At 35.5% G+C, this 72,089-nt stretch overlaps 1 long non-coding RNA gene across 1 annotated transcript; it reads left to right on the plus strand.

Annotated features, from left to right (window-relative positions):
* Positions 1–15,423: 15,423 nt before the first annotated feature.
* Positions 15,424–54,352, plus strand: LOC134735559 (uncharacterized). Its single transcript, XR_010118757.1, has 3 exons — positions 15,424–15,521; positions 28,322–28,540; positions 54,232–54,352. It is a non-coding gene; the product is annotated as an uncharacterized lncRNA (long non-coding RNA).
* The last annotated feature ends 17,737 nt before the right edge of the window (positions 54,353–72,089 follow it).

Raw genomic sequence — 72,089 nt, forward strand, 5'->3', positions numbered from 1 at the left:
CTTCCTGTGTCCATGAGTTCTCATTGTTCAATTCCCACCTATGAGTGAGAACATGCGGTGTTTGGTTTTTTGTCCTTGCGATAGTTTACTGAGAATGATGTTTTCCAGTTTCATCCATGTCCCTACAAAGGACACGAACTCATCATTTTTTATGGCTGCATAGTATTCCATGGTGTATATGTGCCACATTTTCTTAATCCAGTCTATCGTTGTTGGACATTTGGGTTGGTTTAAATTTTAGTTTTTAAATTGCCTTCCAGTAAAACTTTTTTGTAAATCAGAAAAGTAAGATTTTGATGAATTTCAACACACTCATAGATTCATGTAGCCCCATGATAATCAGAACCAAAACAGTACCATCGGTCTAAAAAACTCCTGATAATCCCTTAATAGTTATGTCTTCCATTCATAACTTTCAAAAAATACTGATCTTTTTTCCATCACACTAGTATTGTCTTTTTGAGAAAATCATATAACGGAAAGGATACAGCATGTAACTTTTGAAACTGACTCCCATTCATCATAATGTCCCTGAGGTTCAACTAAGTTGCTGTATATCTCAATACTGTAGTTCATTCTTAATTCTTATTCTATTCCTTAGTATTCCATTGGATAAATGCAATCCAGTTTACCATTGAAAGCCATGTGGGTTATTTCTAGTTTGGTATGAGTATGAATAGAGTTACTATAAGCATTCGTGTACGGGTTTTTGTGTGAATGTAAGCTGCCATTTCTCTTGGGTAAATACCCAAGAGTGGGTTTGTTGAGTTATATGGTAAATGTATGTCAAACATTATTAAAAACTTCACCTGTTTCTAGATTGGCTGTAACATTTTGCATTCTCACCAGGAAATGACGGTTCCAATTAATTTTCATCATCTCTTCATCCTTTCCAGTGTTGGTACTATCAGTACTTTTCTTTTTCTCCTCCTCACTCTCTTCTACATCCTTCACCATTATTATTATTATTATTATTATTATTATTATTATTTGAGATGGAGTCTTGCTCTGTCACCCAGGCTGGAGTACAGTAGTGCGATCTCAGCTCACTGCAAACTCCACCTCCCGGTTCAAGTGATCCTCCTGGCTCAGCCTCCCGAGTAGCTGGGATTACAGGTGCCTGCCAGCACGCCCAGCTAACTTTTGTAATTTTAGTAAAGACAGGGTTTTACCATGTTTGGCAGGCTGGTCTTGAACTCCTGATCTCAGGTGATTCACCCGCCTTGGCCTCCTAAAGTGCTGGGATTACAGGTGTGAGCCACCGTGCCTGGCCCTCCTTCACCATTCTAATAGATTGCATATAAGCTACTTGCCATACATTGAACTATATATCAGGATGTATTTTATTAGATTTACCACAAGTCTGGCTGCTTTTCATAGCCTCAGTTTCTGTATGTATCAAATGGAAATTGAGATACTTTTTCTATTTCCTATAGAGTTGTTTTGTGGAGACGAATTTGTTACAAAATTTGTGGAAAAGGATAAAGTATACATATAAAATATTTGTTAACAATTTATAATAATCATTTTTTGATAACTGCTAATTGTTATTTCAAGGTAGGTAGAATATTGATAAACCATTAAGCGCATCAAATGAGGTTATGTGCCCTCGTGGGGATGGATAAAGTTTTAACAAGATTTATCATATTTTACCACATTTTTATTTAATCCAGAATGAATAAATATTCTTAACATGTTACAGACTCTAAATGTGGAAGTGTCAGATATAACTGTGAAGGGTCTGCAAGTTTTTGAAACTGCAAATGAAACTAACAAATCTATTTAAACAGTAAACAGACAAGGAAGAATTGCATCTTAAGAGATCAGAGCTGTCTCATGTATGCATATTGCCAGTACTGTTTCATAAGCTTTAAGATAAATATGTACACATTTTTGTAAAAATATAATTGTGATTATTCTTTTTCTTTCCACAAGGAAAATTTTTAAGTAAAGGGCTGATAGATATAATAATCATAAACTCCAGTTTATTATCTTTTGAGGTGGTAATAAAGAGAAAAACTCAAGCACACAATGTTGCCATTTTGACCTGTATAGCAAGTTCCAAATTGTAAGAGATGAAATAAGAGCATTAAAAATAGCATACTCTACAAATAAGCCTTCAAGAGTCAACTAGGAAATCTTGTTCTGCATATACATATTTCATGGAGGGCAATGGACTATGTCTACTAAATATTTCACTTTGTTTTACTTAGATACTGCCTTTCTTTTATGTTTCTGTAGCTTTGTCATTCACAGAAAAAAATAAGTTGTTACAATAAGTTTTTCACTTTCCAAAGTAGCTTACAAAATCTACTGCCACTTCAAATTGGATATCACATTGTTATCTATCTTGCCATTTATCTCATTAAAAAGCTCATTTTCATATTCTGTCAGAAATGATGGCCATCTTAATTATAAAATTTCTAAATTTTGATTAAAATATTAAAGTTTATTTCTTTATCTTACTTTATCTTATTCATCCCGCTGTCCTTTAATATTTATGTATTTATTATTTTCTTATGGCCAAAATCTTTTATACTCAAAACCCAGTAAATGATAACAGAGGCATAGAATGGCATTTCTTATAGAAGTTATTAATTATTGCAGATACAGTTACTGCCAGTATTCTGTGAGCAAGATTTCCATCTCATATTGTCTATCTAATATCATCTATCAGGTACCTATGCTGATTTTTCTTTAAAAATATGGACTTAGAGTTAGAAGATATAGTTTGAGGACTGGCTCTGAAACTTCTGACCTGCTAAACACTGGTCCAACACAGGAATTCACTAACCTTAACCATGCATAATAATTATAATTAAAAACATTAGCAGCATATACTACACAGAGCTGTTATGGGGATGAAAATTATGTAATGCACATCAAAATCTGTTATGAAATACAAATTTTTTGAAAATGTGGATGCTAAGTATTAATATAACATTATTGAAGAAAAGACTATTATAATTTTCAGTTTCCCATTAATTCCTACCTATCTTTACTTAAATTCAAAATTAATATTTGTGAAACTCATATTAGGAGTCTAGTATTTTGTCATGTCTTCAGTAAGTGATATGAGACTCTTTTGTTGGATTTGTTCAAAGTCTAGGTTTTTAGGATTTGATGGTGGTGGTAGAAAAAGACAAGCTGCTGAAGGAGAGGGAAAGCCAGTAAGAGACACATGAAACAAATAAGAATAAGTCATCGAACACTTATGTTATTTAGATAATTATAAGAATCATACCGTGAGAACATTTATTTCTGATCAGACATATACTCTATGTCCCTATCCCTGAAACCCTTGGTTTGTACAGGCTGTGGGTCTGACTACCGCTAACATGTTAAAAGCATTCTTTTCTTTGTTCTTCCTTTTTTCCAAATTTGTCTGATCTAGGAAATTTTTTAAATTGTTAATAATTTCAAACTCCTCAAGGTCTCCAAAACATCCTCTTTGTTTATACAACTGGCAGGGAATATAAAAACTATGGAAAGTTAATATAAAATTGAATGAGCAATATCTTAATGAATGAAAAGGTTGGGATTGCAAGATTTAAAATCTCCTAACTCAGGATATCAGAAAAAGTGATACAATTGGGAGGTCAGTAAGCTAGGCAGCAAATCTTGCCCAGTGCTACTGAGCAATATGATTTATCAACCTCGGCAATAGCCTATGCTGCTTGCCTAAAAATAATCCATGCATTTGTAATGAATGGAGAGGAGAAAACAATAAGCATACAAATGCACTAACACTTTTTAGAAATACATTTTGCATTTTTCAGTAGAAGAATGGGGGAAATTAGAACAGGGAGACAAAACCAAAGTTTAACATTCTCCAGGATGGAAAAAAGAAAACTTGAAAATTTATATAAGGTAGTCTGGAAGTATTTCCTGAAATTATTAGAATCTCAGGATAACAAATATATCCTACATTATAATCAGCCATTGATTATTTTCTATTTTTTATATTATAAATTTCAGACAATATGAGTTCCCTCACTTGTAAATGTTTTCTAAATATCTAAGAAAATATAATAAGAATGGCTAATATATTTACCCTATAAAACTTATCCAAATTCAAAACCTTCAATATCTAAAGTGGCACATTCAAGAAACAAAATGCTTACAAAATAAAAAATATACCTCCTTGGTAAAGTTATGGAACATGTGGAGTGGTACTGGCAATTAAAAAACAATAATTTTGACATGTTATCATCCACTAATCCAAACAAGCCTTTTAGAAAAATGTTTTAAAAATAGATGTAAGGGAAGTGATACCAGCAAAATGGCAGACTAGAAGCACGGAGCTCCCCAAGACTTGGAGCACTAAGCTGCCGTTCCTCCCCTGAATAAACTACCAGAAACTAACTGAACCAGCTTTGTAAGAGGTCTGGAAAATAGCCAAAGGTTTATATCATCCAAGTAAATTTTCAATCAAGACAAAGCTGTTTACAAAACAGTCATAAAGTGTTGTGGTATTTTTACTCACCCTTGCTCTACATCCTGCTTAGCGTGGCAGCAATTTTAGTCATGAGCAGTAGCAGCTGGCTACTATGTTCCCCTTGAATCAGAGGAAACAGAACAGGTCTTATTTGCAAATGATTGTGTAAATGTGTTCTAATCAGGCTGGAGGATATCTAAAGTACTGAAGCAAAATGATGATCTCTGTTTGCCTAACTCAACCAGGAAAAACAGCAGGCACTGTTCACAAAAGCTACATGGTGATACAGATGCTGGGGACAAATGATTCCAGGCGGAGATGTATGCCATAGGACATCTTAGGCCTAGAGGAGAAACTAGAATGGAACTCTTTTGGAAATTTAGACATTAAAAAGCAGCCACATAAACTGCTGAGAACTTAAACGTTCACTTTTTGTTGAATCCTAGGCCCAGATAAAACCTATCTAAGTGTTGTTGGAGTGTCCCAGCACAGAATGAGAATGATTGCTGTTCTTTATTTTTCTAGGTTTATTTTTTGTTTTGCTTTGTTTTAATTCCTAGGATTCCTGAAAACCTCTGACCGAACACTAGCTGAACACAAGCTACAAGAAGAGAGGCTTCAGATATCACATTCAACAAGTCATAGTCTTTGCAAAAGGAAGTTTGGAAAAGTCTCAGAACAAAAGAAATACTACAGTCTTTTATAAAAAAAAATACATACAGACATGCATGCATGCATACATACATAAAACCTTTACAAAAGAGGAGAATATGATTTCCAGAAATACTACATTGTAATACTTAAATGCTCAAGTTTCAAGAGTGTTTGTAAGTCACACAAAGAAGAGAAAAGCATAGCTAATACAATGGAACAAAGTAAGTAAATACAAACCACTTTTAACAATGCCCAGATATTAAAGTTAATAGACAAATATTTTAAGTTATTTGTCTTAAATATTCTAAAAGAGTTATGGGAAAAATATGTGCAAAGAACTAAGAAAATCAGAAAAATAATATATGAACAAAATGAGAATACAACAAAGAGGTAGACATTAGGGAAAAAAATCATAAGGGAAATCTGGACCAGAAAAATATAACAATCGAAGTGAAATATTCACTAGAGGGTTTAATGAAAAATTTAAACAGGCAGAAGAAAAAAATAGTGAACCTGAAGAAAGAAAAAAATAAATAATGAGTATGAGTTTAAAAAAAAGAGAAATGACTGAAGAAACAAGAACAGAGCCTACAAGACTTGTGGGATGCCATTAAGCAGACTAGCTACACACTTAAGAAATCTTGAAAAGAGAAGGAGGTATTGAAAGACTATTTTAGGAAATAATAGCTAAAACTTCTGCAATTTGAAGAAAGACTTGAATCTTCAAATCTGAGAAGTTCATCAAACTTCAAGGAGGATAAAGAGAGAGTCAACACTGGGATGTATTTAATCAACCCATTATAAAAAGCCAAAGGCAAAGAGAATCCTGAAAGTAACAAGAGAGGAGCAACACACTCATAAGAGGAATCATTAGATTACCAGCACATTTCTTAACAGCCTTAGAAGCCAGAAGGCAGTGCAATTATATATTTAAAGTGCTAGAGAAAATAAAAAATTTGTATCTGGCAAAGATGTCCTTCAAAAATAAGGAAAACATTAAGACATCTGTAGAAAACAAAAACTGAGATAGTTTGCCACCACTAGATTTAACCTACGGGAAAGACTAAAGGAATTCCTCTAAGTTGAAATGCGGGAATGCCAGACAGTAATTTGAATTCATACACAAAGTTATTTGGTAAATGTAAATACATGGCAAATATTAAACCAAATATCATTATAATTTTTCTTCTTAATTCAACTTAAAACTTTCTATGTAATTTAACATATAAACATATAAAAACAATTATAAATCTATATTATTGGGCATAAATGTATAAAGATCTAATTTTTGACATAAATGATATAAAAAGGGATATAAATATATAGGAGTAGAATTTTTGTATATAATTGGAGTTAAGTTGTGATTGATTAAAAATACATTCTTATAACTTCTTATTGTATTTAATCTCTATGTTAATCAGAAAAATTCTATAGAGTATACAAAACAAAAAAAGATAAACAAAATGTGTCACTCTAAAATCTCAACTAAATACAAAAGCAGATATAATGAAGGAAATGAGGAGCAAAAAAAACTAAAGAACACACAGAAAGCAACAAATGGCAGAAATAATTCTTCTTTGTTGGTAATTACATTAAATGGAAATGGATTAAATTCTTCAGTTATAAGACAGTGGTGTGCAGTATTAATAAAAACACAGAGTCCAGCTGTATACTACCTTCTATGAGTGTCTCGCTTTAGTATTAAATAGACAAATAGATTGAAACTGAAAATATGAGAAAACATATTTCATGCAAATAGTAATCAAAACTTATTTCATGCAAATCAGGGATGACTATATTATAATAATTTCAGACAAAATGGACTTTAACTAAAACCTGTTACACAATAGTTTTAAAAAGCACATTCTATATTAATAGGAGAGTCAATTAAGCAGGAAGACATAGCAATTATAAACATATATTTACCACATATAACAGTCTCAAAGTATATTAAACAAATGTTACTATAATTGAAAGGAGAAATAGAATTAATAGCTGGAAACTTCAAATCTTCAATTTCAATAATGAATAGAACATCTAGAAAGATTTACAATAGAAGACTTAGACAACACTTTAAACTAACTGGGCCTAACACAGATATATAGAAAACTTGACCCAGTACCAGCAGAATACATATTTTTCTCAAGTGAATATAAAACATTCCTCAGAATAGATTGTGTTTTTAGCCACAGGACAAGTCTTAATAAATTTATAAATATTAAAAACATGTAAAGTGTTTTTTCAATCACAATGGGATGAAACTAAAAATAAATAATAGAAAGAAAACTGAAAAATACACAAATAAATGGAAACTAAATAACACAAACAACTAATGAGTCAAAAAAGAAATCACAAGTGCAATTAGGAAGTACTGTTGGGAAAATAAAAATAAAAACATGACATACCAAAACTTACGGAATGCAGTGAAAGCAGTGCTAAGAGGAAAAGATAGAGCTGTAAAAATGTACATTTAAAAAAACTGTCAAATCAAGAATGCAACTGCACCTTAAAGAACTAGATAAAGAACAAATTAAAACTAAACTAGCATAAGGAAGGAAATAATAAATATTCGTACAGAGATAAATAGACTAGAAAGACAATAGATTTAGTCAGATAAAGCCAAAATTTGTTTGCTGGAAAAGATCACGAAAATTGACAAATCATTAGTGAGATTGTTTAGAGTAAAAGAGGGAGATTCAAATTAATAAATCAAACATAAAATTTGGGATATTACTTCAGACTTTACATAAATAAATTAATACTATGAACAACTGTATGCCAACAATTTGGATAACCTAGATGAAATTAACAGCTTTCTAGAAACACACTGTCTTCCAAGACTGAATTATGATTAGTAGAAAACCTGAATAGACCTTTAATTAGTAAGCAGATTGAAGCAGTCATTGAAAATCTCCCAAAAAAGAAAGCCCTCCACCAGATGCTTCAATGGTAAATGTTACCAAACACATAAAAGAACTAACGACAATGCTTCTTAAGCACTCAAAAAATTGAAGAAGAGGAAATTCTTCCTAACGTATTTGCTGAGACCAACATTACCCTATACCAAAATCAGAAAGAATTGCTAAAAGTAGAAAAAACTATAGATCACTATCCTCTGTGAGTACTGGTACAAAAATCTTCAAGAAAATACTGGCAAATTTGACAACATACTAAAAGGATTGTATACCATGAGCAGGTGGAATTTATTCTCGGATTGTAAACAAGTTTTAGGATATGAAAATTAATTGATATAATAAACCACATTATTAGAACAAAGGGAAAATGATTATCTCTATAGAGGCCAAAAATGTATTCTGAAAAACTCAACACCCTTTCATGATAAAAACACCAAATACACTAAAAGCAAGTTAACTACTCACTATGATAAAGTCAATACATGAAAAACCCACAGCTAATATCATAGTAAATGATGAGAGATGAAAGATCTCCCCCATTATGAACAGGAGCAAGACAAGGGTGCACACATTTCCCACTTCTCAGCATAGCACTGAAAAGTCTTTGAAATAGCAGTGAGGCAAGAAAAAGAGATAAAATATATCCATATTGGAAAAGAAGATGTCAAAATATTCCTGTTCACAGATGACATAATCTTATACGCAAAAAAATCTAAAAAATATGTACACACACATTTATTAGAATCAATAAATAAATTCCCCAGTTATGAGATACAGAATCAATACACAAAAATCAGTTGTGTTTCTATACACTAACAAGAAGCTATCAAAAAGCAAATAAAGAAAAAATGTACTTACAATAAAATCAAGAATAATGATAAGCATAAGAAAAGTGGCAAAAGAAATGTGCACTGAAAACTACAAAACTTTACTGAAAGAATTCTCAGAAGACATAATAAATGGAGACAAATTTCATGTTTATGGATTGGAAGACTTTATATTGATAATATAACAATACCGTCCAAAGCTTTCTACAGTTCAATGCAATCTCTATCAAAACCACAATGGTGCTTTAGCAGAAATAGAAAAAGAATCCTAAAATGTATTTGGAATCTCAAGCAAACCCTTATAGCAAAAACAATTTTGAAAAGGAAGGATCAAGATGGAGGACCCATGCTTCTCAACTTTAAAATCTATTTAAAAGCTATAGTAATCAAAACAATATGGTACTGTCATAACAGCAGACATTTTGGCCAATTAAATAGAAAGAAAGCCACAAAATAAACGTTTGCATAAATGGTCAAAAGATTTTGAACAATGGTTCGAAGACTATTGAATGAAGAAAGGATAGTTATTCTAACAGAGCTAGGAAAACTAGATATCCATATAAAAAAGAATGAAGGTTAACTAATTTTATACCATATAAAAAATTAACACATAAAATCAAAGACATGAAAGTAACAACTAAAATGACAAAATTCTTAGAAGAAAACTTGGCAAAAGCTAGATGTCATTGGAATAACTGATGATTTCTTGGGTAAACACCAAACTCACAGGCAACAAAAAGTAGATAAACTGGACTTCATTAAAATTATTATTTTTGTTTGCCAAAAGACACTATCGGAAGAGTTAAAAAAATCCACAAAATGAGAAAATATTTTCACATTATAGATTTAGTAAGGGATAATATACAAAAATATATAAAGCGTCTCTACAACGCAACAACAACAAACAGAACAAGCAAATCAAAAATGAGCAATGGGTTTGAATAGATATTTCTCCAAGTAAAACATATATGGCTAATAAGCACATGAAAAGATGTCCAATACCTTGAATCATTAAAAAAATGCAAATCAAAACCAAACTGAAGTACCATTTTAAAAACATTAGGATAACTACTATTTTTAAAAAAGTGTTTGCGAAAATTGTGGAAAAACTGACCTTCTTGTTTATTGTGGGAATTTAAACTGGTGCAACTGCTATGAAAAACAGCTTGGTGATTCCTCAAAGATTTTAACATAAGATTATCATATGATCCAGCAATTTCATTTCTCATTGTATACCCAAAAATTGAAAACAAATACTCAAACAGATACTTGTACGCCAATGTTCACATCAGCATTATTCACAATAGCCTACAGGTAGAAACAACCTAAATATCTGTCAACAGTTAAATAGATAAGCAAAGTGGTATCTTAGCTACAATAGAATATTATTTAGCCTTAAAAAGGAATGAAATTCTAGTACATTCTACAACATGGATAAACTTGGATAGATGTATTTGTAGACTTGTTTGAATTTCTATGAGGCATGAACATCAGGTATTGTATGCTGGCTTGATTCATATCCTGGGGACAAAGAAATTCTATTTTCAAAGAAACGGAGTAACATTTCAAATAAGTAAATGTTAATGGTGATCCTTAAATAGTTACTAAATGGAAGAGTCAGGAATGCTTAGGTCCTACAGTAGTACCTATCATTATCCTGGAGTTTATGTGTTATGCACCCATGTTCTTATCTAGGAACAAACAAATTGTTTAGCTAGTGAGTCACTGAGTCAGTCTCCTTAGCCACAATGAAACTAAATACCTTTTCACATTACCTTTCTAGCATTGGCTTCCAGGAAGTTTAGAACAAAATATCTTTAAAAGCTCTGTGATTCTTTATGACTTGCACGCCAACATTTTACTTTCATCATGTTGTGTTCAAATTGGTGTTTTAAAGTTATGTATCTGTTCTAGAATATATTTTAGTATTTATATATTTTATTGATTGTGTCTTTTAAAAATCAGGCTCAAATCTTATATAAAAGATAAATAAAAAGATGAATAGCTGTACATAATTCTAAAATCCCCAATACAAAATTGCTTAATGATTTAATTCTATGATGCTTTGAGTGGTATTAAAATTTTCCTCTCTTGTCTACTTGATTAACAATTCTGCAAATAAGCAATATTTCTCTAGAACAGAAACAATAGGATCATTTTAAAGTTCTTTATTTATTTTGAAGATTCTCTAAAACAAAAACAATAGAATCATAATTTTCTTTTGATTTCACAGAAGTATTTATTTTCTTTTGGAAGCAGTCACTTGCAAACAAGCAAACTTTAATTTCACTAGAGGTTTCTATCCAAACAACAGAACGAAGCATAGGTTATTTATTCCAGTAGTCTCTTGGGAAGCTTGACACAGTGATCTTGTTGTATTTGGGGTTGTGATAGTTGGTTTTATGTGTCAAATCACCTGGACCACAGTGGCCAGAACACTATTCTGAATGTTTCCATGAGCATGTTTTGGATGAGATTAACATTTAAATTGATAGACTGAGTAAAGCAGTTCACCCTCTATGATGTGGATGGGCCTCATCCCATCAGTAGAAGGCCTTAACAGAATGGAGACTGATTTCATCAGGGGAGAAGACATTCTGCCAAAAGAAGGCCTTTGGACCTGAACTACAACATTGATTTTTCCCTGGATTTGCAGCCTGCTTCCCTATCCTGCAGAATTTGAAGGCTCATAAATGCATGAACCAATTCCCTAAAATAAATCTCTCTCATATCTTACATACTATTGGTTCTCTTTCTCTGGAAGACTCTAACGAATAAAATAGTTACACATAATTCTATTACTGTAGCCTTATCCTTGATTTTTTTCCATTGTGTATATCTTCCTATGCTTTCAATCAAGCAGCGTTGAGTTGTATTGAGTTGAGTGTTGAGTTGCCATTGGAATTCATGGACTGATTATACAGGAGTCATCTTGGGCTGAATCTAAACCATAGATGTGTTTTCTTTTCCTTAAGCATTTTAGTCTGCAAAATAATTTTATACTTGGATTAATTACTAACCTAAAAATCAGGAAAATTTATATTAAATAAAGATTTCTAACTTCCCTTGAAAAATGAGAGTCTGGTAATAGAGGGCCCTCATGGCATCACTTAGCCCGGGCTGAGTGGAGGTGTCTTCCATATGTGGAGTACTCACTTTCCACATTATCTGACCCCATCATGTTTTCCTTATTTTAGGCAATCTGCGAAGATTAGTTAGGTTACCTGCCCCCACCCCACCCCCACCCCATGAACATTTTATCTTAGGGTGTGCCTCAGCAACTGCCTCTGAGGGATCCTTAAGTAAAAATATTCATAATTACTAAACTAAGACATGTATGATATCACTGCAATATACATTTTTTTTTCCAAAGGAAAAGAAACAGCACTCATTTAAAGTTCTAATTCCTGCCACATTTTTGTACAAGCATACACTTGAACATACACACATATACACCTCAACAGTCTCATTACTTTATACTTCCACTGCATTTAATTGTATGCTGTTTATGCAATTGCAAGTGTCAGATTATTGCATGTTCTCCTGCTTTCTGTGAATTATATTAAGTATTAGCTTTGGTCTGTGGTGATAAGTTGTACAACGCATTCAATTAGAATGCATTTCTTTAACTCATTTCTCTATGCATTTATTGTCCTGGCTCTAGCAATTTCAGTCTATCTGCCTTTTGGTAAGAACATTTGTTTATTGTGCTGCTACTAGCAATTACTGCACAGTTGGAAACTTCTCACCTCGAACACTGCATGGCCTTTGCCTCATGTTCTGAGAAGAAATCAGTAGATTGGGCCCCTTGAATCAACCGGCTAGATAGCCATGCTTTATTTGGGTTAAAGTTCCATTTCTCAGCTTTACTTCAACTTATAATTTCACTTAACAATAAAAAATCCAATAGGATTGTTAAAGTACATATTTCTTTAAAGTGTATTGTATTAGAAAAGTTTCACTGACACCTTCAGCTTTCCTTTGTGTTGCCTATTTTCTATTGTTTCTCTTGTTATTTTTATGTCTTTACAGAGATGCCGAGTTGACGGCCCTTGAATCTTACTAATTAAAGATACTGAATATTATCCCCTGAACATTTTGAGAGGGAAAACTAGATACTGCCACTGCCTGTAGGTGAGGACAATAACAATAAATGCCATTAAATCATTCCAGGAAAAAATGAATTAGCCCTGCAATGTTGTCATTAAAAGATATGGCTGGATGCAGTGGCTCATGCCTATAATTCCAGGACTTTGGGAGGCTGAGGTGGGAGGATTGCTTGACCTCAGGGGTTCAAGGCCAGCCTTGGCAACATAGTAAGACCTCACCTCTACAAATTAAAAAAAAAAAAAAATAGCTGGGCATAGTGGCAGGCAGCTGTAGTTTCAGCTACTTGGAGGCTGAGGCAGGGGGATCTCTTTAGTCCAGGTAGTTGAGGCTGCAGTGAGTCATGACTGCACCACTGCACTCCTGCCTGGGCAACAGAGTGAGACCCTATCTCAAAAAAAAAATAAAATAAAATATAAAGAAAATATGTTGTGAGTGTGCATTTAATTTTGTAGAAGATTGTCTTCTGTATTGTAAAAAGAAAGGTGTTATCTTCTTGATTTTCAGGATTTCTTTTTCTAGTAGAACTACAATTTCTTTCATAAGCTTCTCTTATGCCTAATGCTTGTGAGATTTGAGAGTTATTTTGTATCCAGGCTCCATTTTAATTTCTAAGGGTATTCAACTCATTTTAGCACCTGAGAACATGTCTTATTTTGGAAATATGTACCTAAATTGGACAGTACATTGGACTGTCCAAATCATAAAAAAGTAATGAGATTGCTAAGGTGTATGTATCTGTGTGTGTGTGTACATGTACCCATAAAAAAACACGATAAAGTTTAAACTCCCATAGCACGATGTGCTAGGGTTCTATTGCTATGATTGCTAACATGTAGTGGTTTGAAATACCATTCGTTATCTCACATTTTCTGTATACCTATAATCTGGATGTACCTGAGCTGTGACCCTCTGCTTCAGGGTCCAACAGACTGTTAGCAAGATGTCGGCAGGAGCTGTGGTTTCATCTCAAGGCTTGATTTCAGAATGACTTTATTCAGGCTTACTTATGTGGCCTGATGACGTTTCTTGTGAGCCGTTGGGCTGAGGATCTTATTTTTTTCACCGTTAACCAAAGGCTGCCTTCAGATCCTTGCCAGTGGGCCTCTCTGTATAGCAGTTAGCATCATTAGAGCTAGCAAGCTAGATGACCAGAGAAAGTGTTCCAGACAGAAATCAGTCTTTTACAAAACAATCTTGAAAGCAACATTCCATCACTTTTGTCTTATTCTATTTTCTTCATTTTGAACATTTTATTTTATTTTTAATTGACAAAAATTGCATATATTTGTGAGGTACAAGGTGATATTTTGATACATGTATACATTGTGAAATGATCAAATTAGAGAATAGGTATATCCATTTTCTTAATTGTTTATTATTTCCTTGTGGTGGGAACATTTCAGTCTTCTCTTTTAGCTATTGATTTATGTACAAAACACTTCAAAAATGCTGATTTGTTCTATAGTCTATAATGATTACATTTTCTCTTTTTTTTCCTTTATCTTAAAATAAATATAAAAGCCAAAACTATCTCATACCTTCTACTTCAATAAAATGTCTTTTCCTCCCCCTTTCCCAGACACATCTTTGAGTTTGCCATTTCCCCAACCAGGTCTCTGTTCTTCCTCGAAGAGGCAGCATCTCGTGAAGAATAAAGGACTGTGAGTCCAGGATGCCTGCTCTGCTTCACAGCAGCTGTGTGAGCTTGGTCTTGGTTTTTTCATCTCTACAATGATGACAAGTACTATCCACCTTGTGGTGCTGTGAAAATTGGTGAGATAAGTCATACAAAATATCTATATCCATCCTTAGTGCCTGGCAAGCAGAAGTAATCTCCCTTATTCATCTTTTAAGTTCCATATTCCAAAGACTTCCCTGATTTCCTTAGCCTGCAATTCTCCCTCTTCTGAGCACACAGAATGCCTTCCAACTGCACGTCAGATTTGGCCTGCACTTCATATTTTTTTGAGTATTTCTAAGCCTTTTTTGTGTATAATTCTTACATACAAATCCCTAAAGGGCTTATTTTATTTGTTTTTATATATCTCTCTGTATCTCGTCCTTGAAAGATCACTTACACCAACTTACATAAAATGGATTTACTTTTTTGTCCCTCTTCACAGATAAATGGATACATAAATACATAGAAAATAGGCTAATGGATAGATTATAGGTACATACTTAGGTAGTTTATTATATGTATGGGTAATGTTGGCTATGTGCAAGGCACTGTTAAAGCACTTAAATTTATATAATGTGTCTGTTATTTAATTTTCTCTCATTGTCTGAGGGGTTAGACAGAAATTAACTAATTCAGCCTATGAGATAATGGCAGCCAATTTTTAAGATGAAATGAAATTTGCCCTCTAAAAATGATACAATGACTAAACTCAAAGAATGCATATAGAGCACTGAGAGAGCTGTTTTCTATGTAATTTTCACAGCACTGCAAAGCAGTTATTACTCATCATCTTTTATAGACGGATGGAATCATGGATTGAAGAGGGATAAACATCAGCTCTTCTCTCACGATTTCATACCTCTACTCTCCCATCGGAATGATCAGGCCTGAACCAGGTGAGTGATTGCAAAGAGGAGGCTGACGTCTTGCAGGGTTAGGCAGGAGCAAGAAGGAACGCATGGGTGAAGGACTCTGAGCTGCTCACAGTTGGCTTGTAGCACCTGTGGAGATCACAGGTGAGACAGGTTCCTGGACGTTCTATGTCATGTGATCCAACTTACCAGCATGGGCTTGGTATCAGAATAAAAATTATGTATTTGGTTCAGGTGATTCACATATAATAACTTTTATTTATCTAATGCAGGATTATCATTAGAACCAGGCATAGGCACAGTTGAAATAAGACGAATGTTTATGAGGATTAAATTAATATGTGGGTAGTGAGACAGGTGAAACCCATAATACTTTAAGAATTCAAATGATGAAAATTTCAAAAGCTGACAAACACAATGGGGAAGTATTGTTTTATAGGAGCCCTTGGCAAAGCCCTTCTGTCACACCCCATGAATACTATTTGTTGAATTTATATATAAGGAAAGGCCAAGAAAACCTTCTGGTTTTGTTTATATGTGTATGTTTGGGGGAAAGCAAGGCAGTGGGAGGAAGATGAAACAAACAAACAAAACAAATAAACATAACAAGGTAAATCATATCACCTCAAGGGATTTGGACTCAGAAAAACCATCTGGACTTAAATCTCTTTACTTGTTCGATTTTTTTTTTTCAAATGTGATACTAATATTTGTCACTTGAAAATGACTACAGTGACAGCTAGTTTTCATAGTTATGAGTATTTAATGACATGGAATATGCAAAATGCCTTGTGCAGTATGGGGCACAGACCACATGTTCAGCAGGGATTTGCCCTCATCCCCTTTTGTCCTCATGTTCCTTTGTGTCCACCACATTGGTATCAAATAGCTGACTTTACTTACAACTGCTTAACTGACATAGAAACTGGACAAGTTCAGGGGAGTCATGGGTGGAAGCCTCTGGTTTGGCGGTGAAGTGGTGACAGCATGATAAGAATTGGGCTCACAGCAACTCTAGTTAGGACACAAAGTGCTCCAGCTTCTTCCGTGTGAACCTCAGTGCTCTGGTTCCTCTGGAGAGGGAGAGGAAGGTGGTTGGAAGTAGTGAGGCTTTCTAGGGTCATTTGTTAAAATGATGTTTTACTGATGGCACAAATTGTTTTCACATCTTAGGTATACTGAAGAAATGAAAACATAAATAAATCACATTTTTGATATAATGGCGCAAAACCAAGGAAAGAACTAGAACTACTTTAAAAGTGAGGGGAAAAATGATGTAAAATTTACATTTAAATATGCTTACTGATTTTTCATTTGCATACAATTAGTTAACTAAAGAACAAAGGTTTCTGAAGATCAGAAGATACCTTTGAAAAATGCAAAATTCCATTTTTCTAATAATTGCAATTTTTTAAAAAATTGGTAATTAATACAAGATTGGCTTAACGTATTCTTAAAAGAGGCCTGGTGATTTCCCAAAATAATTTAGGAAAGAAAAAAAAGCGTTGTATTTCTCTGTGTTGTTTTAAGCTGTCACATGGGATCATTTAGTCATATTTAACAAATCAACAATGCTTAACTAAGGGAGATATTGCTTAAGTCTGGCTCTATTTCTACCACATTCAAGAAAGACTCTGTCCTCATCTTGCTTCCACGAACAGCTTGACTGAGATTTGAGTCTCGCGTTGCGTCTTGTCAGTAATTCTATGTGCCTCAGCCATGTTACCTGAATTGGAGAGACCAATGGTACCAATCTCATTTTCTTTCTCCTCTTTCTATTCTCAAAGGTACTGGACATAAACTCAAGATTGGCTTCCTATGCTCTTTCAGTGCTTCTTAGATTTTAATTCATTTAGGAGGAGAATGGTTTGGAATACTCATAAGGGTGTTTTTATTTTTGTGGGCTTTTGTGTGGCAACCCCAATTCAGGGGCACAATTGTTATGAAGAGACAGTTAGGACTATCCAGGTAATTTTTTTTTTTTTTTTTTGAGATGGAGTCTCATGCTGTCACCCAGGCTGAAATGTAGTGGTGCCATCTGGGCTCACTGCAACCTCCACCTCCCAGGTTCAAGTGATTCTCCTGCTTCAGCCTCCTGAGTAGCTGGGACTAGAGGTGCATGCCAACATGCCCAGCTAAATTTTTGTATTTTTTTTAGTAGAGATGGGGTTTCACAATGTTAGCCAGGATGGTCTGGATCTCCTGACCTCATGATCTGCCCACCTCAGCCTCCTAAAGTGCTGGGATTACAGGCATGAGCCACCACACCTGGCCATCCAGGTAATTTTTTTCCTCCTGTAGGAAACCGAGACTATTTAAATGTATTGAAGTCAGAGCAACATCAGTTAACTTATCATAGCTTCTTAAAATTAACATTTTGTAATGAAGAAACATGGATAATTGCAGTGAGTAGTGACTTTAGAGCAAGTAATTTACCTTTTTTATCCTCAGTTTGTTCTCCTCCAAAATGGTAAAATTCGTGCCTACCTCAAAAAATCCTAACTGGAACCGACATGTAGCCTTCTATGCAAAAGGCAAAAAGGCATGAAGGCACAGTACTTGACGGCCAGTAGATGCTTAGTATATGTTTGTTTAATTCTTTATCTCTGATGGCCTAAGAAATACTGAACTTCATGGCAAGAGGAGAGTTTGCACTGGGGAGGATGGCACAGATATTAAGTTAGCCTAGACAAAGAAAATCCACGACAAACATAAAATAACAAAGGAGTACAGTTGTACATACATTCTTTAGATAATCAGAGATATGTTAAATGGGTTAAAACAATAAAGTTTTAGCTATCTTTCCAGTTTATGTTTTTTGGTAGTAGGTTCTCTTGCTTTTTCAGCACTTTAGAGAACTTTGCTAATAAAACCACATACCTTTTCAACCAATCTTGAAACATGAAATGAATATTTTTCACTAATCCAAGGAAACACACATTTGAAAACCACTGAATTAAGGAGTGTGGCAAGCTTTTAAAAATCCAGATGCTTGAAGCTGTTCTGGATATCTTAGCTTTCATAGGATCAGACAGATTTCTTCTGCTGGTGAATTTCTCCATCCCAACCCTGTCTCAGGGGGCAAGCTTGAGAGATATTGTACATTACCACCTGAGTCCTATCATTTAGGGTCACCAATGAGGTTTTACCTAAAATAAAGAGGATGCTGTGCTCATGGGTTTTATTTGACTGGCGTCAGAGAAGTTTGAGAACATTTTTGACCATGACAGAAATCTTACGCCAACAGCTCAGTCTCCAACTGTGACTATTTGAAGAACAGTGCATAGCACAAAGTAGGGTCCCTCAATAAACACTATTCTTAGTCACTGGAGTCAAAAGTCAAAGGAGACTGAGCTGCAGGAAGAAACTAATGAGGATCCAGTGAGCTGTCCATAACTTCCTTAGACACTTGTAGGCTCAGTGAAGGTAGCCTTTCCATCTTCAAAGCCAGCAATGGAGCATCTCCTTTAGGAAGACCTCAGTGCTAAGGGCTCATCTGGTTAGGTCATGTCAATCTAGATTCTCCCTTTTTTGACATCAACTATGTGGTATAACATAACTTCATCATGGACGTGACTCTTTAATTATATTCACAAACCCAGGAATAATACAAGGCACATATGTTATGGACTGGGAATCTTGAAAACTATCTTAGAATGCTGACTCCCAAGATGGGAGACCTAAGATTGCCTGCAGTAGACATTGTCATCCTCTTCTTCACAAGATTGCTATTTAAAGGACTAGGAGTTAGAAACTGGATTTGGGAACTGTCTTAACACAAGTTACGTGAAAGTGATTGACTTATTTTTTGAAGGCAAAACACTTCTTTTATTGATTAAGTTTTTTGGGAAATGGGATTTAGAAAAACTTTCAACATAACAAAATTTTTTAGATTCCCAGATTATGCATCCCAGAGATGCTTGTGAACAAAGGAAAGGAGACAGCAAATCAAGGACTTGTTGCTGAAGCTATAGAAAACAAAGGCTGAAAGCAAACAAAGCAATTCCATAAAATTGAGTTACTTGTAGATACACAGAATAGAATTACACACACAGATAAGATAGCAGTTGAGGATGGTTAAAACACACAGAGACATACTGTAAGGAGGAATGTGACCCCACTTTTTGATATCTAATTGCTGGCAGCTTTAAAGTCTCACCCTCTCCTCTTCCCCTTGTGCCTCTCAATGGGCAAGCCGATGAAAAAGGCTGGTGTTTCCTTCTTTGGTGCCAGTGGGCGATTAAAACCATACAAGTTCTTGACTGCACCAGAGGACTGTCCCATACACTAAATGCAATGAACACCCAGGCCTTTCTTGCTCTCCCAAGATACTTCTGAACTGCTTGAGAGACCTGCCCTCCTCTCCTTAAGGCCTCAATTCTGTAAACAAAACCTTTATCATAGCCTCTTGGTGTGTGTGGTGTCATCAGGCTGAATGAACTTTGGGTGGAGCCCCTTCTTGCCCTTCCAGGATGACCATAACACATGCATGTGTACCTGACATTTATCTGATCAACTCCTATTTCTAGCAAGAAACATTCTTCAGTTGAATCCCTGAAGTTCAAGATTGATTGGCTTCTTTCTGCCTGAAAATTTCTCCTTTCATCCCTGTTTCTTTTCTGGATTGTACAACATGAAGATTTTTATCATATTTTAAAGTGCTGCTCAAGGAAATAAAATGAATAATACAGATTAACATTACATTCATTAAAATTACAGCATAATTTAAATCAGATTGATTAGGCAAAACATGAACTCCAGTAGGCATAAATATGGGCATATTCATGCAATACTAGTGGAGGTTTAAATTGTTGCACGTGTTCTCAGACATGGATTAAAGCATGTATTAAAAACTCTAAACCTTCAAATCTACAGATACAAACAGAGGTAATAATTTTTAAAAATTCAAAGTTATTGAAAACTATGATATTGATTGATTAAACAATATATTTGCATAGTTATATATTTATTAACCAGTGGGTTAATGCGGTTCATACTAGCAAAAAAAGAATAGGGAAGCTATATGTGGCTCTGGCCTCCCATTCAGACAGGAAATGTGATAGTTAATTGTATGTGTCCACTTGACTGAATCACAGGATGCCCACATATTTGCTAAAACATTATTTCTGGATGTGTATGAGGGTTTCCAAGAGAGATTCGCATGTGAACTGGTGGATTCAGTAAAGCAGATTGCTGCCCCCATGTGATTCAGCGTAATTCCATTCCTTGAGGGCCTGAATAGAACAAAAAAGTGACAGAAGAATGAATTTGCTGTCTGCCTAACTGCTTGAACTAGGGCATCAATCTTCTGCCTTCAGTGTTTCTGAAGGGTTCTCAGACCTTCAAACATGGACTGGAATCTATATCATCAACTCTCTGACTTTCAGGCTTTTGAACTACATGAACAATTTTCCTGGGTTTCTAGCTTGCACACTACAGATTGTATAGATTGTGGGACTTCTCAGCCTCCATAATGATGTAAGCCAATTCCTTATAATAAATATCTGTGTGTGTGTGTGTGCGTGTGTGTGCATGTTTATGTATTTTTGTTGGTTCTTTTTCTCTGGAGAACCATGATGAGTATGATATCTTTATTTGTTCTTCAAATACACATAAAGAAAATTTTGAAATAAACATGTTATCAGAAAAAACCCTCTAGTAGTTAAATGCAAATATTGTAAAATGTATAAATCAGGTCAAACATTATCTTAATTAATGTATTGGAAATCTAAAAAAGATAAATTATCATGGTCTCTTCCTGCATCTGAGAAGTGTACTTGACTAGAAGTACATTGACAGTATGCTATATTATAGAGCAAAATTCAAATTTAGACTATATTCTGTATATGTTCTGTTGGTGGTGTTGTTTTGTTTTGTTTTTTGAGATGGAGTCTTGCTCTGTTGCCCAGGCTGGAGTGTAGTGGTACAGTTTCGGCTCACTGAAACCTCTGCCTCCAGGGTTCAAGGGATTCTCCTGCCTCAGCCTCCTGAGTAGCCAGGATTACAGGCACCTGCCATCATGCTCATCTAAATTTTGTATTTTTGTAGAGATGGGTTTCACCATGTTGGCCAGTCTGGTCTCGAACTCTTGACCTCAGGTGATCTGCCTACATCAGCTTCCCAAAGTGCTGGGATTACAGGTGTGAGCCACCATGCCCGGCCATGTATATGTTTTTATATAGACCACTTCTGTACAAAAAAGCTTCCACCATGATGGAAATATTTTGTATCTGAACTTTCCAATACAATAGGTACTGGCCACACACGATTCATGAGCACTAATATGTGGCTGCAGTGACTAAGAAACTGAATTACTTTTATTTAATTTTACTAATTTTAATTTAGGTTCAAATTATCATATATGGCTAGTGACAACCATTTCATATGATACAGACCTGGAGTGCATGCAGTGTATACGTGTGTCTGTGTGTGTTCCTTATACATTAGTCAACAAATACTACTGCCTACTATACCCCTATTCAATAAGTATTTATTTGAGCTGATGACTATGGCCACATGGTCTGCTGGTTTTTGTTTCCTGGCACAGCACCATAACTCAAGCAGTGCTACCTCCCTTTCTCTTGCTTGTGAGGCTATAATGCAAAATCTGTCTAGTTGTCAATGCCGTTACAAACATGACTCACGTGAATTACCCATATGTGCAGAAATGAGTTGAGATATAAGGCAACACTATCAGTACGCAGTTGTCGGCACCACAGGACAGGGCACCGTAGGAAGAATTTCCTTATTTGGGCTAAACTATATGATGAATTAGGCTCAGGAGACTGGTGCCTGTATTTTCCATCAGTGCTCAAGATTAGAGAGAGTGATGAATATAGTGTAAGAAATTGTTTGTTTTATGCTTTGTCTATGATTTTATTGATAAAATAGGACCATCTCAACATATTCCTTACAGTTTGAGCACCCATGGTGGTCACTTTCTAAAGCTTCAAAAATTTAAAAATATATATATATATATAGCAAAAAGAGATGAAACTTTATTCATCAGTAGGTATTTACCAAATATCTCTTCTGCAGACAACCCAATATTAGACAATTTAGAAAATGTTAGGGTGGGGGCGGTGGCATACACCTGTAATCCCAGCACTTTGGGCATCCAAGACAGGTGGATCACCTGAAGTCAAGAGTCGGAAACTAGCCTGGCCAACATGGTGAAACCCCATCTCTACTAAAAGTACAAAAAATTAGCCAGGCATGGTGGCGGGCACCTGTAATCCCAGCTACTAGGGAGGCTGAGACAGGACAATTGCTTGAACCCGGGATGGGGAGGTTGCAATTAGCCAAGATTGCACCATTGCACTCCAGCCTGGGCAACAAGAGTGAAATTAAGTCTCAAAAAAGAAAAGAAAATGTTGGAGACAGGAGACAACATAAAGATTATATACATATGAATTACACACATGCCACCTTTGTACACCCAGGCGTATCTGCATATATATTTATTTCTATCTCTTCCTCTCTATGTTCCTTTAAAGTAGAGATTTATTATTATTGGTATCTAACAAAAAGCTTTTCCCACTTGGTCAACAGGAAAAAATTGGCTAATTAAAAAAAGAAAGAAAACACAAATTTTACACATATTAAATTATCTCCAGTAAGAAGAATAATGTTCTCCCAAAGATGTCCACATCCTAACCCCAGAAACCTGTGAATATGTTACCCTACCTGGCAAAAGGGATTTGTCATATGTGATTAAAGTTAAGACCTTGACATGAGGAGATTATCATGAATTATCCAGGAGGGGTCAATTTAATCTCTTCAATCCCTAAAAATAAAGAAAGTCTTCTAGCTGTAGTAAGAGAAAACTGAGAGGGGAGGAAAAAGTCAAGCTTTGAAGTGGCTTTGAAGATGGAGGAAGGGAACCATGAGTCAAAGCATCCAGGCGGAAAAGGCAAGGAAACAAATGGATTGTCCTCTAGGGCCCTCAGAACAAAATGGACACCTGCCAACAGACCTTTGTTCTCCAAGATGGTGAGACAATCGATGTGTATTGCCTGAAGCCACTAAATGTGTGGTAATTTGTTATAATGACAACAAGAAACAAATGTAACTCTGTTTTTCAAAGGTGAAATAAATCCTGTTATACCCTGTCCCTTACACAATATAATCCTAGCAAATGCATCCATTAGCATACATTCCTGTCCCCTAATCACCTCAAACAAATCTCAATTAATCCCTCCATTTGAACACCTCATGTTTGAGTCATGACTTTGTTATTTTAACTTTGTTCTAAGTTTAGCAATATTTGTTTGTATGGCAATTACCTTGGTTGAGCTCATATCTGCCAGAGCAAACTGTCATCCCTAATTTTTTTTCTTACCATATAGCACAGTGCCTAGCACATAGAAAGTTTCCCAGTAATGGCTGGGCACAGTGGCTTATGCCTGTAATCCCAGCAGGCATAAGATCGAGACCATCCTGGCCAAAATGGTGAAACCACGCCTCTACTAAGAATACAAAAGTTAGCCGGGCGTGGTGGTGGGTGCCTGTATTCCCAGCTACTCAGGAGGCTGAGGCAGGAGAATCACTTGAACCCAGGATGCAGAGGGTGCAGTGAGCCAAGATTGTGCCACTGCACTCCAGCCTGGGTGACAGAACTCTGTCTCAAAAAAAAAAAAAAAAACAAAAAAAACAGGAAGAAAATTTCCCAGTAATTATAGTAATTAACTTTGGTAAAATTAACTATCTCATTATTTAAGATTGACAAAATTCGGAGGTTGTATATGAAATCATCTATGTATATTATTTGGTGATTTATAATTTTTTATTCTTGTCCACACAAATCTCTCTTTAAACTTTCTATAGCAGTTATTGTTTGTTTGTTTTGTTTAGTATTGATATCATTTGTAGCTGTTTATTTTCTTCTAATTGGCTCAAATATTTGATTCTCCAGATGAAGAAACAAATATCCTGAAGATAATGGAGCACTTTATGTCTCTTAAATTATTCCACTTAAATGTTCATAGATGAATAGATACATTTGTTTGAAGATTTCTAAATCAAGTTAACATAATTCAAAGGTAGTTTCCTCCTTATCAACTCCAATTTAAAGGTATACAATAATTGGTGTTTTTTAGAGGATTCCTAATCGTATTGAGCCAAGTTATTTGAGAAATAGCTATGATTTAGGGAACCATTGCATATCCCGTAATATAATGGCCCAATTATTTGTGGAAAGATGTTTGAAATATTAAATGATATTAAAAGAGGAAATCACTTAATAAATTACGAAGATTAGAGTAAAAACACAACTTACAAGGATAGAGGGAAATACAACATTTAAAACTAAAGAAAAATATAGCCTTTGTATTTATAGAGTTTTTTATTATTATTATTATTATACTTTAAGTTTGAGGGTACATGTGCACAATGTGCAAGTTTGTTACATATGTATACATGTGCCATGTTGGTATGCTGCACCCATTAACTCGTCATTTAGCATTAGGTGTATCTCCTAATGCTATCCCTCCCCCTTCCCCTCACCCCACAACAGTCCCCGGTGTGTGATGTTCCCCTTCCTGTGTCCATGTGTTCTCATTGTTCATTTCCCACCTATGAGTGAGAACATGCGGTATTTGGTTTTTAGAGTATTTTTATTGAGGGTGCTCCAAGTGGCTTGTAAGTCATAAGTAGGAGACACAGAAGTCTATTAAGATTTCAATAAGAAAAAAAAGTCATGTAGATGCCAGCTTCCCATTATAGCTGCCAAAGACATTGAAGAAACTTATCTGAGTGGCTGCCTTAACCTCTTAAGGAATGAGATCATCAGCCTCCTAATGAGCACTTGTAAATTATGCAATGTTCTGCATTATTGATATAACATAGTCACTTTATTGGATTTTGATAACATGTCAAAACATCTTGAACCTCATCTATCCAAGGAACTCAATTCACTACTCTTTTTCAGTTTATGCATCACTGGTTGACTTCATAAACATGACAATGTCCAAATGTTTGCATCACATTTAAGCCCCTCCACAGTCAGTCATGCACATATCTTCCCTGGGTTAGTATCCCTTACAAGAAAGGGATACTTGAGAAGGAAGCATGTTCAGAGGTTTCATTCAGGAAGCGGAGGCTCTCAGTGCTAGATAAAGCAAGGCACTGTTTAGGGTGGTCCTTATTGACAGTACCTTTGGGGATGCACTTGTCACACAAGACGTTTGAGTTTTGTGGGGGAGTTAGGATTGTTTGGCATCTTCTTTCCATAGCCAGTGAATATGCTCCTTCAGCATACAGACCATGCATTTGCATGATATTTTTTAATCTTTGTGATTGCCTAAACAGCACCTTATATATAAAAAACAATCAACGAATACCTGTTAGGTGGCTTATTTTGTTTGCCTATAGACATTATTCTCCATAGACAACTTTAAATAGCTATTGTAGTGAGATGGATCTGTTTCTATGTTCATTTCTTTCAGCATTTATTTCATCCAGAGAAAGTGCATGGAAGATAAAAGCTCTGTGCTAGCGAATTGAAATAAAAGTTTATCTTGGAGAAAATAATTTCTGATTATATTTAGTATGACCTAATTAAGAGCAGAGAATAATAAACTGCTTTGTTAAATAGCACCTCACACAGCAATATGCTGGATAACCTTTGGCAATTGGTTTAACCTTGCTGGTTCTCACTTTTATAAAAAACACCTCTAACCCCAGCAGGGGTTAGAGGCTGGTGGACCACGAGGTCAGAAGTTCAAGACCAGCCTGGCCAAGATGGTGAAATCCCGTCTCTACTAAAAATACAAAAATTAGCTGGGCATGGTGGCAGGAGCCTGTAATCCCAACTACTCTGGAGGCTGAGGAAGAGAATTGCTTGAACCTGGGAGGCGGTGCTTGCAGTGAGCTGAGATCTCGCCATTGCACTCCAGCCTCGGCAACAGAGCGAGACTCCATCCCCCCCAAAAAAAAAAAAAAAACCTCAAGAAAAAGCTCAAAAGCAATTTGATGTTAGTAGCCAAAGGAGGCATCCATGGTGACCATTGCTTGGAGAGGAAACGTGCATCCACTTGCCTCAGGTTAATATCCCTTTAGCACTGTGTTCATATATAACTCCAGGGAGAAGAAAGTGCTGATTATTGTCTTGGAGTAGCTTAGAAGGGACAAGACAGTTTAAAAAGAAACAGCTGGAGTGTGATCTAATCTCCATGTTCCAATTTACTTATGTATAAAACATGCATAAAAAATTAAACCATGCTGAACAATTTGTCTGCTCTCTGTTCCTGGCATGCCTCCACTCTGTCAGAGCAGCAGTCCTGGCTTGAGAGAACCCAGGGATGCCTTTAAATAATAAATAGATTATTTGTAAAGTACAGCTTTCATAAACTTAATATTAATTTGACTATATCATTATAATTATGTCTGAACCAGAAGCATGTCCTCATGTTCAGGCCTCCTTTGTCGATGCCACTTGACCTTCTTAACCGTGACAGCAGGAATGGTACAGCTCTGCACCAGCTTTGGGGAGTGACATCAGATTAAATTAAGCACTCATGCATTTATGGATAAGCATAGAAAAGCAGGAAGGCATCCACAAGGAATTAATAATACATCAGGAAGTTGCTGTGTAGTTCTTGGTCATGTGTAAATAATGTGAACTAGTGGTCCTGCATGGAACCTCCAATGTGTTCATAAAAAGCATATTATATATTTCAATCTTTTTGTCCAAATTAGTTATCAGCAAAGGAATATTTCCTCCACCAGTGTAATTTGCTAATAGTGATTTTTGTTGTTGTTGATTTAATTAAGTGTTTACTATGAGTTCAAGACTGTGCTAAGAATATGAAACCAAAATACTACATGTTACTATAGGGCTAGGCGGGCTACTGTCAAACTTAAAAAGCAAAACCAAAAACCCAGAAAATAACAATTGTTGGCTAGAATGGAGAAATTGGAATGCTTGTGTACTTTTGGTAAGAAGGCAAAATGGCATAGCTATTATGGAAAACAATATAGCAGTTCCTCAAAACATTAAAAAGAGAATTATCGCATTATCCGGCAATTCCACTTCTGGATATATATCCAAAAGCATTGAAGAAGAATATGGAAGAGCAATTTGCACATCCATATTCACTGAAGCACTATTCACAATAGCCAGACGGTGGAAATAATCTGCAAATCCATCTACAGCTACATAGGTGAACAAAATATGTTACATACAGTGGGGTATTATTCAGCCTTACAAAGAAGGGAAATTCTGACACATGCTTCAACATAGATGAACCTTGAGGACATTACATTAAATGCAGTAAGCCAAACACAAAAAGACAAATATTATCTGATTTCATTTATCTGAGTTTTCTATAGTAGTTAAACTCATAGAAACAAAAGTCTGTGGGGAGGGGGAATTGGGGAGTTATCTAAATGTATAAGGTTTTAGTTTTACAGGATGAAAAATTCTGAAGATTTGTTAAACAACAACATGGATGTACCTAACGCTATTGAACCTATACATGCATATATTATTAAGATGGTAAATTTGGTTTTATGCACTTTTTATTCCAACAAAAGTTATTAAAGCCTATATAGGTAATTAAGTTCATATAAACACAACACAATTATGGAATTATGAATGAACATATAGTTAGACAATGAATGACCATGCATATAAGTGATATTTATAGAGCCAATACTTAGCTGGTATGTTCTGGGATAAGAGTAACAGCTGTTCTGATTGGTCAGCCATCCATTCTAGGCCATGGCCATCTAATCTGATTGGTTGCTGCCGACTCCTGTCTGAGTACACAGATGGACAAACACACACATTAACTGTGCACACTCACTTATTCCCACCCCTACAGAGCTAGGGAGAAGAGGGACGAGGTGGCACAGGCAGAAACAGAGAAGCTCGATCACCTCCAGTACAGCAACAAGATTTGTATTCATACATTCTCTAGAAGAAATGTGCACATGGCATAGTGGATGAGTAAAAAATAGAGCCACCTGGTCTCCAAAAACCCAAAAGCATGAGGTGGCCATATTCGGAGTTGAAATTCCACTGTCCCCCAAGAGGGAAAGAGGTAAGTCTTGGGAGTAAGGTGAAGATTTGGGACATTTAATAATAAGATGAACAGTCCTGTAATCCCAGCACTTTGGGAGGCCAAGGCAGGAGGATCACCTGAGGCCAGGTGTTGGAGACCAGCCTGGCCAAAACGGCAAAACCCCATCTCTACTAAAATTACAAAAATCAGCCAGATATGATGGCAGGTGCCTGTAATCCCAGCTATTTGGGAGGCTGAGGCAGGAAAATCACTTGAACCTGGGAGGTGGAGGCTGCACTGAGCCAAAATTGCACCATTGCGCTCCAGCCTGGGCAACAAGAGAGAGACTCCATCTCAAAATAGAATAAAATAAAATAAAATAAGGCCCTGGAGAAGCTGAAATATATGAGGGAAATGGACAAGAGAAGGGCAGGGAGGTGGGCAGAAGTTGGGGTAAATGAAAAGAGGGAGGGAGAATAAAGAGAGGAGAGACAAAAGTGTGTGTTGAAGGGGAGAGACTGATTCAGCATACCCAGCTCTGAATGTAAGAAACAGATGGCCAGGCGCGGTGGCTCACGCCTGTAATCCCAGCACTTTGGGAGGCCGAGGCAGGCGGATCACGAGGTCAGGAGATTGAGACCACAGTGAAACCCCGTCTCTACTAAAAATACAAAAAATTAGCCGGGCGGGGTGGTGGGCGCCTGTAGTCCCAGCTACTTGGAGAGGCTGAGGCAGGAGAATGGCGTGAACCCGGGAGGCGGAGCTTGCAGTGAGCTGAGATCGTGCCACTGCACTCTAGCCTGGGTGAGAGAGCGAGACTCCGTCTCAAAAAAAAAAAAAAAAAGAAACAGATAAAGAGTTTGTTGTAATATGAAATTATGTTTGGCCACTGAAATTTCCTTGTATATTGTATTCCCCCCAAATGTTTAAAGAATTAGTCACATGGGTGTTCCGATGATTAATTTCTGATAAAGTTCCCTCTTATTCCTATTTGCTGAATGTCTTTATCAGGAAACTAAGTTGGATTTTGTCAAATGTTATTTCTGCATCTATTGGGGTAATCATATTGTTTATCTTTTTTGTGTTAATATTGCGATACATTGATTTTGAAATTTTAAACAAATCTTACATTCTTGAAATAAATCACACATGGTTATTATATCTTATCCTTAATAATGTGATTGGATTTGATTTGCTAATTCTATGCTATTGTTTTTTTTTTTTCTATAATTTTTGCATCTATGTTCAGGAGGAATATTAGCCTCCATTTTTCTTTATCTGGTTTTGACAACAGGATGATTCTATTCTCAGAGAATTAAAATGGAAACATTCTCTCCTTTCTAACTTTTTGGAACAGTTTTTATACAATCTGTATTATTTCTTTCTTAATTGTTGGCACTCTTCACTAGTTTACTTTGTGGAAACAATTTTAAATATATATTTTGCGTCTTTAACAAATACAGGACTGCTCAGTTTATCTATTTCTTCTTGAGTGAGTTTGGTAGTTTTGTCTTTAAAGGAATCTATTTTATTTTTTATATTTGTTTGCATAGAGTTGTTAATAAACTGCTCTATAATATCTTTTTTTTTTTTCTTTTTGGGACGGAGTCTCGCTTTGTCACCCAGGCACCCAGGCTGGAGTGTAGTGGCGCGATTTCGGCTCACTGCAAGCTCCGCCTCCCGGGTTCACGCCATTCTCCTGCCTCAGCCTCTCCGAGTAGCTGGGACTACAGGTGCCCGCCACCACGCCCGGCTAATTTTTTGTATTTTTAGTAGAGACAGGGTTTCACCGTGGTCTCGATCTCCTGACCTCGTAAACCGCCTGCCTCGGCCTCCCAAAGTGCTGGGATTACAAGTGTGAGCCACCGTGCCCGGCCTTCTATAATCTCTTTAATATCCTTTCTTTAGAATCTGTAGCAATGTCACCTTTTCTTTCCTGTTATTGATCATTTGTGTCATCTCCCTATTTTGCGATTAGTTGGCTTCAAGGCTCTTCAATTTTATTAATCTTCTCAAAGGCCTAGCTTTCTGTTTCATTTATTTTCTCTACATGTTTTTGATATTTTGTTTCAATAATTTCCACTGTAATCTTTATTGTTTGTTTTCATCTGCTTTCTTTTGGAATAATTAGGCTTCTTATGCTAGTTTTCAAGGTAGAAGCTGAGGACAATGACTCAAGACTGTTTTTTTTTTCCTAATATAAACATTTAGTGATGTATAATTCACCTATGAATTACTTCTGTAGTGACCAGCAATTTTTGATATTTTGTACATTCATTTTTAATCAATTCAAAATACATTTTAATTTTCATTTAGTTTTTTTTTTGTCTTACATATATTTTACAATCTGTTACTTAGTTTCCTATACTTGGGGATTTTTCAGAAATCTTTTCTATGTATTTCTAATTTAATTTCATTGTGGTTAGAAAACATACTTTGTATGACTTAAATTTTTATAAAATTATTGAGAGTTGGGCTTTTTGTTTTAAAATATCCTGTATCTTAATAAATGTTTTATGTGCACTTGAGATGAATGTGTATTTTGCTATTCTTGGGTAGAGTGTTCTACAAAATTAAGTTAGGTCAAGTCACTCGATGGTATTGCTTAAGTATTCTATGTCACTGCTGGTGGTTTGACTACACATAAAATTCTAGGCAGACAGTTTACATTTCTTTTAGTACTTTAAAAATCTTCATTCATTGTTGTCTCACTTTCATTGTCTGTGATGAGAAATTTGCACTTTTTCCTATGAATGTAATGTGTCTTGTTGTAATGTGTCTTGTTTCTTTTAGTTTTTTTTTTTTTTTTTTTTGAGACAGAGTCTCGCTGTCGCCCAGGCTGGAGTGCAGTGGCACCCTCTCGGCTCACTGCAGGCTCCGCCTCCCGGGTTCACGCCATTCTCCTGCCTCAGCCTCCCGAGTAGCTGGGATTACAGGCACCCGCCACCTCGCCCGGCTAATTTTTTGTATTTTTAGTAGAGAAGGGGTTTCACTGTGTTAGCCAGGATGGTCTCAATCTCCTGACCTTGTGATCCGCCCGCCTCGGCCTCCCAAAGTGCTGGGATTACAGGCATGAGCCACCGCGCCCGGCCTTTTCTTTAGTTTTTAATATTTTCTCTTTTTTGTTAGTTTTGACCAATATGATTGCAGTGTACTTTGGTGTAGTTTCCTTCATATGTTATATGCTTGGGGTTCATTGAGATTTTTGGATATGTAGGTTAATAGTTTTGGTTAACTTTAGAAAAAAAAGTACTCATTATATGTTCAAACCTTTTTTTTTCTTTCAACCCCTTTTGCTGTTCCATTCATGTATATTAAGCTGCTTAAAGTTATGCTACAGTTATGAAGCCTTAATTATTTTTAAAAATTCTTTTTCTCCTGCTGTGTTTCATTTTGTTTAGTTTCTATTATCATGTTTTCTAACTCATTAATCTTTCCTTCTGCAATTTTTAATCTTTATTCTCATACAGTGTATTTTTCAACTTGGACATTAAAGTTTTTGTCTCTGTAAGTGTGTTTTGGTCTTTTTAATATTTTTCACATCTTTAATGTTTTGAACACACAAAATGCAGAACTAATGCAGTAACTATTTTTGTGTTTTTTGATGCTAATTCTAACATCAGTCAGTCAGAGTTTCGATTGACTTTTTTTTCCACTTCAACAGAGGTCATATTTTCTAGCTTCTTCAATGTCTGATAATTTTGCATGTATGTCACATATCATAAATTTTAGACAGTTGAATATTTGTTTCTTGATAATATTCTAGAGATTTGCTCTAGTATGCAGTTCAGTTATGAGGTAATGGTTTGACCCTTTCAGGTTTTGATTTTAGGATGTGTTAATTAGAGATTATCTGACTGGCACTGAACGCTTTGCCCAATTTCCCATCATGTATGAGGCTTTCCATTTCTTTCTGTTGGAACAGGCACAATTCACAGCCTTGTATAAGGACCAAGTACTGTTTACACTAACACTTTTGGGGGCTTCTTTTCTCAAACATGGGTAGTTTCTTTACATAAGTGCTTTTATCAGGACTGTGCTGAATACCTGAGGAGGACCCTCTGCAGATTTTTAGGACTCTGTGCAACTTCTTCTGTTCATCTATCTTGCAAATGTTAGCTGCCTCAGTTCTCCCAGATTTTCAGCTATCTTTCCTTAACCCAGGCAGACTACCTGGTTCTTCCTGGGTTCCTACCTCCCAATGCCATAGTACTGGATGGAATCTTAACCACTTGACCCAAGGTTAATAAATATGTATTGAAGCGAAGGAAGAGAGATTTTTTTTTCAGACGCAACACACACAAGTACGTTTTATCAGGTAGCAAGCTTTGCCATTTTTCTTTAGGTTTTAAAACTCTAATTTCTTAAAGTGTTTAGCTAATCCTTTAATATGCAGATTTCTAAACCTACATTTTTCAAACTTCTTACACTATAATCTGGCATTTAGAATCTATATATGACCCAAGCTACCTGAGTTAATTGGGGAAGTGAGAAATAAAAGAAAAGTGATCGGACACGTGTATGACTACTCACAGATTGTTGACTTAAAAATACACTAGCTCAAGTAAAAGAAGAATTAAGCATTGTGAATGCTATTCTTTTCCAACATTCATTGTTAATTCTACAATAATATCAGCCTCTATGAGACCAATAATATTAGACCTCAACAAATATAATTATAACTATATTGTAATTGATAAAGTAGAGAAATGAACAAAATGTCCTGGAAGAAAAGAAGTGGAAGTAATGGATTCTTCATGGGGCAAATGGACGTATAAAGCCTTCTGGAGAAAGTATCTTTTAATCAGGGCTTTAAAGAATGATTAGGCATTTACTAGGCAGAGAGAGTAGGCACAGACATTTCAGTCACAAATGAAATAAGCACAAAGTACAGAAAGTATGCCATGGTATACATTATGAAGTTCATTAAGATAAAGTTCTTCTTTGATTTTTCCCAATGGTAATTAAATATATGCAGCCACAATTCTCTTCAGCATCTAACCTTGAGTGATAGATGTTCTTTTGTCCATAATTCTCCTTATATATTTTTCACTTACAAGAATAATATCCCTGTAAGCAAGTCCTTTAAATAAAAACTAAATATTACATATTCTAAAAGGCATGAAGTTAGGCCTGGGCAGGTGGTTCATTATCATTCAGTCTGGTACAGGCATAGCATATGGGCCTGACAGCAAAACAATATGATAACATTTCTGTAATTTCCATACTATTTAATGAATTATCTTAATATTTGCATAGTACTTGCATATGGCAGGTATTGGGCTAGGCCTGGTAATGCAAGACTTAACAAGGCATACTTGTGGCCTGCTTTCGTGGAGCTCCTGGAAAATATTGAGTAACTACTATATAGGTTATATATAGGGACATGACAAAATATACAAGGTGATGGGGAACTTATTAAAGGAACTCTGAAGCATCCTATCCCAATGGTTAGGCACACATATGGTAGAACCATACAGCTTAGGTCTAAATTACAACATTGCCAATTACTTAACCTCTGTGTGCCTCAGTTTCCATGAAAATAGAGACTGAGCCAAAATGTACATTCTAGGAATTAAATGGAAAAGAGATCATCCCAGATTAAACAACAACAGAAAAAAAATATAGGGAAAGTGAATGAGAAAGGGAAGGAGGGAAATGAATACAAGATGATGTGGTACTGAGGTAGGCACACTTCTCAGGAAAGCACCGTTTTTTCATCAGTCTATGACACTTTCATAGAGATAGTGCACTGAACCTCAGCATATGTGTAACAATTTCTCTGAGGGATGTCAGAGAAGAAATTTATCTGCCAGATCCATTCTATATCTTATCTCCTATGGCCAGGTTTTACCACCATGAGGAGTTTAACAGCTTGAACTTCTAGTTTGTATCACCTGGACCCTTTAGAAAGAGCTAGAAAATTAAAGCCAATACCCTGGGCTGTGACACTTTCTCTGAGTCCAGAAGTAGTAGGAAGAGCCAAACTCCCATAGCAGCAGTCTCAGAGGTCTGAGTATGCAGGAACAATGAACATGGATATGCAGCAGCAGTAAAAGGAGAGTGAAGCTAGTAAACAAGTTGTAGATGCATGTGAGGACTTTGAGTTCTGCAGCTGAGTATTAGAAATGTCCATGCTGGGAGATGGAGTTCAGTAGGAGATAGCTCGTGTAAGAGTAAGTCATTCCTTTACAGAAGAAACACATGTACTACAGCAAGAGGTTTTATGTATGGTGAGTTACTGGAACGGAATTAAATTATGTATGGCTATAGCACAGTACAAAGAAATCTGAAGAGTACAAAGAAATGATATTGGTAAGATGAAGGTATATGAAAAAATAGCCAATGAGGCTAGGTGCAGTGTCTCACACCTGTAATCCCAGCATTTTCGGAGGTGAAGGCAGGAGAATAGCTTGAGGCTATGAGGTTGAGACCAGCCTGGATGACATGGTGAGACTCTGTCTTTGTGGGAAAAAAAATAAGCTATATGGGCATCATGGCACATATCTTTTGTCTCAGCTACTCAGGAGGGTTAGATGGGAGGATCACTTGAGCCCAAGGAGGCTGAGACTGCACAGAGTTACATTCATGCCACTGCCCTCCAGCCTGGGTGGAAGAGTGAGACTCTGTCAAAAAAAAAAAAAGAAGAAGAAGAAGAAGTAGGAGGAGGAGGAGCAGGAAGAAAAGAAAGAAGGAAGGAACGAAGGAAGGAAGGAAGGAAGGAAGGAAGGAAGGAAGGAAGGAAAGAAAGAAAGAAAGAAAGAAAGAAAGAAAGAAAGAAAGAAAGAAAGAAAGAAAGAAAGAAAGAAAAAAAGAAAGAAAGAGAAAGAAAGAGAGAAAGAAAGAAAGAGAAAGAGAGAGAGAAAGAAAGACGAGAGAAAGAAAATAGCTAATAAATTACGATGAAGTAAAGTGAGTTATAATGAAGCTAAAAAGTGCTGCAAGGTAAAATAATTACCCAGAGATTCCGGGTGCAAAATACATTATGAATACATACAGCAAGCTACCTAAGGCCACTGAATAAAAATTCAGGGAGATTCATTGGAGATTTTAGACTTTCAAAAATACCCCTGTATTTGGGAATTTAGAAAACCACATTCATACCATTCATACCCAAAGAAAGATGCATCCTCAGAAAAATCTGAGAAGATGATAAGCTTTCTCCTAGACTCAATAAAAGCTGAGTAGTGTTAGGAGTTGATCCAACAGAGTCAATGTTCAAAAATTGAGAGAGGTTTTATGTTTGTTTTTTCTTCCTGATTTTCAAGGAAATTTCTGTCAAAGCATTAGCTGAACACAAGCTAAGGGACAGAGACTTCAGCTATCACACATCACAAGGCATACACTTTCTGCACAAATATTTTAGGAAAGTCACTAAATAAACGGGCTACTATATGATTCAACATTAAAAGCAAACAAACAAACAAACAAACAAAAAAACAAACAACAAGCAGCACACTGTTGTTTCTCCATGCCTGTTACATAGAAGAACCCGATTTCTAGAAGGGACAGAGAGTGATAGATGCCCAACTATATGTGTGTTGTCTACAGAAGACTCAGTTTAGATCCAAAGACACATTTAGATACAAAAGAAAAGATGAAGAATGATATGCTACACAAACATTAAACAAAAGAAAGTTGAGGTGGCTAAACTAACAATAAACTGGATCTTAAGTTGAAACTGTTGCAGGAGACAAAGAAAGGCCTTATATATTGATATAAGGTTCAATTCATCTAGACAATATAACAATTATAAGCATATTTGCATCAACCAACAGAGCACATAATCTGGGAAGTAAATTGACAGAATTAAGGTTATTACTAGACAGTGATGCTGTAATAACTGGAGACTTTACTACATTTCCTTAAATAATGGTTAGACATCTAGACACAATATAAATTTTAAAATGAGTACTGAAAAATACTAAAAACAAAGTAGACCTAGCAGACATAAGAAGAGCACTTCACGCAGCAACAGACCACATATCTTTCACAAGTCCACATTGATTATTCTCCTAAATAAACCATATATTAAGATTCAAAAGATGTCTCAATCAATTTAAAAATATTAAAATCATCCAAGATATGTTTGATGATTAGAATGGAATTGAGATAGAAATCAGTAAAAGACGAAAATAATTCACAAATATGTGTAAAATAAATAGCATAGCCTTAAACAACAAATGCATGAATAAATAGCACAGCCTTAAACAACAAATGCATGAAGGGAGAAATCAGAGGGAAATTTAGAAAATACTTAAGCATGATCGAAATAAAAATAGAACACATCAAAATATATGGGATATGAAGAAGGTGGTACTCAAGGAAATTTATAGCAGCAAACAGCTACATTGAAAAAAGAATGATTCAAAATCAATAAACCCACTTCACCTTCTAAGAAACTAGAAAAAGAAGAACATACTCAAATGAAACCTAGCATAAGGGAAGAAATAATAATGATTAGAGAGGAAATCAATAAAATACAGAATAGAAACACAAGAGAGAGAATCAACAAAAGCCAAAGTTGGTTCTTTGAGAAAGATCAATGAAATTGACAAACCTTTAGCTATACTGACCAAAAAAAAAAAAAAAAGAGAAAGTAATTTAATCAGAAATGAAAGTAGCAAACATTAGAACTGACTTTAGAGATATAAAAACAATTACACAAGAATACTTAAGGACAACTGTATACCAACAAATTTGTAAAACCAAATGAAATGGATAAATTTCTAGAAACACACAAAATTGCCTCAAATGACTCAAGAAAAAGTTATTTTTGACTCAATGGAGAGATTGAATCAGTAATCAAAAGTCTCCCAAAAAGCCTCCCAAAAAAGAAAAGCCCAGGACCAGATGGCTTCATGGGTGAATTCTACCAAACATTTTGTTTTCTGTACTGTGATGCTTTAACATTTAGGGCTTTACTGATCCTGGAGGAATTGCCCCTCCCAGGGTTAGCTGGTTCCTTGAGATAGTAAGCAACTCACCTGCAAGCATGCTTTTCAAATACCAAACAACCAATACAGAACCCACACCTAACACTTAATTTTTCAGTCCCAAACATGTCAGACCACTATCCACCAGCCCTGATTACCCCACGGCCAGGTATCAGACAACTAGGAACAGTCCCTATGTCCCAGATCCCACTGAAATTATTCAAATTAGCAAGTCCTAAACCTGCTTACTTTGCTTTGCCTATTTGTTCTCATATAAAACACAAAAAAGTCTCTTGCCCATGGCTCCTGACCTTGCTCTGCCTCCTGATACCTCTCTGTGCATCCTTCTTCAGAACTGTAACATATTATCTTTTCAATCGAAAATATCTTCTGATCTGTTGACCTTACTATACCTCAATTTTTTATTACTACACTATATTTTAAAAAACAATTAAAGTAGAATAAATGGCAATACTTCTCAAACTTTTCTAAACAACAGCAGAGTAGGCCACAGTTCCTTAATCCTTTGATGAGTCAGAAACCAAAGATATCATGAGAAAGAATATTATAGATAATATCCCTTATAAATATAAAAGTACAAATGTCTCTCTCCAAAGTAATATCAAACTTAATCCAACAATATCTTAACAGAATTATACATCATGACCAGGTGGAATTTATTATCCCAGAAAACAACGATGGTTCAACACAGAACGTCAATCAGTGTGATGCAACATTAATGGAAATAATGAAAAAAAATTGTCATCTCAGTTGATATAGACAACACTCAGACAGCTACCAATATTTTGGAGCTTCCAAAATATGATAAAATACACTAAAGTACTTTTTAAAAAATGCATTACTAACATCATATTCATTGGTCAAAGAATTCAGTCTCTACTCCTAAATCAGAAACAAGACAAGAATACCTGCTTCTGTGATTGCTCTTCAACATCATAATGGATGTTCTACCTAGAGCAGCTACAAGAAGAGAATAAAATACAAAAATCCAAATTGAAATGAAGTTCTCTATTCACAGTGGCAAATCCTATTTATAGAAAATCCTGAGGAATCCACAAAAGAAGCCACTGAGTGATTGAATGAATTCAGCAAAGTTGAATATTACATAACCAACACATAAAAATAAGTTGTATTTCCATACTCCCATAATGAACAGTCTAAAAAACAAAATTAAAAAGCAATTTCATTTACAATAGCATATAATAGAATAAAATATCTAGGAATACATTTAACCACAAAGTTAAATAGTTGTACAGCAAACAATGAAATATTGCTAAAAGAAATTTCAGAAGACCTAATATTAATTGAAGGAATTCAATTAATTCATAAGCTTAATTCCTGCTTAATTCATAAGCAGGAATACTTAATAGCATTAAGATGTCAAAACTAAAGTATCAATTTGTATATATATATTTAACATAATCCCTAAATTTCTAAATCCCAAAAGACTGTTTTTTTGCACAAATCAAAAAGCTGATAGTTAAATTTACATAAAATTGCAAACCAAGTTTACATTATGGGTAAAAAATTTAAAAAATGGAATATATATTCAATAATATACTATTCAACTGTAATAAGAAATGAAATTTGTATACATGTTAAAACATGGATAAATCTTAAAAACATTACGCTAAGATAAGCCACACAAAAAAGAATATACATAGTATGGTTTCACTTATGTAATAAATATCTAGAATAGGCAAACTGACAGAGACAAAAAGATTAGAAATTACCAAGTTCTGGAGGGATAGGAGAGTGAATACAGAGTTTTGTTTGGAGTGATAAAACGCTTTGGAAATAGTGGAGGATGGATATACAGCATTGAGAATGTAATTAATATATCTAAATTATTCTCTAAAAACTGGTTGAAATGGCAAATTTCATGTTTATATATGCATAATGAAAAAATCTAACAAACAAGTCTGGGCTTAAACTTTTAATATTATTTGTTGCAATTTTCATATTGGGTCATACAATCTCTCTTACTGAATTTATTAATTTAAAATTTGGAAATAACAATGTTCTTTTTGTAAAGTTATAAGACACAAAGTTGGCAAATTCCATAATATGTGCAAGACGCTTAGCAACGCACTTTGGGCATATTATATGATCCACATATATCCATTTATAGCATTTTCTTTCCTTACATTCTCACTTTTATCTTTTTTTGCATTAATTGGTTAATTTGTTTTTAAAAAATGACTCAAACTTCCAGTAGCTTTTTCATAAACTTTTTAAAGAATAGTTTTATATTTTTATAAAAGTTGTGAAGGGAGTTGTCATGTTACATAGTACATTTGCCACAATTAACAAACTAATATTGACTCATTAGTAAATCTTCATTTACATTTATTTAGTTTTTACTTAATATCCTTGTTCTGTTGCAGGATTGTATTGAGGATACTACATCCCATTTAGTCATCATGACTCCTTAGGTTTTCTTTGGCTGTAAAAGTTTCTCAGTTGTCCCTCAGTTTTGATGACATTAATAGTCTTAAAGAGCAATGGTCAGGTATTTTACAGGATGCCCCTCTCGTGGAATTTGTCTGATTTTTTTTTTTTTTTTTTGAGACCGAATCTTGCTCTGTCCCCCAGGCTGGAGTGCAGTGGCACGATCTTGGCTCACTGCAACCTCCACCTTCCGGGTTTAAGCAATTCTCCTGCCTCAGTCTCCCGAGTAGCTGGGACTACAGGCGCTCGCCACCATGCCCAAATAATTTTTTGTATTTTTAGTAGAGACGGGGTTTCACCATCTTGGCCAGGATGGTCTTGATCTCTTGACCTCGTGATCCGCGCTCCTTGGCCTCCCAAAGTGCTGGGATTACAGACGTGAGCCACTGCGCCCAGCCTGTCTGATTTTTTTAAAAACGATTAAAATAGGGTTTGGGGTTTTGGAGAGGAAAACCACAGTGCTATTTTCACCACATTCTAATAAAGGCTCATACTATTGACATGACATTATGATTAATATTGAACTTGATCACTTGGTTGAGGTAGTGTTTGTCAGATTTATTCATGATAAAGTTACTCTTTCTCCTCATTTCCATAGCCTTTAGAAGGAAGTCACTCATGCCTGTAATCCCAGCACTTTGTGAGGCCGAGGCCAGCAGATTACGAGGTAAGAAGATCAAGACCGACCGTCCTGGTTAACACGGTGAAACCCTGTCTCTACTAAAAATACAGAAAATTACTCGGGCATGGTGGCGGGTGCCTGTAATCCCAGCTACTCGGGAGGCTGAGGCAGGAGAATGGCATGAACCTGGGAGGCAGAGCTTGCAGTGAGTCGAGATCCTGCCACAGCAAACAAACAAACAAAAACAAAAAAAAAAAAAAAGAAGAAGGAAGTCACTATGTGCAGCCTACACTTATGGGGTTGGGAGTTAGGCACAATCTTTTGAAGAACAGAGTACCTACATAAATTATATTGAGTGCTATATGGAAGATTTGTCTATTTTCCCTCATTTATTAATTTACTCAATCATTTATATCAATATGAAGTCATAAATATTTATTTTATACTGTGTCATAATCCGACAGTGATTTGTGTCATTCATTGCTTTAATTTATATAGCTTTGGCCATTGGAAGCTCCTTTAATTGGCTTCTGTATCCCTTTGACAAAGTTCCATAATCATGGTTTCTTTGAACACTTTCTTACTTTCTGGTATTGCAAGATGCTCCAAGCTCATCTTGTTTATTCCTGGCCTCAGCCCTAGAATCATCTGTTTCTCCAAAGTATTCAGGATCTTGTTTTATTGCAGAATGATGTTAGGAACCAAGATCCGGACACTAGCTATGCTTATTGCTACTGGAGTGTCTTTTCTTCTAGGCTCTTAGCTGATAGAGGGAGAATATATATAGCATGTAATAATGGGTGTTTATGCACATTATCTATAAATATATATTTCTATGTGTATTAGTATGTTTCTATAATAAGCTAACCATGTTTATATTGTCACCAACCCTAATTAATTACCATATAGATCATTCTAGTCTTCTCCCCTTGCTTACTGTAATCTTCTGCTCCGACAGCAAGAATACAGGCTCCTGCCATCTGCTATCTGTTATACATTTTTCACTTCTTGTACATATGTATATTGGTTTTATAATTTTAACACACGCTTTTGTAGAAAACACCTTTAATAACTACAGCAGTACTTATGTACAGTTCTTTTGTCTTTAATATTACAAATTTTACTCCATTTCTAAGATATTTTTATCAACACCTTTTCCCCTCACCCTATGGTAAAACTGCTTCATACATTTAAAATACAGTCACATACATTTGTAACAGTCTTTATTCTATCTTTGAATTTCTCAAACTCTTACATTGTTGTTCTTAACCTGGGTACATTGGATTTCAATCTTTTTGCTGTAAAATTCTGTGAGTTTTGACAAATGCCTAGTGTCATGTATACATCATTTGAGTATCACACAGAGTAATTTTACCATCCTAAAATATTCTCTGTGTTTCACCTAGCTAAACCTTCTTCATTGCCAAATGTGTATACTGATCTGTTGACTTTCTCTACAGTTTTGGCATCTATAGAATGTCATGTAAATGGAATTATACATCATATAGACTTTACAGACTGGATTATTTCACATAGCAATATGCACTTAAAATTCTTCCATGTATTTGCATTGCTTAATGGCACATTGTTTTTCATCACTGTATTCCCTTTATTCCATTGTATAGGTATACCACAGTTTATCTGCTCAACGACTGAATGGCATCTTCATTGTTTCCAGTTTTTGTCTATTACAAATTATATTACTATAAACATTTGTGTGCAGGTTTTTGTGTGAACAAATGTTTCAGATCATTTGAGTGCATTCCTAGGAGCATGGCTGCTGGTTTCTAAGGTAAAATTACATTTAACTTTGTGAGAAACTCTAAAAGTTTCTTCCAAAGGACTGTACTAGTTTGCACATTCACTGGCAATAAGGGAGAGTAACTCACTATCAGTGAGTAAGAATTACTCTTACTTCTCATTTTTGCCAGCAATTTGAAGTATCAGGGATTTTTTTGTTGTTATTTTTTTACTTTAGCCATTCTAAATAGGTTTTTAGAGCTATCTATTGGTTGTTTTAATTTGAATTTTCTAATGAAAAATGATGCTGTTCATATCTTCATATTCTTAGTTTAAATCTAAATATCTTTTTTGGTGAGCTTTTTGTTCAGATATTTTGTCTATTTTAAGTGACTTTTTAAAGTATCTATTATTGAGTTCCAAGATTTCTATGCTTTAGATACGAGTTTTATTTATCATATATGTCTTTTACAAATATTTTCTCCCAGTCTGTGCTTTAATTCTGTTAATAGTGTCTTTCACAGAACAGAAATTTGTCATTTTAATAAATTTCAAATTGTCTTTTTTTCTCTCTTTTATGGATTTTGTGCTTTTATTCTTGTATCTATAAATGCATCAACAAACCTGAGGACACATTTGATTTCTTTTCTATTTTTTTTCTAGAAATTTTATAGCTTTGGATTTTACATACAAGTCCATCACCAATCTTTGAGTTGATTTTTTATTCAGGTATAAGTTCTGTGTCTGAGTTCATTGTTTTTGCATGAAAGCTTCCAATTGTTCCATAACCATTTGTTAAAAAGTCTAACCTTTTCTGTTCAGTTGCCTTGTGACTGGGTAAAAATTTATTTTACTACATTTGTGTGAGTTTAATTTCTAGGCTTTTCATTCTGTTCCATTAATCTATGTGTCTAACATTTTACTAATGCCACATTTTCTGAATTACTGTGCTTTATAATAAGTCTTGAAATAAGGTGGTGTGATTCTTCCAATGCTGTTGTTCTTCTTTGGTATTGTGTTGACTATTGTAGATGTTTTATATTTCTATATAACTTATAAAATCCAGTTTGTCAACATACAAAAAAGCCTTGCTGCAATTATGAGTGAGATTGCATTGAATCTATAGATCAAGTTAAGAAGAATTAATATTTTAACAATATTGTGTCTTCCCATCTATGAGAACACAATATTTCTTCATTTCTTTAAATCATCTTTGATCTTCCATCAGCATTCTGTTGTTTTCAGTATATTAGATATTAGACAGAGATAGATAGATAGATAGATAGATAGATAGATAGATAGATAGATAGATTGATTTATCTCCAAGTATTTTCATTTTTGGTACTATAGTAAATAGTATTTCTAAAAATTCCAATTCCAAAAATTTATTCCTGGTATATAGGAAAGCAATTAATTTTTATATATTGATCTTATATTCTGTGACACTGGTATAATACGTACGAGTTCTAGGAGGATTTTGTAGATTTTCAGGGTTTGCTACATAGATAATCATGTCATATTCAAATAAAGACTCAAAGTAGATTTTGAATTTTTAAACTTTAAATTCTTGATATTTTTACATTTTTGCTTTATGTGAGGATGTAGTATTGTCAGTAGTATTAGCAGCAATGATAATAACAATAGTCAGAACATATAATCCTTACTAGGTTCAAGCACTATGCAAAATGCTCTTTATATATCACTTTTTCATCTAATTTCTTCCATTCTATGATCTCTCCAGTAATTATTGTGATAGATAATCAAGTATCAGGCTGGAAGAAGACAATGTATGTTACCATTTGCAAGTGAAAAAATATTTGCATTTTTGCCTAAGAATTATTCTGAAAAAAATCCATTTATTAAACCTCCACAATCCTTCAGTTCTCAAATATGTGTCCTAAATGTTAACTCATTTTAATTAATATGTAATTATTTTATTCATTCAGTAGCCATTTTTCATTCCAACTATTTTTCAGGCTTATTAAGATATACATTATTTTCTATTTCCAAACACAGGTTGGTTACCAGTTATAAATACGGACTTTTTTTTTTTTTGAGATGGAGTTTCGCTCTTATTGCCTAGGCTGGAGTGCAATGGCACAATCTCAGATCACTGCAACCTCAGCCTCCCAGGTTCAAGCAATTCTCTTGTCTCAGCCTCTGGAGTTTCTAGGATTACAGACATGTGCCACCACCCTCAGCTAATTTTCTATTTTTAATAGAAGCAGGGTTTCTCCATGTTGGTCAGGCTGGTCTCGAACTGCCGACTTCAGGTGATCTGCCCGCTTTGGCCTCCCAAAGTGCTGGGATTACGGTCATGAGCCACCGTGCCTGGCCAAATGTGGACATTCTCAACGTTTTTATTCTATCCTGGCTTGATCAAGGTACTTTAACTTCTTGTCAACATAAATGGTTTGAAACTTCAGAAAATTAAAAACCTCTGTTTTTTATAAATAAGCTAAATTATACCTGTTGCTCTCTAAACAGAATAGCACAAGGGACATGACCTTAAAAGTATTTAAGAATACATACAAATTGCTTATTTTGTGTGCTGCTGAACTTACAAGTAATAAGTGGGAAATGCCATTTAAAGCAACGGTGCTAAAGAAAACTGTTAATTAGGCCGGGCGCGGTGGCTCACGCTTGTAATCCCAGCACTTTGGGAGGCCGAGGCTGGCGGATCACGAGGTCAGGAGATCGAGACCATGGTGAAACCCCGTCTCTACTAAAAATACAAAAAAATTAGCCGGGCGTGGTGGTGGGTGCCTGTAGTCCCAGCTACTCGGGAGGCTGAGGCAGGAGAATGGCGTGAACCCAGGAGGCGGAGCTTGCAGTGAGCCGAGATTGCGCCACTGCAGTCCAGCCTGGGTGACAGAGCAAGGCTCCGTCTCAAAAAAAAAAAAAAGAAAACTGTTAATTAAAAGTAAATTCGGACCCAAGAAGCACTTTTCCACAATATCCTTGAAAAATTATGACTGAAGAAGCACACTTCTAAGTTTGTTCCTTAGCATGTAAACTGTCTTCCTGAATAGATTTCCAGGTTTAAAGAAAGTGTGGCTTTTCATTTTGCAGTTATGAAAACTATACTAATACTATGCTCATTAAACACAGGGACTCCATAAATACTGATTTTCTGGTTGTCAAGGGAAGACACAATAAAGTCACCAGCAACTATTTATAACTGGTATAAATCTCATTCCACTAACTCAGATATACAAGGAATATAGCTTGCTTTCTTTATTCATCTATATAACACAATTTTATTTTTATATTCAGCTATTATTCTACCAGGGTAGCAGAAATCCAGTTATAATTAACTTAGTGTACTCCTCATTTCTCATTTATTTCATTTCTTACATTTCTGAATTCTGGTAATCTTAAGTAGTGCCAAGGTAGTAGGTGTGGTGATTGGGGCACATCTGGTGTTGACATCTGCTGAGAATATTTTTAAAATTCCATCCTGTTTGTCTTCCATTATTATTCTACATAGGCTATTGTTGACTTATGGAACTTCACCTCTGAAATTCCCTTTGGGTCCAGGGGTCTTACTCTGATAATAATAGATTCTACATAGTCATATATTTGAAGAAGGAATTACAGAAATAGCAAAGAAAACTGAGAAGAAAACCAACAAAGAAAATAAAAGTACAATATTATTGGTTTCATTGTCTTTTAAAACAGAACGTGTAAATTAACGAGAGGTGTTGGCCTTCTAAATTATAAGCTAATCATAGAAGATGAACTGGAAGGGGTCCTATGTATGAATTGGCTGGCTTTATGTTTTTGTTAAGATAAAAGACAAAAAGGACATAAAGTGATATGACAAAGGCAAAAAAAGCAAAACAAAAAAATTACTCTCTATATATATTTGCAGACACACACACACACATATATACTTACACACACATTCTCATTCAACAGATATCTATTGATTACTCACTGGAAACTAGATCAGGGATACAAAGATGAATGATGCATGACTTTGTCCTCAGAAAGGGTGAGACATATGTTTATCAAATAGCATAATGAGATTGGTTTGAAAAGACAGACAAGTCAGCGATTAAGAGAACATTATTAGTCAAATAGACCTGCATTCCAATTGACACTATGTGATTTAAATATATATATATATATATAGGCTGAATGTATATATTTAATACATAATATATAGATATATATCTATATATAAATAAATATATATAGATATATATCTATATATAAATAAATATATATAGATATATATCTATATATAAATAAATATATATAGATATATATCTATATATAAATAAATATATATAGATATATATCTATATATAGATAAATATATATAGATAGATTTTGTGTGTGTGTTTAATACATATATGCAAACACACACACATATAATATATATATATATATAAATAATTTTTTTGAGTCAGAATCTCACTGTTTCCCAGGTTGAAGTGCAGTGACATGATCATGGCTCACTGCAGCCTCAAACTCCTGGGCTCAAGGTACCTCAGCCTCCCAAGAAGCTGGGATTACAGGCATGCACAACCATACCCAGTCTAATATTGTTAGTATAAATACAGTCTGGAGATATTTATTAATTAAAACTATGTCTTATTGTTGACAAAGAGGCCAGCTAACAATAAAAACATAATTGACCTTAAAATCCTCGTGAGACTGAGGCTTCCCCTCTTCAGAATTCTGACACTTTGTCCAGGCAGGGAGACTGGTTATGGAATACAGGGTCAAAGATGCAGGATTCAGAACCCAAAAGAATCCACAAAGCAAAAGACTCTACTCTCCTTTGGAAGTTCCATTCCCCAACCCTCATTGTCTTGTATTTCTCCTTTGCAAATCCCATCTCCAAGGCAAGCCCCCATTTTGTCATGGGGAGAATCTGTTCTTGAAATCACGAATTGTCTTAGCCATCATCGGGGCAATCTTCTTTCACATGCTGCTGACCGCCTTCACCAGGTGGGTACTGCTGATGCTCAGGAAGGCACAGACCAGTCTCTGAGGCATGAGGATAAAGCTACTGCTGCTTTTGATGCTGTTGGAGGAAGTGTGACTGCTTCCTGTGTGATATGGGTTATCACTTGTAACTGGTAACATACATTGGCTTTTTCCAGCCTGATACTTGATTACATATCACAAAAATCTACTTTTGCTGACCAGCTTCTCCTCCTGTCCCAAACTTCCCCTGCCCCCTTCAAACATGGTAAGGTGGTTTGGCCACAGAGTTGACAGAGTCAATTTTTCCTTGTCAGCCCTTGGGCTAACTGGCATGTGGAAATGAATATCTATTCATATCAACATTCACAGCTTCTGCTATCAGGCATCCTGAAACACAAGTACATCTCCTGATAACTCATGATCTTCCAGCCTTTCATGGAAGTTTAAAGTTTTGATGACAGTGAATTTTTATTAATTGATCTGTTTCTTCAACTGGTACATGATTGTATTTCTGCAGGTGATATAACTGACGAGGCATACATCTCATCAGTTCAAAATGGGTTTTAAAACAAAATAGGAGATTCATTCCACTTCAAAGATTGAATTGATGCTTTTAAGTGTTTGGATGCAAGGCTGGTGCATGCTCATCATTTTGGAGGAGTGGGATATTTAGAACCGGAACATGCCTGAAGGTTAGAATTAATTCTGTGTACAGTAGATCCAGCTTCTTCTTCTTCCCAGGGTGAAGAGAGTGCTTTTCACTTTGGTTGGAAGGAGGATATGAGTCAAGGAGGTAGATGGAGGTGAATGGCAATCAGTCTGTGTCCTGAGAAATGGAATGTCAGGCTATACTGGTATGGGGACCCTTTTCAGCTTGGCTGGATGAGCTTCAAACTGCTGCAGCTTCTCTGACTTATTTTTGTTTACATTAGGTAATTTCTGAACTGATCCAAATTTTACTAGTGGTTTTAGAATCATTCTTTCACCTTTTTTTGCTAAGTATAGTGGCTGAATTTTTCATGGTCTTTTAATTTTTATTCTAAGACTAGTCATGGCTGAGATACACATGGTGCGCTGCTCAAATTCATCATCCATATCTGCTTCCTCAAATTCACGTAGGAGTCTCACTGGCTATCTATCCAAGCAATCTCCAAGAGGGGTAAAACTGTCTTGATGCTGCTGTCCTCTCTTTCTTTCTCTTTCCAGACAAGGGACACTAGAGGGTCATTTCTATTTTGTGTCGTCTTCTGAGGGTGGCCTTTGGTTTTCATCTTTGGAGAGGGCCCATGTGATTTCTCACTGATCAAAGCAGAACTTCTCATCAGTCTTGCACTCATGAAGTACTTTTTCTTATGGAAAGGTTTTGCTTCTTGCTTTGACCCACAGCCCCTTCTTGGCTGACCCTGGATCTGTCCTAAAGGGCATTAGTGTGGCCTTTTCCAGGTTTCTGGTGTAGAACAATGAGTCCTCCTCCAGAAATCTCTAATAGTACACAGACAGCGGTTGAGGACTGATAGATGATGGAGTCCGAACATGGCCATAATCAGAAGATTCCTGGTCTGAAGATAAGCTGATGAAGGTTGGTGAAACCGCATTCTTTCATTTCTCTTCTTCTGACTTTGAGATGCTTTGGAGATCTCTTAATCTCTGAAAGTGTTATGTCTTTCTTCTGTCTGTGGTCTCAGCTGTCTGACTGGAGGCTTTTCAGTTTTCATTTCCTCCTCCTTCTGAAGAGCAATCCTGTGGCACTTTCTGGAGTTGCTCTTCTTCAAGTCCAGTTCATCAGGTTTACTGTTTCACTGCACAAGAACTTCTTCCACTGCCACGCAAAATCTCTGGAAAATCTCCTAAAATGCTTGTAATTTTTTCTGAAGCTATTCACTATTATCTCAACTCCAGTCTCCTTAAGGATGTCTACTACAATAGACAAGGTAGAGAGTTCTTTCAATTTTTTCTATAGGTTCTTAGGGTACAGGTTTGTGGCCATGGCACCCGCAGCTTCTCCACAACTTGGAGCACCAACTCCACCACCACCATTGCACTGGTGTGTCTGCCTCACGAGAACTGGGCTCCTGTCTCATCTTTGGGTGGTAGCTCTGCTCTGTATGTGTGCATCCTATGAGTGGCCTTTCTGGTGTGCAGTCCAAGACAGAGTGAAGTCCTATGTTAACACTGACCTTATAAATCCTGACCTCCACCACCCATGCCCCTACCTTTCTCTGGAGTGAAGAGCCACACCCTAAGTAACACCCATTGGTGGTCCACATAGGATCCCTAGAGTCAGCAGGAATGAATCAGTAGCAACCACTTTAGCTTGAGTGCTACACACCGATGGTCAGCTATCTTAATTTAAACTGCAACACAACCTGAGGAAATAAGTTATGTTGTACCCATTATACTGATGAGGAAACTGAGGCTCAGAAAGCTCAAATTAACTTACATATAGTCACATAGAAAAAGCACAGATAAAATTTAAATATAGTCTAGGTCCAAAGTGAGCACACGCCTCCAATAGGTATAGAAATTGAAAGTGAGGGAGAAAAAAATTAGTCTAAAATCAAATAGCTTAGCCTCAGACAGTAAAAGTTCATGTGTCTAGTTTACTCCCAAAGAAATGTCTGCTACATAGGCATCAAATAAATTATTCTTCAATGAATGAATGAATGGTCATTTGCTCTGATGACCTGTCCATCAGCAGTAGGGCTTGAGTCAGACCAATCTAAGACTATCTTTTAGGACACTTGCTTTCTTCCAAAAGGGCTAAATTAGCCTATTACTATTACTACTAATGATAACAAATAAATATTCTCAATTAAAAATTTCAGCATTGATTACATCTCATTTGATAAGACTAGATTACATCTTACACAAATCTCCAGCACTAGTGCTACACCTATTCTAACTTCTTGTCTGAAGCCAGAAAACTCTATGGTGTATTTTCCTTGATATTTTTCTTTTAAATAGAATATTTTCATAGAGCAGTTTTAGGTTTATAACACACCTGAGAGGAAGATACTGGGTTATTCCTTATGTCCTTTTATCACATACATGCACACACTGCCCCACTATAAACATCCCCCACTAGAGTGGTACAATTGTGACAGTTGATGAACCTACATTGACATGTTATTACCCAAAGACCATAGTTTGCATTAGGGTTCACTTTGGGGATTGTACATTCTATGAGTTTTAATAAGTGTATAATGAAATACATCTGCATCATAGTACAATTCAGAATAATTTCACTTCTCTAAAATTCCTCTGTGCTTTGCTGATTCATCCTCTTCAAATAACACTGTATTACTTCCTAGTTAGTGCATCTGTCCAATTTTCCCCTCCTGTCACTTGCATCACTGTTGTCATTTACTCCACTTTTATACATACATTATACACACATTTTGGACACACATTCCACTTTTTTACATACATACAACAAATATACATATATTTGTTTTTATAAAAGTGGTGAAAGAAAGGTGAACGATTGTATTTACCTTCACTTATTTCTTCTCCAGTGCTCTTCTTTTCTATATATGGGCCTGAGTTTCTAATCTACTTCAATTTACTTTTTTTTCTGAGGAGCTATTTTTTGCTTAACACTTCATGCAAGGCAGGTCTACAGACAACAAATTCCCTCAATGCTTATTTGTCTAAGAAAGTCCTTGATTGTCCACTTTTAATGGGTAATTTTGCAGGATACAGAATTCTAAGTAGCTGGGATTTCCTTCTCCACACTTTAAATATTTCACTTCACTCTCTTTTGCTTGCATGGTTTCTGAAAAAGAGATGAATATAATACTAAAGTTTACTCTTCTCTAGGTAAGGTGTTTTTTGCCTGTGTCTTGTTTCAAGATTTGTTTTCTTACCTTTTATATTCTGTTGTTGGAATATAATATGACCAGGTATAGCCTTTTGTTTGTTTGTTTGTATTTTGCATTTATCCTGCTTGGTGTTCTCTGAGCTTCCTGAATATGTGGCTTGGTGTCTGACATTGATTTAGAGAAATGTTCCATCATTATTGCTTCAAAAATTTATTAGGTTCCTCTCTTTCCTCCTTTTCTTTCTTTCTTTTTTTTTTTTTAATAGTACATCCGTGTTACATCTTTTGTAGCTGGCCCACAGTTCTTCAATAGTCTGTTGTAGTGTTTATTTTTCAATCTTTTTTCTTTACTTTTCACTTTTGAAAATTTTTACTAGCTTATCTTAAAGTTTAGAGATTATTTCTTTAGCCATGTCCAATCTACTAACAGGCTCATTCATTCTTCATTTCTGTCACACTGTTTTTGATCTCTAGTACTCCTGGGATTTTTCTTAGAATTTCCATCTCTCTGCTTACATTACTCACTTGTTCTTGCATACTGTCTACTTATTCCATTAGATCCTTTAGAATATTAATCATAGTTGTTTTAAATTCATTGTCTAATAATCCCAACACGTCTGCCATAGCTGAGTTTGGTCCTGAGGCTTGCTTTGTCTCTTCAAACTGGCTCCTGTTTTCAATTTTCCTATAATATGCCTTGCAATTTTTTTTGAAAGCTAGACGTGAAGTACTGTGTCAAAGGAACTCTGGCAAATATGCTTTTAGTAATATAGTGGTGAGGTTTGTGGGGAGGTACTGTGATTAGATATTAGTTATATAGTGAGCCTATGCCCCCTTGGCTGTTAACTTTACAAATGCCTTTCCTTTTATTTTAAGCCTTTGGTGGGACAGGATGGCTGGAGGAGCTGAAATTGGGTATTGCTCTTTCCCACAGGCTGTTTAGGCTTTCTTTTATTTTCTTTCTTTTTTTTATTTTTTTTTTAACATCCCAGTAGGGAAGGCATTAGTAAAATAGTTTCTCTTGAGGAAAAGCCTTACTAAGAATAGAATGCTCTGGTGTATTTCAAACTGGACACTTTTTCCTTATCCCTTCTGGAAACATAAGGGAATTTTTCTCTGATTTCACTATGACAACCTAGCAGAACTCCAGGAAGTAAAAATTATAAAATGCGGCCTCCCACACCCCCATCTGCGGTCATTAACTCACAGACTTGTCCACATCAGGCCTCCAGCAATTTGTCAATTACAGTTTAAGTTTTCCTACTCCAGCACTACCTCAGCAGTCAGATACTTCCTCACTGTCTACTATCTTTGATCCATTTGTGTTTGATTTCATTGAGAGTCCTCGCATAACATGCAAGTTATTTGCATTAGGGAATTTAGGTTAGTTTATCTCATGTCTGTGTGCTACCTCGACAAAGACACTAAAACACTGCTTAGATGACTAGGGAAGAAATCAAAGAACAGTTCCTCAGAGTTGACCGCGTGTTAGCCCTGAGCCAGAAGGGTGCATGGCCTGCTCAGTACAAAATCCAGAAAGACTAGGATATGTGTGCTTGGTGATAGTAGGAATGGGTGTTACGGAAAGAAGGGAGGAAACACTGAAGTAATTTATTAAAATTCTAGAAAGTGAGGCTAGGTCCAAAATGTGGAGGAAGTTGGGTAAGCAAAGCAATGGGAAGCTGTCAAGGTTTCACTGCCTACTCACCACCCCATGCAAGCACCAGAACAGGATAAGAGTCCACATTTTCCAATGATCAAACTAAGATTCTTTCAACTATACTGTATTGCCTCAAAAATGGTTGCATTTTGCTTTTATCTCATTTTAATGGCAACAGCATTGCCCGTAAAAGCTGCTCATTTGTGTGAATAAGTGATATTTTCAGCTCTGGCCAGTGTATTGGGTTGTATTTATATATGTGAGAGTCTTAAGTTTTCCAGTGTCCTGGGCTTCCCACAGGTGAGTTCACATTCAGAAGGCTCTGAAACACCAAATAGATCCAGGCAAAGGCTTGGCTCACAAATAGGATTGGATTATGTTTGTAATAATTAGTAGGTTTAGTGCATCATGTATGGCTAATAGAAAAATTTGGAATAAAATCTTGGAATAAATGGTATGTACAGTAAGAGAATTAAATGATAATACTTACCTTCACTTCCCAGAGCCTTTAGTCAATGATAAGTAAGCTATATCTCTGGAACCAGATTTTTTTACAGTTTCAAATCTAAAAATAAATAAAAGTAGCATTTCCCTTTCAACTGGCTGCAGACTTTGAGTGAAGAAGCCTTTCCAACAATTTAGCTTCCCAACATATTTCATCATAACCAAAACTCCCTTAAGGGAAGGTGCCCTATGCTGCCATCTCTGTGTGTGACACACTTCAGAGCACCAATGAAGTGCTCAGCAAATATTTTCAGTCTAAAATAAATTGAACTTAAACTAAGATACAGAGACAGGGATGGTAGAATCTTGATAATTTATTTAATGAAAGCAAAAGGAGTTATTTATTTCTGATGCGTGGGCCAATCGTGCCAGAGAGAAGGAAAAGAAAAGGTTCTAGTCAAGTTAATCTAACATGCCAAAGCATATTTATTTATTAGGAGTCTTTGGTGTCATTCCTCCAACAAGCTCCAGATGCTGTGCATGAAATTTTTCAAGCATGAAATATTCAAAAATAGCACTGAAATGGTTGGGGAAAAATGTTGGGAAAAAAATTAGTGATGCTTGAGAAAAGCTAGGAAGAGCAGGACACAGCAACTTTTTAAAATTGACTTTACGCCGAGAACTCTAAGGCACATGGAAAATTTTGTGAACATATCTATAACTCAGTAAATTGCTGTAAAGTTAACAGCTACTTTATGTAACTACCTCCATAAAGGGAAAGAGCATTGCCCAAACTCCCAGTGGCCTCTGAGCACCACTTTAGGGCTGCAACCCTCTTCATGCATGGAGGTAAGCTAACTATGCCAGGTATAGAAAAAACATCTTTGCTTTGTTTGATAGGCTTACCATCTTATGAATCATCCACAAATAAAACTATTTAGCTTTGCATGTTCTTTATTGTTATATAAATTGAATCATACTGAGTATATTTATATATTTTGATATAGTAATATTTGAAAATATCATTATAGATTTATGATGTATTTTATCTTTAAAGAATAATAAATATATTTATTAGCTCTGTTCAATGACAAGGCCTGAAAATAACAACCAAGCCAGTAACAACAAGCACCCCTTGAGACAGATAAAATAATATTCCACCCAAAGGAACCAAAAGACTTCTTGAAAAATTACATGGCCAATCTCTGGTCTAGAGCAAGAAACATACTAGGTAAGTTTGAAATGACTTGTTACATTTGAAACGTGGATGCCATCAAGCACTATGGAAAGGAAAAACATATGCAGGTCTTAGAGATGAGAAGGAGCTTGTTACTACAAGTGAACTCAGCAATCAATAAATTATTGATGCATGAGTGGATGAAATACTCTATGTAAGGTTGGACAGATGAGTGGTTGAATTCATATATACTCAGTTAAATGGTGTTTGAATCTGCCTTTGAGCCTGTTTCTCCCATGCAGGTTTTAAGGTCCAGTTGAGTTTTTTCTATGCAATGTTTGGAGTGGCAGCTATCAATTCCATTTACGTAATTAGAGCAACAGACACATGAAAAGTGAAAAATTAAAAAAAAAATAAATAAAATTACAGAAGAAAGCATGTTCTTAGTATTTCCTAATGGCTATTTAAGAAATTTTGGTCATTAGTTGTTTTGCTTCATAAACAATTATAATTCTTTATGTCTGATAATATAATTTCTTGGTAAAAATTTTCAACGGCTCTGCATTACCCACTGAATATAATTCAAGCTCCTTGTATAGTTCTAATTCTCTGGTTTCTTCCTCCCTTTCCTGCTTTATCTTTCTCCTTTCACTTCACTGGCAGCAATTTGATAACACTTTGTTAGTTTCCTGGGTATGCTGTGCTATTTCTCTTTTGAATGGCTTTACTGGGAACAGTGTCCCTTGCACTTAAGTGCTGCCCTTTGCCTCTGTTGATTAACTCCTAAGACATCTTTAACAAGCAAGACTCACTTCTGCAGTAAACTTTGTCTGGTACTTTGGTTACTGATACTTGACACAAAAGATGACATGTGTACTTCTAGGGCCTAGCAAAGGGCCAGAAGTAGGGCGAGTATTTAACCACTATTTATTTATTACATTTTGTAGTTAATGGTACATAGCTTTTCCCCGCCCCTTTTTTTCTTATTTTCAATCAAAACAGGAAAACTTTCATTACTTCAATCAGTTTTGGTTGACTGTAAGAGAATTTTACTTAAACTATTTATATATCACATACAATTATTCATAGAGTCCACATATCTATATTTAAAATATATTTAAAATCTAATTCAGATAGCTTTTTTATAATGATTGTATCTATGAAGGCTAGTGTCTCTAATTAAGACAGAAAAGTCTTGTTTACAAGAGCAGAACTGTAAACAAGCACATGGATTAGTATTAGGCTAATATTTGGCCACTATTTTTATACATGAGCATAGAGTGAATCTTTAACCAGAAAAGGCACATTTATATGCAACCATTTAGATAATCACCAGAAAACTTTACATTAAATAGTTGTTTTGTGTAGCACAAGGTGAAGTAACTGGCTTGAAAATGAGTCTAGAAATGAAGTAAATTAAGCACATTTTTGGGCATCCTGTAGAAATATCTTGTAATGATTTTTTCCTTGCCTTTAATTTTATACCTTTTTAAGCCCAGTAGGAAATCTCAGTTGAACTAAGTTCTTTTTTTCCTCTGGTAAAATTTATTATAATTGTTTTTATTGAAATTTGTTTTACCTCCTGAAGTTCTGAAATACTGGCCATGTGTATCAATCAAATTGTATTGCATTATCTTGTAACCTTTTAAAATAATTGATCAGACAATAAAAATAAAAATGGACATTAATTATGTTGAGGAAAGTTTTACTTCCTTTTCAACTTGATACGTTTTTCTTCCTCAAATGCTTTGAAATTGCCAAGAGCAATTTGATGATACCAATAATAAATTTGGGGAACTAAGCTGAGTAGATATAAAATGACAAACTTAACTGCATTTATATTAAAGCACTTTTCTGCTCATCAGAACAAGATGAGAAATTTAATAAGTAAACCAGTAAGTTATACCCAGATGTATTGTGTTCTACAACTGAAATAGATATTTGATGATATTTTCACCAACGTTTTATTCCAATCTCTAAGAAAAATGCTTTAGAAAAATTACTTGACTACATTCAAAAGTTGTTCATTAAAATATAATACATTTTGAAAGATATAAACCATGAATTATATGTTACCTTGTATTCTGTACCCTTTTTAATTTCTTTTACATATTTATTAATATACACTTTTCTTTTCTTAACTGTTTTTTACAACATTTCCATTTATAGTACAGAAAAGGGTATAATCTGATTCATCCAGGAAGGTTTTAATTGTTTAGGTTTTCTCATTAATTTTTGGCTATCCTGAAAGTAAAATTAACCTTTATAATTAATTTTACACTTTATTTAAAAATTTTAAAAGAAGACAGCAATTTATTTATGCACTGGAGAATTTTATGCTAAAATCAGATGTCTGGGAGTTTGACATATTTGAGTAACCAGTGGGACATTTTTTGTGCTTAAAATTTCCTGTTTGTAATATTAAAATTTATTAAATGAGGCATGGTGGCTCATGCCTGTAATCCCAGCACTTTGGGAGGCTGAGGCAGGCAGATCACCTGAGGTAACAGTTTGAGACCAGCCTGGCCAACATGGTGAAACCCTGTCTCTACTAAAAATACAAAAAAAAAAAAAAAAAAAAAAGCCTGGCATGGTGGCACGCGCCTATAATCCCAGCTACTCGGGAGGCGGAGGCGGGAGAATTGCTTGAACCCAAGAGGTGGAGGTTGCAGTGAGCCGAAATTGCACCACTGCACTCCAGCCTGGGTGACAAGAGTGAAACTCCATCTCAAAAAAAAAATTATTAATATATCTTAGAGTTGCATCATTATGAGGTTATTTGGACAATTCTATCCTTCATCAACTTTCGAGTATGATTTCTGGTAATATTACAAAACACTGTCTATAGGATCCCATTCTTCTTGACTGCTGGAAATCCAGTTTTCCACAACACCAGGTATTTCTGGGTACACGCTGAAGATGGCCATAAATGAAATCTAAGTACTGCTTAAACCGTGACCATCCATCTCTTTCTGGAGACTGATCTTTTTCTCTTGGGATTCTTTGGAAGCCTTTAGTTGGCTTTGTATGATTACCTCTAGATGTTCCTAAATTGCCCTCAGTACATGTTTATTTCATATATTATTTTCAAGCTTGGATAGATATTTGGATAATTCACCACAATATCAGCTGAGATCAAGTTGTACCATTTGATAAAGACTCAGTGAGAATGGGAAGGAAGTAAAACCCACACGTAGCTTATAACTAAATTTGACATCTTTAGGATCAAAAGGTTCAGGCATGACATTAAATATGTAGTTAATTCTACAGCAACCTCCATTCAACTTTCAAGATTAAGGTTGTGGAGAACCTACTGTAAGCCAGGCAGTGTCATGGTTGCTGGAATCATATTAGTAAGCAAACAGGTAAAAATCCATTCTCTTACAAAGCTTACATTCTACTGGGGAAATAGAAAAAATATAATAGAATTAACATACTTTTTAAAATTGTCAGGTAGAACATCATCAGTACTATCAAAACTATATTGGGTTCAGGAAGCTTTAGAGTTTCTAGGCACAGTCTTATTTTAAATAGAATGCTCGGTGTTGGACTCATTGAGACATTACATTTGAGTAAAGACAGGAAGCATTGAGAGAATTCATTGTGTTGATAAATTTGGACAAGAACAGAGGAAACAGGCAATGCAAAGACTTTGAGGTAAGACATTGCCTGGTTTTTTCTTCTAAATTGTGCTAAAATATACATAGCATGAAATTGGTCCTTTTAACAATTTTTAAGTCTACAGTTCAGTAACATGAAGTACATTCATGTTGTGCAAACATCATCACCATCTATTTTCAGAACATTTTGTTTTTATTTTGTCAAACCGTACTTATTAACAATAACTTGCCTTTATCCCCTTCCTCCAGTGCTTGGCAGCCACAATTCTATTTTTCATCTCTATAAACTTGAGTATTAGGTACCTAATATAAGTGGAATCATACAGTTTATGTCTTCTAATGTCTGCCTTATTTCGTTATCATGAGATCTTCAACGTTTATCCATGTTGTAACATGTGCCAGAATGTACTTCCTTTTTAATGTGGAATAATGTTCCATTGTATATATTTACTACATTTTGTTTATCCATTCAATGGACACTTAGGTTGCTTCCAACTTTCACCTATTACTAGTAATGCTTCTATGAAACAGTCATACAAATACACGTGTGGGATGCTGTTTTCAATTATTTTTACATATACTCAGAAGGTGTCAAGCCGGATCATGTGGTAATTTTACTTTTAATTTTTTGATGAACCACAACAGTGTTTTTTATAGCAGCTACCCCATTTTACATTCTGACCAGCAGTACACAAAAGTTTAAATTTTGACACATCTTCATTAACATTTTCTGTTTTTTTTTTTTAATTCTTAAAGATGTTATTTTTAGAGCAATTTTAGGTTCAGAAGAAAATTAAGAGGAAGGTACAATATGTCTCATATATCCCTAGGCACACACAGGTATCGCCTCCTTCATTATCAATATCTCTTGCCAGAGTGGTACATTTGTCACAACAGATTAACCCATATTGACACATCAAAATCACCCAAAATTCATAGTTTATACATTAGATTTCACTCCTGGTGTAGGATAGGTCTGTTTGTAATCAACAGCTTAAAAAAAATCTGAGAATGTCAATTTCTCTTCATTTGGAAGGACATTTTTGGTAAATATAAAATTCTCTGCTGACACCATTTTTGTTTGTTTGCTTGTTTTCTTTCAGCAGTTTAAATATATTACCCATTGCCTTGTGATCTGCAACATTTCTATTGAGAAATCTGCTCATTATCTTATTGAGGATCCCTTGTATATGAAGAGTTACTTCTTCGCTTCTTTCAGGATTCTCTTTGTCTTTTGCTTTCAACTATCTGATTATAATGAGTCTTGTAGTGTGTCTTCTTGGTTTTATCCTAGAACTTGAGCTTCTTGTATTTGTGTATTTATTTATTTCCCTAAATTTTGGAAGTATTTAGCCATTATTACTTTCAGTAAGCTTTCCCACCCCTTCTCTTACATTTCTTCTTCGGGAATTTCCATAAAATGTATACTGGTCTTCTTGGTGGTGTCCCATAAATTTTAGGGTCTGCACACTTTTCTTTATTGTTTTTTTCCTTTCACCTCTCAGGCTTGATAATTTCAAATGGCCTGCCTTTAAATTCCCTAATTATTTAATCTGCTGGTTTAAATCTGCTGTTGAACCCATGTGGCTAAAAATGTCAATTCAGTTATTACATTTTTCAGTTCAGGAATTTCTGTTTGGTACTTTAAAAATAATTTCTATTTGTTCATATGCTCATTTTGTTCCTATATCTTTTTTCCTGATTTCTTTTAGTTATTTATTTGTTTTTCTTTTGCTTTTTGAGCATATTTAAGACAGTTGTTTTAAAGTCTTTTCTGGTAAGCCTAAAGTTGGTGTTTCTTCAGAAACATTTTCTGAAGATGTATTTATATATCTGTTCCCTTAAGTGGATCATATTTTTCTTTTTTTTGTGTGTGCCTTGTAATTTTTTTTCAAATTGGGTGTCTTAGTCCATTTTGTGCTCTTATAATACCACAGATTGAGTAATTTATAATTAACACAATTTTTTGGCTTGCAGTTTTGGAGGGTGGAAAGTTTATTATCAAGGTACTGCCAACTTGTGAGGACCTTCTTACTGTGTCACCACAATGCAGAAAGCAAAAGGGCAAAGGGAGAGTCCACTTCTGAAGGCCCCTTTATTAAAGCATTGAATCCTTAATGAATACTCCATGAGAGAGTAGCCCTCATGACTCAGTGGCCTCTTAAAGGCTCTATCTCTCAATACTGTTTTATTGGCAATTAAATTTTAGCATGAGTTTTGGAGGGGGACAAATATTCAAACCATAGTATTAGGCATTTGAAGAGACATTTACCTTTCTCCACGTTTGCAGACTGGCTCTTGCATGGGAAGACATTTTCTAATCAACCAGCATGAAGTCTTAAGCTCTTTTCTGGCCTTTTCTGGGCATGTGTCTTTCCTGGACGTGTGTGTGTCTGTTTTCTGATTTGTTTGTTTTTTGTTTGTGTTTTGTTTTTTCCAATTCCCTGGTATACACAGTTGCTTTTCAATATCTTAACTTCCTTAACAGTCAGTTCAAGATATTGAATAACAGTTCAATATCTTAACTTCCCTAATAGTCTCACCCCTGGCCCCTGCTTCTTTTTACTGCCCCCTGCTTCTTCTTACTGCCCCCTGCTTCTTCTTACTGCCCCCTGCTTCTTCTTACTGCCCCCTGCTTCTTCTTATACTGCCCCCTGCTTCTTCTTACTGCCTTACTATTCTATTATATTTCTCTGCCTGAAATATCTTGTTCCCAAGCATCTGCAAGTCTGTAGTCCATTTTCACAACCTGGACCCATTGCTTCTCCTGGCTTCTAGCCTTTTGAGATCTGTGTTAGGCAACACAGAGACAAATTCCTTAGTCAGCCTTTACACAAGGTGGAAATTGCAAATTTGATCAGCTCGGCTTTCTGTGCTTCATTGATGGGAAGTGGGGCCAGCTTGTCAGTCCCCTAAAACTGTGACACATTGTGCTAGGGGGGAGAGGAAACAAGGGTGAGTCAAATCACAGTGACATCTCTTACATGTTTTTAAGCTGACTTTTTTTTTATTTGAGTGGTGTTCTCTTGGATGCTGTAGATGTTTGACTAATTTTCAGTGAAATAATTAAAGTTATTTTAGTCAGTTTCTAATTGTTTATTTAGTGTCTCCATAGAATAACAAGAGCCTACAGACCGGATGTACAATGTGAGTAAAGGAAAGGAACCTGGACGGCTCCAAGTCTATTGGACTGAGCCATTGGAAGGATTAGTTGTCACTGATCCCAAGTAAGTTTTAAGGGCAAAGAACATCAGGAATTGTTTTAGATGAGTTATTCCCATTTTGTGGGTGGTTAATGCCTTTTGAAAATAGCCATACTCTAGGAATTCAACTATCTTTACATTTCTAAGAGAAAAGGTTTTTCTCCATCTAATCTAAGTCTGGCTTCCTCATTTCTCACCTCACTTCCAAAATTAAGCATCATTTCAGTATATTTATGTTGGAAGCATATTTTTTCTTTCCCCAGGGAAAACCTCATCAACAAGTCATGTCCTCCCACACTGATTAAATATAACAATGACATCAAAATATTATAGTTTGACATTATTACTTCCATAAATAATATCGTGTGTAGGACATTAACATTCCCATCCAAGTTAAATTTTGGCAAACTCTTTAAAGCTACTTGTCATAATCCTCACATGTCTTTTATGGCCTTTTCCAGCCATTTTCATCTCAGCTTCTCATTTCCCAGGAGTAACTGCTGAAACAAGAACACGAAAATATCTCAAGATCCTACAGCAGTGTGTTGGTCACAGTGCACGCTATGTATACCTATCAGATAAAAGAAAATCTCAAGCAAGTAGAACAAGACTTAGCTGTGATAGCTAAAATATTTATAAAGTCATGCTTCCTATCAAACCTATCTGGACTCATCAACAGCACGCATCCAGTGTTATTTCACGTGTCTTCCCCAAGAAAAATGAGGTAAGTACTTGTTTGACATATATTTTTGTTGTTGCTGTTACTGAAAGATTTATTTCAACCATGGCCCAATCTCAGATGAAGGAAAATTACTCAAAGTTTAAATTTAATTTATATTGCTTACTACATAGAAACTGTTTAAAGCCCTTGGGTGCTGTCTTTTTACTCACCATAATCTACCAGAGTGTATTTACATTTAAACTCAGGGGTTAATTTCAGGCCAATTACTTTTTAAATAATAATTAGCAACATTATTTAGAAAGTTCATAACACATTTTTGGTAAATAAGAAGTACTTGCATAATATAAAGGTAAATATTATAATTATATTTTTGTTTTTAAATAAAAGGTTTGTTTGCAGTTTCACCTTCTTTTAATTTGATGAAATAAGAATTGGAAGGTGTCCTTTCATCTTTAGTAGAAAGTGAGGATTTCCGTGTACTCTTGGGGGAAGGTTTAACCCTAGAAACTATTTCCAGGTTATAGATTTTAAATAAAAGGAGTGTGTGGCCAAGGATCCTATAACAAGCTCTGGAAAATTAAGCAAACAACCAGCCCTGGTTGATGAGTTTACATGAAGAAGACTATGACCAAGAAGGTCAGCAGTAGAGGGAACAGCTAGTGAATGGAGGGGCAGTCATCTCTCCATCAGCTAAACAACAGAGTGCAGCTAGAAAAGGATGGCAAACCAGAAAATCCATAAAAACTCATGAAATGGGACAGGAGAGAAGGACAAGCGTAAATGGCGTCAAGTTAGACAGCAGAGAGAAAAATGCAGAGCTCAAGTCATGGCTGATTTCTGAACCAGAGTTTCCTTCATAGTCTGCGTCTGGGTGAGGGGAGGCTTATAAGCAAGGGGGAGACAGGGAGAACCATGCGGTTCACAAGAAGATGGAAGGCCCAGACCCTGGGAAATTCCTAAGGCCACAAACAGACTCTTCAATTTGTTTGTGACTCACTTCCCTCAGGCCTCGACATTTCAATTCTTACTTTTTATAGAACTGTTTTTAACATTGTTTTTCTATGATTAAAATGTATAAAATACTGGTAAAATAATTTGTAAGACAGATCTTGAACAAAATAAAACATCAAATTTGGCAATATTACTGTCACATAGAAAGTGAATGGATGGAAAATATTGTAAACCATGTATTTTTATGGTGTGTCTATTTAAATGCTTAGATTTAATCTCCAAATGGAGTGAAGTTAAGCCATTCACTTTGAATTAGATTTGATTAATGGTCTTCAGTCCTTCATTTAGAGAGTATGTTACCATTGATCTGACAAAGTATTTGTGCTATGTAAGTGTTTTGTGGGGAAAAACAAGACAATTTAGTAGGATATGTTATAACCACCTCTCAAATTGCTTGCCAAATTGTCTTACTCACACAGAAAGGTTTGAAATAAAAGAAGCTGTGAAGCCTGTGCTAAACAAAGATAAGTGAATAGTCTCGCACGTAATATGAATCACACAAAAGCAGTAGATTTGTTATTGCTGTTCTCTTTTACGGTATGTTTAAATATATTTATACATCTCTTAATCAGTGTTCTTTTTCCATTTTTAATGCTTTCTAATTCCTGCAGTGATTAGGCAGCACCATATCTTCTGCATGATTTTATGTCATGTAATTTTGAGTGTTTTGCATAAATGCTTGGTGACTTTTTGAAAAAATAAATACATTATAATATTAACGATGTAATTCTCATTTGCAATTCTGTGTTTTTCAAAATAATGCTTTTTGGTGAAGGTCCTTTATAGGCTTAAGCAAATTTTAAAAGCTTTTAATTTGCATGTAATGTACTTTGATTTTTAAAGAATTTGGATATCTATTTTCAATGCTATTTTAAAAACTTTTTTCCAGTCTACTTAAGATTTTATTATTATTCTCCCACTAGAATTGTAGTGGACATTTAATTTCTTGCATAATTATACCCATGCCAATAATACTTGTCATATGTTTAACACTTTATAGTATAGTCATGTGATGCATAATGACATTTTGGCCAAGGAGAAACCACATATATCATGGTAGTATTGTGAAATTATAAAACCTTATGTTTCTTGTCCCTTTTGTATGTTTAGTTATGTTTAAATACACAAATACTTAAATATTTTGTTACAATTGTCTATTCAGTGCAGTAATATGCTATACAGGTTTGTAGCCTAGGGGCAATAGGTTATACCACACAGCCTAGGTGTGTAGTAGGCTATACCACCTAGATTTGTGTAAGTACACTCTATTTATGTTTGCACAATGATGAAATCATCTAATGACACACTTCTCGTAATGCATTCCTGTTGTTAAGTGATGCATAACTGTATATAAAAATACTTTCATATAGTCTATTATGTCCTTTAATCCATACCAAATATGAATCAAGAAAGATTGTGCCATGTTGATATTTACATCATTTTCTAATATAGAAGGCTCTCTCTCTTTATATATGTGTGTGTATATATATACACACATATATATTTTTAAAGAATATATAATAAATACATATCTATATGCACACACAATTTTTAATTAATAGGAAAAATGAATAAAAATAGACATATACACAAATACACACAATTCATATCTTGATATCTTGCATAATGGCAGCAAAATCATGTTCCAATTAATTGTGTACCTGCAATTATTTTCTAGACTAAACTTGGATAGCTTAAGAAATTTCAAGGTATTATTTAGCTCTCTTTTTCTGCCACCAGAAGACAATATTTATACCCTCCCTTCACTCTTTTCAAATTCAAATAGCTTATAATTCATTTTTAAAATTAGTGTTTTGTTTTTGTTCTTATTGGATGTTGGGCAACTTAATATCTTTACTCAGATGGAAACATATTTACCAATAATGAAGAAAGTCCATTAGCAATCATATCTGGGATGTTCAGTGTTTTGGCTGTTTCTTTTGGCTTTTATAAGTCACTTATTTGTTTTCCTCAATTAGATTTAAGAAGAAGAGCCATTATGTGCTAGACTCTCCAATACTCATTTGACATGTGTGTCACTCAGAATTCTTTGTATTTCAATTGATAGAAAAAATGAACAAAAATATACATAAGCAAAATGTAAGATTTTTTTTTTTTTTTCAGAAAAACATCTGAAGGGTAGACGTCACGACTGGTTGATTCAAATGCCCAAAATATGTAAACAGAGTCTAATTTCTCTCTCTGTGTCTCTTGGTCTCATCTTATTTGTGCTGATTTTACTTTTAGATAATTTCTCTCCTTTCATTTTAGATAAAATCTCCTGGCAGAGAAAATGGACAATCGTTCTATACCATATGTCTTCTCAGCTTCAAAATCATCAACAACAACAACAACAAAAAACCCAAAAACGGCCGGGCGCGGTGGCTCACACCTGTAATCCCAGCACTTTGGGAGGCTGAGACGGGCGGATCATGAGGTCAGGAGATGGAGACCATCCTGGCTAACATGGTGAAACCCCGTCTCTACTAAAAATACAAAAAATTAGCCGGGCGTGGTGGCGGGGGCCTGTAGTCCCAGCTACTCGGGAGGCTGAGGCAGGAGAATGGTGTGAACCCGGGAGGCAGAGCTTGCAGTGAGCTGAGGTCGCGCCACTGCACTCCAGCCTGGGCGACAGAGCGAGACTCCGTCTCAAAAAAAAAAAAAAAAAAAAACCCAAAAACTTCCATCATCTGCAGAAGTCAAATAAAATTTTCAAACTTGACTCTTATTGGCCCCAAATAGAGCATATGATCATTCTTGATCAATTGCAATTATCCAAAGTATGGAATATATTGATCGACTTATGCCAATTAAGCCCTATCCCTGAAGATTGAAGGACGATCTGCCTACTCTAACTGGGCTTGAGAGAAAAAGATGTTGTCACCTTGTTCTGCCAGGTTACAAAAGTAACAGATCCTCCTTATAATCATATAATTATTTCTCTTCTTTGATGAATTATTTGACATTGATAAAGTATTAATTTTGGGATACACACTTTCAAAGAAAAATATATTGAAAGATTAACTCAAAGAAAATATACCAGCTAGAATGCAACAATGCTACAGATGGTTAACATTCATGCTTCCTCTTCTGTGACATGAAGTTGCCCCCTGGGAAGCAGATTCTCAGTCACAAAATTAATTTTCCATCTCTCCCCTTGCATACAGGTTTGACCCTGTAACTAAGTCTCACCAAAGAAATAGCTCAAGTTATGTATATAGTATAACCTTGAAATTGACCCAATAGTCCCATAGACAGTTTTTTTGGATAAACATAGGAATTGACCCTTCTGGTCTTAAAGCTTGAAACTTACATTTGTTTTATCTTAGTTTCTTCCTCAGGAAAACGACCTTCTGGCCTTCCAAAAAAAAAAGTATAAAATAACTGAAACTGACCAGATCACCACATGCCAGATCCCTCATTCATCATGATTGCTTCCTTACCACTTCCTAGTTCCTATTTTCTTACACATTGTTACAATTCTTCTCTGCTATCTAAACCCTTAATTTTAGTTGGTCAGGGAGATGGATTTGAGACTTACCGCCTATCTCCTTGGCTGCAGCATGATATTAAAGTTTTCCTCTTTGACAATAATCATTGTCTCAGTAATTGGCTTGCCGTGCGGCAAGCAGCAGAACCTAGACCAAACCCCTAGTGTTTCAGTAACAATCTTGGGGTTTTAAAAAAGGGTAGTTGCTTTCTCTACACTCTCTTTTTTTTTTATCTTCCATCTGCATGTGGAGATCTCTGAGACACTAAAATATTCCAGAGCCATGAAATAGAGGTAACTGGGGTCCCTGAATCACCGTATGGAGGTGAGCCACCCCACTCAGAAACACCTGCAATGAACTGTTGCATAAAGGAGAAATAAACTTCTAAAATTTGCAGGTTTAATTATTGAGTACCTGCTGGTACTTTAATTAATACAAAATCAAATAAAAATGGAATAATTTCTATACCAGTTATTTCTAAGTATCACTGTTCATTCTACTATTAACACATTACTAAAAGATGAGCAGATAGACATTAGTTTTTATAATATTAATTTTTTGAGATGGTAATGATCTGTTTTTTAAAACTAATTCCCTGGAAAACAAAAATATAACTGTTATTTTACCATTCGGTCCATTATAAATAGAAATTATAATTTAAAATAATTACCCCACCTACACACCAGCAACTTAAAATTGTCTTATCTCCCTTTAAAGAAATTTCCAGATGGATGGCAGAGTCCTTGAAGTGAACAAGATTTGCATATGTGCAGGGAATTGTGAATGGTTATGATTCAGACCATCTCAAGTCAAAAATATGATAGTTTTGATCAATGAAACAGGAAAGTTGGCAGGGGTTAAGTAATGAAGGATGTTAAAGGCCAACTTAAGAAATTTAGATATACACTGAAGAGAGTAGAGACACAAAGATTTTAGGCAAAGAAATCAGGGTTATGTTTTAGAAAGTTTACTATGCACTTCCAGTCAAAAGAACTAAGTAAGACTTGTCTTTCTGAAACCAAATCAAAACAGAAAGAACAAGAAACAGTAAATGTCATCTATAAAAAATGAAAAATTGTCCAACTGCAAACCTTAATCTATGAAATTCTGCCCGTTGTAGTGAACATAGGCTAAGTAAGGAAGCTGAGAACAAACCTGTGCTAAAGAGGGATTGACCACAAAGATTTCCAAAAGCTAGTGTTCTTACTAGAATTTCTTTGTTAAGATCAACATGTTCTAGGTGAGTGGACAAATTTCCAAAGCATTCTGAACTCCTATTGAGGCTGCAGAGTAGCATGGAAGGACTGGCTTAATAAAGAAATAGAGGGACACTATATTTTTTGTAAAAATACAATTTTAGGATGAAGGACGGCACTCACTTCTTCAGTTGAATTCCTTTTTTTAGCTAAAAAGAAGTAAACATAAAATGGCCTCCAAAGGATCTGTGGCATAAAAGGCATCATTTCTACTCAAGTGATTTCCTGCTGGCCCACAGAAGACCAAAGCTCACAGAATTGACTCTTGGTCTCAAGGGTTCAGAAACAATGGAACATCTATTAGTCTATGAACTCAGTTCATTTCCTTGGCCTCTTTCCTTCACTGTCGTCAAATGAGTGAGGCATAAAATATATTCCCAAATGCATACTAAACAGAAATGTATCAGTATGGGAGCCATGAAATGATAGTGCAAAGAAGGTGGATGAGCAGATAGACCACCAGAAATGAACCAGAAAAACATTATATGATAAAGTCAAAGCACAATGTGTACCACATTGCTTTACAAAATCTGGCTGTAAGCAAAAGAATTGGTTCAAAAGAGACAAAGATCCCAGTTAGGGGACAGTTTAAATAATCCAGATCTATCACCAATCAGGATGTCAGCAGTAAAGAAGGATAGAACAACAGAGGCCACTGTTGCCTTTGTTTTTCAAGTATTGTGTGCACAGGACTTGAGCTCTTATTTGCCATACACTAAGGCTCAGTTTTCTGAAGGGTAAAATAAGAGTAAAGAAACTTAGTCCTTTATTTGGGTGGCTAACGTAAAATGTAATTATTACTAGGCAGTTAAAAGTATAAACCAGGCTGGGAATGGTGGCTCATGTCTGTAATCCTAGCATTTTGTAAATATGTCCAATTCTGTTATATGATTGTCTTACTTAGGACAGGAAGAATTAAAAGATAACCATGGTTTATCCCTATGCTGATATGGTTTGACTCTGTGTCCCCACCCAAATCTCATCTTGTAGCTCCCATAATTCCCATGTGTTGTAGGAGGGACCCTGTGGGAGATGATTGAATCATGGGGCAGGTCTTTCCCATGCTATTCTCATGATAACAAATGAGTGTCACAAGATCTGATGGGTTAAAAAGGGGGAGTTTCCTGCACAAACACTTTTCTGTTGTCTGCCTCTATTGAGATCTGCCTTTCACCTTCCACCATGATTGTAAGGCCTTCCCAGTCATATGGAATGATAACTCCAATTAAACATCTTTCTTTTGTAAATTGCCCAGTCTTAAGTATATCTTTATCAGTAGCATGAAAACGGACTAATACATATGTCTTGCTTATATATTTAAGCCTATATGTCTTTCAATAACAAAAAAAATCTGTGCTTTTCTTAGGATCAATTCCTTGTGATTTGAGTAATTTAATGTCTGGTCTATAATTTTCTGTTTTTTTTTTTTTTTTTTTTTTTTTTTTTTTTTTTTTTTTGAGAGAGCGTCTCACTCAGTCACTCAGGCTGGAGTGCAGTGACAGGAACACAGCTCACTGCAGCCTTGACCTCATGGGCTCAAGGGATCCTCCCACTTCAGCCTCCAAATTAGCTGGAACCACAGGCACATGCCACCATGCCCAGCTAAATTTTTGAATTTTTTATAGAAATGCATAATTTTCTGTGTCTTAAAAAGAGAAAAAAAGAGAATTTCCCATATTATTTAGTGTTGACAATTTTGCCTTTCTACAACTCTATAGCTTCTTGGGCGGTCCAGTTATATTTCCTTTATATGGTACTTGTTGGGCCTGTGAGGCCTGGAGCAGTATCTTGTATTAAACTTATTATGTCCCCAGAAAAATAAAGGAACATGCACTTCAAGTGAAATAAATAAGGACTATAAACAGTTTGCATTATTTTAGGTAAGGTGTTATCATCAGTTGAGTTCATGGCAAATGTTTTTTTTCAGATTTTAAAAAATTATGTATTTTTTATTTTGTTAATACCAATAGGGAAGTTATTGTGGAGCTGTTTTCTATAAGTTTAGTATGGCCATGCCAACTCCCCTGCCTCTAGTGATTCAGGGGCTGCCCAGTTACACCATGGTAAATTTCAAAACTCCAGAAATGGTAGAAAAGATCTTCTGTGATTGAATTCAGTTTTACAAAACGAGAATTATCTTTGGCCAATTCTCACTCTGATGTTTCTGTTCTAGCAGTACAGAACTCCTTATAATATGAGGTAGTTGAAAGGAAGTACTTCCAACGAAGGACAATACCACCTGTCCCCTTCTTTGATTTGCTTTATCTGGCCTGCTGATGCTATTTCTCATCTCTCTTGTGTCTGCATAAGTCTATCACATATTTTAAGGCTTCTTCCAGGCATCCATACCTCCAATAAGCCTGCCTTGACAGAATGTCTTGCCATTCAACCATCCACTCCACTACCCCTCCTTCACTCCACTTCACACACACACACTACACACTTCTGCACAATAGAAGTCCAGCTGGGTTCAGCTGTGTTCAGTGTTTCTGTTCCTATTCTGTGGTCCTCTCCTACTCTATTTATATGTGTATCCGTACATTTACCACATTGTGTCATATATTTTTATTTGTGTCTTTGCTTCTTTGTCCACATTGAGTCAATTAAGGAAAGTGACTATACTGTTTTCATCTTTGAATCCCTAAGTTAAAAAAAAATAGGTCATGCTGTTTAAATAAATGTATTGTTAAGGGCTAAAAGCACACATATGGCTGGATGCTGTGGCTGCCATCTGTAAACTCACACTTTGGAAGGATCACTTGAGGCCCGAAGTTCAAGACCAGCCTTGGCAACATAGTGAGACCTCATCCTTATAAAAATTTTTTTAAATTAGGGAGGTACAGTGGCCTAATTTTAAGTGGAATAAATAAGTGGCAGGTACAGTGGACCTATAGTCCCAGCTACTGGGGAAGCTGAGGCGGGAGGATCACTTAAGCCCAGAAGTTCAAGGATGCCATGAGCTATGATCACACCACTGCACTCCAGCCTGGGCAACAGAGTGAGACACTGTCTCTAAACAAAAACAAAAACAAGCAACCATGATGAAAAAGTACAGACAAATCAGTAAATGAGCAAGGAAAGGAATGAATAATAAAATGGTTTTACTATAATGAGAAATCCTGTGATTATCTCTGTGGTTGTGGGAAACAGGGAGAGAATAAATATCTTTTCTATTATCGGCAAAAGTTGCCACATTCCCAGGATTCTTGAGTCATTTGAACAACGTTAATTACCAAATTTTATGATGAGTTCATCCATATGTTGCTTGCTCTCAGTATTCAATACATATACCAGCAAGTCCCTGAATTATCCATGTGTTTATGTTTTTTAAGTAGTATATATTAGCAATAACTGTCTTGCAGGAAATATTTCTTTAGGATAAATGGCCAGCTGATGTTAAGGGGAGTCTGCTACTTGAAACCATCAATACCACCCAGGAGGTTATTTGTCTCCCCACAAGTCCTGCAGAACAACTATCATTGTTTAAATGCATTGCATTTTAAATAATTGAGTTTTAATTTCCATAGAATCCAGTAAAAAAATAATAGATCAATATAACTACACAGAGCCAAAGCAATAGGAATTGGTTGCAAGGACTTCATAATTCCGTGTTTTCACTTGGCTTACTCTCAGCAAAAGGAGCTATTTTCTAGTGAACAGACTGGTTATGCATTATGTTGAAAACACTTCCGTTTTGTTTTGTTTGGTTAAGGATGATGCTTAGCTCTAGTTGACCAGCTATGACTTAAGATTGGTTGGCAGTATCTATGGTTAGAAGACATTGAAGATTAAAGGATGAGTGTTCGGATTATGGACATCTGCTCTGCTCACTGCTAGCCTAAGGACTTTGAGGCAGTTATTTAATGGCTCATTCCTCTTTCTCCCTTACTCTCTTCATTTCTTCTTTTTTTCCTACAAAAGGAGTCAAACCCTGTAAAATATTTTAAGAGATTTATTCTGAGCCAAATATGAGAGACCATGGCCCATGACACAGCCCTCAGGAGGTCCTGAGAACATGTGTCCCAGGTAGTCGGAGTGCAGTTTGGTTTTATATATTTTAGGGAGGCATGAGACAGCAATCAAATACATTTAAGAAATACATTAGTTTGGTTCAGAAAGGCTGGACAACTCAAAGCCGGGGGGCTTCCAGACTATAGGTCAATGTAAACATTTTCTGATTGACAATTGGTTGAGTTTCTCTAAAGACCTGGGATCAATAGAAAGGAAATGTTTGGGTTAAGATAAAAGATTGTGGAGACCCGGGAGGTTGTTTTAAAGTCTTATACTGGCTGCCCAGAGACAGTAGATGACAAATGTTTCCTATTCAAATCTTTAAAAGGTGCTAGACTCTCACTTAAATCTCTTCAGGAGTGGGAGGGCCTGGAAGAAAAAGATCTAGCTATGTCAATAGAGATACTTTACAGATGCATATGTCCCCCTACAAAGAACAGCTTTTCAGGACCATTTCAAAATGTGGAAAAGAAACATGCTTTTGGGATAAAATACTTTTACT

The sequence above is a fragment of the Symphalangus syndactylus genome, chromosome 22 (assembly GCF_028878055.3).
Source record: "Symphalangus syndactylus isolate Jambi chromosome 22, NHGRI_mSymSyn1-v2.1_pri, whole genome shotgun sequence".
Lineage (NCBI taxonomy): Eukaryota > Metazoa > Chordata > Mammalia > Primates > Hylobatidae > Symphalangus > Symphalangus syndactylus.